This window comes from Azolla caroliniana, unplaced genomic scaffold (assembly GCF_043228905.1).
Source record: "Azolla caroliniana isolate FFs.n. ecotype wild unplaced genomic scaffold, voAzoCaro1.0.p SCAF_17, whole genome shotgun sequence".
NCBI lineage: Eukaryota > Viridiplantae > Streptophyta > Polypodiopsida > Salviniales > Salviniaceae > Azolla > Azolla caroliniana.
In genome coordinates, this window is record NW_028230452.1 from 5,688,855 (window position 1) to 5,760,943 (window position 72,089).

The 72,089-nt window shown below is 37.1% G+C and overlaps 2 protein-coding genes across 3 annotated transcripts; one reads left to right on the forward strand and one right to left on the reverse strand.

Annotated features, from left to right (window-relative positions):
• Positions 1-3,251: 3,251 nt before the first annotated feature.
• On the reverse strand, positions 3,252-10,473 carry LOC147852987 (ATP synthase F1 complex assembly factor). Of its 2 annotated transcripts, none has more exons than XM_087333393.1 (6): positions 10,294-10,473; positions 7,044-7,222; positions 5,506-5,585; positions 5,318-5,376; positions 5,062-5,228; positions 3,252-3,650 (listed from the first exon to the last, which is right to left on the reverse strand). In XM_087333393.1, exons 2-6 carry the CDS (start codon positions 7,203-7,205, stop codon positions 3,510-3,512), a joined length of 609 nt encoding a protein of 202 aa, XP_087189519.1. In that variant the 5' UTR covers positions 7,206-7,222; positions 10,294-10,473; the 3' UTR covers positions 3,252-3,509. The 2 variants fall into 2 exon arrangements, with proteins under 2 accessions (XP_087189519.1, XP_087189520.1); XM_087333394.1 differs by lacking the exons at positions 7,044-7,222; positions 10,294-10,473 and adding exons at positions 6,021-6,137; positions 6,357-7,020.
• Positions 10,474-18,628: 8,155 nt separating this feature from the next.
• LOC147852988 (ARM repeat superfamily protein) lies at positions 18,629-50,937 on the forward strand. Its single transcript, XM_087333398.1, has 34 exons — positions 18,629-18,852; positions 21,949-22,122; positions 22,270-22,362; positions 22,753-22,898; positions 22,982-23,075; positions 23,170-23,252; positions 23,388-23,494; positions 23,667-23,816; positions 24,372-24,436; positions 24,538-24,628; positions 24,715-24,793; positions 25,475-25,583; positions 29,469-29,528; positions 29,637-29,755; positions 33,044-33,371; positions 33,664-33,848; positions 33,954-34,026; positions 34,162-34,527; positions 34,736-35,086; positions 36,120-36,287; positions 36,362-36,655; positions 36,734-36,910; positions 39,632-39,895; positions 40,759-40,857; positions 41,052-41,236; positions 44,981-45,319; positions 46,402-46,555; positions 47,606-47,716; positions 47,788-47,964; positions 48,742-48,844; positions 49,343-49,504; positions 50,212-50,309; positions 50,380-50,439; positions 50,529-50,937. The coding sequence occupies exons 1-34, from the start codon at positions 18,703-18,705 to the stop codon at positions 50,715-50,717; spliced, it is 5,403 nt and encodes a 1,800-aa protein (XP_087189524.1). The 5' UTR covers positions 18,629-18,702; the 3' UTR covers positions 50,718-50,937.
• Positions 50,938-72,089: the final 21,152 nt, after the last annotated feature.

Here is a 72,089-nt window from a genome sequence, read left to right on the forward strand (position 1 = left end):
ACTTTTAAGTACAATATTCAACACATTCTTTAGTGGTCTAGAGAATGGCAAGGTGAGGAAAGTTAACATATCTACATAGGGAACTGGAAGATTAATCTTTTCACTTAAATAATAGATATTATTTCATGAGTAATCATGATTCATGTACTCTACAGAAGATATAGATTCCACTTTGTACAAGAGGCTGCTTTTTGTGAAGATAAGAAGAGTACATTCAGTGCTAAAGCATTACGTGGAAGCATTGCGTTTATACATCCATAAGAAATTATAGTTATAATAAGTGAAGTGTGTAAATGTGATCGCATAATGTTAATGATTACATTTACTTACAAATGTGGATTCCAATATGAAGCAAAGAGTCTTTAAATGTTACCTTCATTTATATTTTAACTCCAAGATCGTCATTGTTACAATTTACACAAGATCATAGATTAAAGCCTAAGCAATTGGATCCAAAAGTGCGTTTGGTGTGAAACGCATGAATATTTTGACTTTTCAGTCATTACTCTAACAAATACCCGAGGATTTTCTCAAAAAAAGTTTTTATTTATTTCGAGGCCAAGGATTGAAAGGGACAGGTAATACAAAAAAATAAAAAATACAATGATACAACTCAACCTAAGGATAATTATTTTTTGACTCGTCATAAGTAGTTGTATATCCATGGACTTCTTAGAATAACAAGCTTACACATAAATATTCACTTTGCTTTATCCTCAAGTTTAGATCAATTCATGATGTTTGCAATCCTAAACTACAACAACACCAAGTACAAAGGATCCAAAATGGCGCTATTTAGACTACATTATGTGAGCAAATGGTATTTGGAGGACTATGAGTGAGTTGAGGGAAGAAAAGGAGAAGTAAAAACTAGCATGTCATATGCCCAACATTGTTATTTATAGAATGGTCAAGAAGTAAATTACCAAACTCATCGTACAATAGCTCATATTCAAGCATATTGGATTAGGAAGTGCATAGGAAGATGGGGGTGGGTGGAGATATCAAGAACCTTGAATGATCCTTGTGAATTTTGTGTTACTCTTACTTTTGAAATGATATTAATTGCCCAACTTTTTCATTCATGTTTGCCATTTTCATACATCTTCTTCCATTATCAAGTATGTCTTTATCACGATTCACAACATTTCCCACAATGAACTTCCATTAACCTCAAACATAAGTTTCTTTGATAAGTTTCCGCACATATAAAATCCAACCTACTTTATGAGGACCTTGGTGATTGTTTTTCTTTTGTGTGTGTTTCCCATAGGTGCACTCAAGTCTTTAGAATTCTTCACACACTTGTGTTCTTATATTCCAACAATTCGTCAAAGGCCTTGTCCACACATTGGCATGAACATGCTAATTCAAAATAAGAATCCCCAATATTGCCTCCGACTCACACATTTTCAATATAAAACCACAACCATTTTCATGACTTAAGCAACTTGTTTATAAGCTTTGATATTACTTTTGATAATCTAATAGGAAGAACAAGAACTAACAATTAGAAAATAAATGTAGTTACCCCATGAACTATAATCCATGATTTTGTGTTTATCTGTGTTTACCTCTATGCATCTTGCCATGTAAACTTTCTTTATAATCCACCGAATTTCTCATGTTGTGCCTCTTGGTTTTGAATATACTACATCAATTGCTCCACTATGCAAATCATAGTATGTATTATACTCGAATGCATTGGTCAACATTCTTTTTCATACGCATGAAAACGAATGCGTATGTTATCAAAACATTCTTATTTATTTTTTACAGTATTCTTAGCTTTAAAGAAAATTACCTTATAATAAATAATGAAGGGAAAAGTACCAAGATACCCCTGGAAGTTCGTCCATTTACCAGAATGCCCCTTGAAGTTCCAAATTTACCAAACTACCCCTATGTCTGAGTGTATAATTACTTTATAAAGTGTAATGTTATGTCTGAGTGTATAATTACTTTATAAAGTGTAATGTTTTGGACATAGGGGTAGTTTGGTAAATTTGGAACTTCTAGGGGCATTCTGGTAAATGGACGAACTTCTAGGGGTATCTTAGTACTTTTCCCAATAATGAATACAAAAGTATGGTATTTACCATACTTCGAGGGTGTTTACCATACTCGGATAATTGAAACATTCTCGAATGCGAATGTACGTATGGTTCATACTATGATTCAAATGACACATTTACAACCATTTGGCGGTCAACCAAATCTACTACATCAATTGTCGCACTTTTCAAATGACACATTTGCAACTACCTGAGGGTTATGTTTATTGGGTATCAATATTTTCGCCTTTGGCGTTTCGATGTTCATGACATGATTGTCATTGATGACGAAACTTCACATACAAACTTGACCACATATCACTCTAGTTCCCTTATTATGTGATCCTGTGATTTACGCACATACATAAATGCAAATTCCTTCCATGGTTTATCATCTTCTAGTAGTTGATATTTCCTAGATTGATAAAATCTTTCTTTGCTTGAAGTATCAAATTATCATTTCCAATGACTTCATGAACCTTATTAGCGAAGAAACATGCAAATAAACCATTCCCCTTGTTATAGGCATAAACAAGAACATTTCACTTTTCTTACCATGACAACATAATTCACCAACAAGAATTTCTGCACTCCTTTAAACTAAAAAATCACTAATAAGAAAACATCTCTTTTGGCAATGCAACTAGTGATTTAAGCAAAACATGTTCCAAATACTTCGTATTATGCAACAAAAATTCTAAGGACATTTCCAAATTTATAATCTACATTGTGAAACATGTTTTAAGCCTATGTTATATTATCTCTTCTTCCAAGCACAATTCATCTCCATAAAACTGAAATCCATGCATTCAATAAATTTGATCTTAGCATTCTCACCATCATAAAAGATAGAACAAATGTATAATATTTGAGATATTCTCAAGGCAACTACATGTCAAGGTCCTCTTTTCATTTTTCTGAACACTTAACGATATTGATTGGAATAATCTTCACAATGTTAATACACGATTTCTGATAAGTTTATGTTTGAACATCTTGAATATGTGAGATCCAACTCATTGAGCTTCTCAGGGCATATTCCAAGACGGATCAATTTATGACCGTAAATGATCAAATTGATTCTTCTTAGGAAAAGGGTTTAGAGAATTCCATCGATACATTATTGACTTACTAGTAAGTTATTTCGTGTGTACTTATTATTGACATCTTAAAAACACCATGCAGTTCACCTGATCATATGTAAATGTAGTCAGCATTGGTGATATGATGCATCAAGGTTTGTTGAACGCACATCACTTCTAACCACTCAAAAAGATCGATAATACAGAGCTTCACCCCATTTGGGGTAAGTTCCAAATGAAGGGACTAAAAACCTATTTAATATGTCAAAAGTAGCCTTATTCAGTATGAAATTTCTCATTCAACAATCGAATATGCTTGACAAAAATTTACAACCATCGATTTTGCTGCATAAGCAAGGGTAATTCAACTTGATCATGGACCTGTTGAAAGATTTAATTCTCTTAAGACATCTGTGAACTCAAAGTCTCCACTTTGCTTATTGAATTGCTCCACCAACCTATACCGAGAATCGTCGACGAAAAAAGAATGGGTAGATTCAATTAGCTGTTTCGCCTAGAAAACCAGAGAGGCAAATCATCACTTTCAATCAGATAAGATAAAACCAATTTACTTGCAACTAAGATCATAGTATTTGGTTTCCACCAAAAGCATAGATAACATTTAAAACATTCTTGACATCATATTTGCATATAGCACTGAGAAGAGTTGCATAAATTACTAATAGAACACGATGCAGAAGAAGATAGAAAAAAAGCAGACTAATTTCAAGATCTCCAAGATAGTGACAACGCCTAACCAAGATCTGATCATATACAGTATGCACATGATCATATTAACAATATCAGACTAAACATCCCAGTCATACAATCAAAACAAAATCACTCAAGCTAATGCATATAGCCTACATTGGGCCAGGAAGCCAAGAGCAGAACTCAATTATCAACATTGGCACAGACTCCTTAACCTTCGCAATAAGGGTGTATTCACATGTTCTCTCTTACCATGGATCTTTCATGTTTGGGCAGACACTGCATGCATCCCTCAGGAATGTAACCATAACCAATGGAGATTCTACCGTCCAAAATCAGGACAGGATGCTAAAAATGATTCTTCCAATGAAAAGTTTAACGCCTCTAAACCTCCTTTGTAAGTTGAGAAATGGGAATTCTTATAACCACAAAAGTTTAGGCTCTTCCTTTTCAGGTATCTGTGGACTCGAGTAAGCATCTCTCTACATAGGAAAAAGTTTATTTCTTTTAATATATATTGGGACACACATATCTATATTTGGTTAGCCTTCTTCGATAATGTCTTGTGCTCTACAAAGTACATCCTCTTTGTAACTGGAAGGCCAAGGTGATGTCCTTTACACTTCCAGTCACTATGATATTGGGAGCGTGTCTACTGTAAGGTGAACATCATGTTTCCGATCATTGTTCATGCCAACATGATACAAGCACTTACCATGGAAACTTGAGAAGGCTATTTGCAGACATCGATATTGTTACGGGCATGACCATATAATATCCCGTGGTGAGAATTTACCGTAGTATTCTATAGGATACTACGGTAAATTCTCACCACGGGATATTATATGGTCATGCCCGTAACAGATATAAAACCACAATCAGTTTTCTATGATCCTTCATATGCTACCATTGAGGTTATCTAAAATTTTGAAGGCATTTCCATTATGTTTTTTGTGTGCCTGACTAACTTCTAGGCCAAATTGTAAAAGTTAAAAATAAAGAGCAAAACTTAAACATCAATAAAATCAGAACATACATGACCAGCAGAACTTGATTCTTGGGCACAAATCTTAACTTAGCCTCTCATACTAACATGAGATGATATATTACCAAATCAACCACTCTTAACTATCTCTACAGAACATAAAAGAACATATATGCAGGTGCAATACAATTTATGCTTTTGATTAATAATCAGCCAGCGAAAGACTTACTTGTAAATCAGTGAGTTTGCTAGGAAATACAATATCCCCACGAACAAGGACCAAACCTTTAGTGTCCATCAGCTCTGTATAGTGAGCCACCGTCAAGTATGGAGAAGCATCAGTACCTCTGACCTTATAGTCTTCCAGACCAGTAAATAGTAAATGAGGCATTTGCGCTGCACAAGCAATGAAATAACTATCCATATAACCATCAACAGTGCAAACCAACAAGCTCATAAACGCATCAGAAACACAGCTTACATGCCTTGTAAGAAAAAAGATGTGTACCCATTTCCTTGTCTCACAGGAACCACAAATAAAGAGCTGCAACCATAGTATTTTCATTAACTTAGTACAGATATCCACATAACAAAGTAACAATTGGAGTAAACCACTTGTTTCAAGCATTCAAGCAACAACTGAAACAGCTTGGCCATGGTAAACGAGAGCTACCATGTCCTTGCCCTATGTTGCAAAGTGTTGAATTGCTCCTTCCGTATGATGGTACTGATGACACCTCTACCTGAATGTTTCTGTAAATAAAAAGTTTATTAGAAATCAATGCAGACTACAAAAATGGTATCACTTGAGTAATTTAAACAGAAAGTGCAAAATACAACCCTTTGAGGCTTCTTTCTGAGCTTTTTATGGCTTCTTGACATATATATTAAGCATTAGACACACATAATATACATATATATTATATAGAATCTAGATATAGTGCCAAGTTGGCTACATGATCTTGGAGATTATTTTAGTAAACAATACATTCAAAATGTATTGGATCAATAGACCATGAAAATAAAGTATAATGCAAATCTATACACATGAGCATAGGAACAATCCCACCATTGGGTAGGGTTAATGTGAGATACAAGTGATATTGCATACATCTCGGCTTCCATTCATGCATTTCAATTCACACAAGCTCAAATAAATTTACATCTTAAAAGAGGTAGATATCCAACTTTTATTATAGAAATATGTTTCAGACACACTGAAATATGAGCCAAGTTGAGAAAAGGGATCATTTTGTGCCTATTTCTCCAACATATCACCCATATCTAGGAAATGTTTCTGGGTTTCTGCAAAGTTGTAGGAACCTTCAGTAAGTTCGAACAGGTCACTTCATACCCTTGCCATTAGTGCATATCTTGCACAAAAATTATAGACATGGCCATAACAAAAAAATAAGAGTTCCATTTAGAGAGGAATAAATATAGCTCATTTCACATTGTTTATGGGTTCCATGGGTCATATTTTGGCTCTTAAGGGTGATAATATATAGATATTTATATGCATACTATTTATTATGCATCAAAATGCCAACATAAACCGTGCATATCTTTCTTTCTCTTTTGATCCCTCTGAGCAGGTATTGGCCGAAGGCTACTTTTCTTTATTTGTACACCATGAGTGATGAGTTTCTTTCTTGATAAGCCAAATATAAGGAGGCTACATACTGGCCTTTCTGTGTTGTTTCTTTTTCCCTCTAAACACAAGCTAAAGTTCTGATATTTCAGCAGGATTTCTTGGTTCCATGAGACATTACTGGTTCTAGCACAAAGAAACACAAATAGACAGACACAATACACAGAGTGAAAGGAAACATCACCGTATCTTCTACAAAATGCCAAAATAGCCCATGAGACCAAATTTACAACCACAATCTGGTATATGATACCAATGTCATATTAAAGGCAAACAGGAAAGAAATTATTACAGGTCCTAGATCTGGAGTTGAGGATTCAAGTACAAAACATTGGGGCAGTAACCCTAGATCTGGAGTTAGGGATTCAAGTACAAAACATAGGGGCAGTAGCATCACTTTCAAATAGATATATCAATGATAGACTTTTTCCTCGTCCTTGGACGTCAGATATGGGCTGTGGAACCTAAATGAGCATAGAAAAAGTCCCCATAACCTTGCAAGTCCAAAAGAAACATACAAAGCATTCTCCTACTACCATAAGATCTGGGAAAGAGCTTACATTTTCCCAAATAGATGCAACCTCCTCTGGGCTGGCATGTGTGAGGGTTTCTGGCTTAAGAATGGATGACAATTTCTTTGGAGCCAAGGCAGAGAAGCCAGTGAGATGTCGAACGTGGCTAGCAATAGCTTCCCACATTCGATTTCGTGTGATCCCATGCATCGCAATGTAGTCAATACCTGTTTCACAAAATAAAAAAGGACACTTAATAAAATAAAATTCTTCATTTGAAACATAAGCCTCACTATTCACAGGTCTCTTTATCACATTGTATTCAGCAAGCATTGCACAACTTGAGATGCCATCCCACAAACATAGACAACATTTGAAATCATCTATGAGGGTCTGATAATATTCAAAACCAGAAAATATTACACTAATTATGACCAAGATAAGGGAAGAGGCAATTTTATAAGCTGATGGACAAGATCAATAGTGTCAACACCAAAATTTAGATTATTTTTCATACCTTATTACTTGGATTTTATAGGATACCTATTATGAATCAAGTACTACTGATAAGCAATAAATACTAAGATTAAAAGATTTCCAGTTATCCTACCCTTAGACCATTGAAATTAGCCAAAGGAATTGTTCCTTAAGGTTATGCTAATAACAATGCCATAATGTTGACTTGGTTAAAGGTTCTTGCTATGCACTTCAAGTTCAATCCTTGATGCCACCAACCTAATGAAAATGTACCCCTCCTGAAGTTTAGATCTAAGACAACTTGAGGGAAATATTCAAGAAATGGATAGTTACAAGATCCTTGCCTTGACATAAATATCTAACTGCTTTCTAGTAGAAACCATGATTGTGCACTAACCCTAGTAGAACTTGAACTTCCTCAATATCAAACAAGGTCTGGATTAGAAGTAGAATATTGGCATTCTACCGATCCTTATGTAATATTATTATCATTCTTTTCCCTTTTTCATCTACTTTTTTCCTGACTACCTGCCACAAATTTTCCTTCTTCTTCGGGCTTCCAAGGAATCGGCAGCAGTTCAGTTTAGGCTTAATCAGTTTGGCCGAAACCGGTTTGGAACAAATCAGTTAAGCAACTATAATGGTGCATTACAGACAACATGTCATTTTTATTGGTCAAACTATGATTTCTCAAAAACAACTAAAATTACATAGGATGGTATTGAGGCTACAATTTTGAAGAAGACATTGGTGACAACAAATGGAAATTAATTAAAACTCAATGGCAACTGGTTGTCAATTAGAAAAGCTTCAATGAAATCCATATGCAATGGGATACCATGATGCGTCATAGAATCTAAATGATCTTAATGAAGTGATGTACGCCTACAATCTTCTACTTCTCCATTCAACTCACATAATGTGTGGACTCTATTAGAGGCTATGTTTCTTATTCTTCTACAAAATTTAACACATCAAACAATGTCAGTTACAATTTTTGATAAATGTCTTGAATAAACTGACTTTTTCTTGAATCAATAGATTCACTAGCATGCCATAATGCCAATTACGAAATTTAACACATCAACAGTGTCAGGTACAATTATTGATAAATGTCTTGAATAAACTGACTTTTTCTTGAATCAATAGATTCACTAGCATGCCATAATGCCAATAGTAGATCCCCTCATCTTTAGAAGGTAACAACATTTCATCTGCATGATACATTACCAAAATCAATAAGCCATATAGATTCCATATGCACACTATGACAAGGATGTATGATTAAAGATAAGCTTTAGCTCCTCATGCTATATGATACACAGCATACACCAATGTCAGGGAGCATTTTCCACGATTAATTGCCTAGTGAACCAACATTACACAATCCCCTGAAGTTGGTATTCTTAACCTCCCATTGCTTTCCTAGCCACTTTATGCTCTATACTCAACATAAACAACACAAAGACAACATGTGTAACGTGGGTGGAATCTGTCTTCCAACATGTAAACCTAACACTATACGTCACTCATACCCTGAAACATTCATATATGCTCCCTATTAGAGCATATAAAATACCTCATGGAAATTAGAGAATTCGTTCATATGCATTTATCTTCTCATCATCTAGAAAGTTACATGATACGTAATCATCACGATTTTGCAATTACACCATCATCACGACCACCGTCCACTTTGATGCACATACATAGATTTATGATTCTGAATTTTCTGATTCATGACAAACAAAAGCCTCAACATCATGTATATTAGCATGTACCTGGGGGTTGGTATGACGTTGGTAGACCTTAGAAGTCTGAAGGCGCGCACTGTGCAGGTTGCAGGAGGTCCTCGTCGCGTGCAGTCTCCCTCTCCCTCTCTCTCTGTAATGTCTGTGTCGACAGTGGACACTCAACAGTCGACTCTCTGCTTCAGCTTTCTATTATCTAACTATAACTTAAATTTTGGAGTTGTTCAAACTTTTTAACTTTTAAGTATGACCTAATTAATAATCTGCTAAACTGGTTTGAGCCAGTTTGGCAGGGCTAAAGCCGAGCCGAGCCGAGCCGTTAAACTGGTTTAGGCTTGAGCCGAGCCGTTGCCAATCCTTAGGGCTTCCATCAAGGCTTTTCTTTACATGTATCCATAGGCTGAGAACTAATACTCTATAAATGTTGCTCCATCTATGTTTGCATTTTAAGCTATGTGAAAAAGCATATATCAAATCTTACATAAACATTTATATTCAATTTTGGTTTTAATAAACGAGAATATTATGCAAACGCCATAATTAATGTTGTTTTGAAATGTGGATTCAAGGAATGGGAAAGTAAAGTAGGCATTTACCAGTACAAAAAACTTCAATGAGAAGATAATTTAATGTTATCATAAAGTGATGAACTTCACTTGGCAAACTTGTGATGCATTATGATATGTAAGGGAAAGATTAACGACCAGAAGTTTAGGTTTTTGCCAGTTGTAAATGCCAAAACATAATCTTTTAAAGACAAGCACTTTTAAACTAATCCGGAAGTCTGGTTTTCACCAGTTGTAAATGCAAAAATACACTCTTGTAAGAGACTACTTCTTAACAACTAATCCACGTTGATTTGATTGAAAATAAACACCACTGTTCAAGTATAATAGAACGACTACTCAATTGTGTTACACAAATATTGCACAAAAAGGTATTGAATTATGCTGCTCAATAGTAGAGATTACTCAGACATGTTGCTTGCTGATGCAAAGACATAATACAAATTAAAATATAATGTTGCTCAAAATTATTCAGTTGTGTTGCTCAAATCGTGCAGAACTTACTCGAAAATGCTGCTTAAACAGTGCACAGGATTACTCGCCAAATGCGGCCAGATTTAGTTGCGCAGGTTCGCCCCAGTTTACGCTGCTCAAGTAGTGCACAAATTAACGCATCAGCTTCGGCTTCTTCAAGTGCTGTTGTGTCTCTTCCTTCCGTTTCTGTGTGTGTGTGTGCGTGTGTTTCTGCTGCTGCTGCTGCTTCTTCTTCTTCTTCTAATTCTTCTAATCCTAATTCTAATGCTAAGATCTTATGTTTCTGAGTTTCTACTTCTTTCTTTCAAGTTTTCTCTGTGTTTTTTTGGGCGTCTATTACATTAGCGTATTGCTTCTACATCGTTTGGAAGCGAAGGCGTTTGAAAAGGGGAAATTATTATTTCTTTCTATTTCATTTTTATAAAGTGTTTTCTATAAGTGAGCTTACCCTAGCGGTAAGGTATCATACTTTTTGATACCTCTATCTTGGGTTCGATCCCCTCATTTCTCATGTCTTGTTATTGTCATGTCATCACAATATTTTATGTTACGTGTTATGGTAGATTGCCATATGTCATTCATGGGTTCAATTCCCAATTTTCTCCTCTCTCTCTCTCATTAGTGTCGTGTCATAACAAATTTTTATTTTTATGTTAGTGTCATGTTTTCTTCATATTCTCGAATATACGTTTTATGAGTTTTTGAATGTTTGCTTATAATTATAATGCCATATTTTGATTCGATCTCTATATAGTTCATACTCATTTTCTTGTAAAGTTCTAAAGTGAAGAAATTGATACCTTCACTAGTTGAGAGATAAGAACATTGATAATTGCAAGATGAGCTCATCGTCGATACAATTATGAATTTGATTGAACTATTTGATTTTTATGTTCGTGCTTCCTAATGTTTAGTAGTTAAGTAAATCCTAAGTTTTGAACTTTCAATTCTGTTGACATTTGATTCAATCAATATATAATATAGACAATAGTTAATTTTTGAAATTCCAATCTTCATTTTTTTTTCCAACTTATAAATCCAATCCAACATTGAGATGATTTACTATACACGTTTGATTGAATCATTCTTGCCTATCTTTACATTTACTACCAAATCATTCAAACAAGCTTTTACTAACACCACCACATTGTATAAAAAATGTATATACCAAAACCTCAAGCATTCATTCATATCCTTTATATCGAAGCATTTGCCTCTTTACGATGATTACATGATTGGATATAGTCATAGAAAGAATGTTTTCTGCAACACGTGCTCGATCCGGGCAATTTCTAAAACGACTAGACGCCATTTCCAAGGTGTTCCAAGTTGTCCTGTTGTAGCTAGTTCTTCAGTGGGCGGCGATTCTTCAATGATTTCCAGATGCGGGAACTGCGTGAAATGACGCGCCACAAAATCGATGAGGCACTGTGAAACGCGTTCGTGTAGAGTGAAGCCATAGTATCTGCGTGGCCCGACGTTGTGGTAAACATCGAGCCACACGTGCTCGAATATCGGGGGTTGGATGGTGGCGAGCATTTGGAGGTATGCAAGCTCGTTGGCGCCATCAATGTTGAACACCAGGTCCCACACAAAGATGTGCAGGCTCCGCTGACGAAAGTCGATGTATGTCGTCCAACACAATCGTTGCGCAATATCGTATTGCATGTCAACGGGGAGCGCATGGACCAGTTCCATTTGGCGCAGGGAAGAAGAAAGAAGTGTCTTGGAACTATATATATATGTATGTATGTATGTATGTATTATATAGCCTCTTTGTGTGAGTGTGCGTTTTTTTTGTTTGGGCAGAGAATGCAAGAGAGAGAGAGAGAGAGAGAAAGCACACTGCCAAAACGCAAAAGAACTAGAAACGCAAAAGTGGGAAAAAAAAGCAACATACCAAAACGCAAAAGAATCAGAAAAGCTTTTTATTTCAACTAATTAATTGATATACATATTATTGCGCTTGTTTTTACTTTTTTTTTGTTTGTTATTTTCTCTCTCTCTCTCTCTCTCTCTCTCTCTTTCTGCCTGTGCCTGTGTCTGTCTCGCTCTCTCTTTCTCTATGGCCCGGAAGTCTTTCAAATCTGAAGCTAAGGATCGCGTCGATGATCTACAGGGTGTCTTCTCTAGTTCAATTACGTGGATGAAATTTATGAAGGTTTCATTATTTGTAATTTGATTATAATCATGACTGTTAAGACTATAACCCAAATCAATTTGAAGAGTACGAAGCAACTTATGGAAATCATAACCATCTTATGAAAGTAAAAATTAATCTTGCCATCGTGAATGCATGCAGTTGTGCATATAACGTTTAACTAAACTAATTTGTCAAGAGGAACATTTATGTATCGCCATGAGAAGATGGGAATAGACATTGAAAGAAAGAAATGAATGTATATCTTACGCCTTCTAAGAAGCCAAAATAGCCTGATGACTAGAGTAGAGATTTCTTCTGAAAAGCTTTCAATCATACTCATTTTGACAGAGTTTAGTGACCTCAACGTTTCAATAAGTGGCACAAATTCTGCGTAAGTCATATTATCATATGTTAAGTACTTTATCATCATTTTATCCTTTCAAACTAGTCACCTTCACAGAGTTAAGAAACTGTGGCCTCATGACACCAATGTTATCATATTCTGCCATGATTTGGTTACAGAATTAAAGTTATAGCTTCAATTCCTTGTTCTCAAGAAAACACAATTGATATTTCTTTTGTCGTAATGGAAATAAAGGCAATTGATTTGTAACACTTATTTGTTGATTGACATGATAAGCATTCAAATTTGTACACAAAGCAAGAAATTTTCAGTGACACAGAAGGTGTGATTTCAGTTAATGAAAGTGAAGACATTGATTCATAGCATGTTCTTTTTGTTGATTGAGATGATACACATTCAAATTTCTAAACAAGGAAGCAACAAATATTTATGCTTGAAATGGATCTGAATTAAAGAGAGCTTGATATCACATCATCATTCTTCCCAGTTTAATACATAGCATATTCATGAATCATATATGTACATAATGGACACCCTCACGCTTTTGTTATGCATTAAATATGATAATCTTCAGAAACGGTGATATTGTGTGCATTCTTCCCATTCTCCTTTCAAAATTGCTTGCCATGCTCCCCAAAGATGCTAGCGTCATACCAGTCATGTCCCATTCAGCTTGCCGGATCTGTAACATAGAGTCAAGCAAATCATAAAATAATAGAATTGAAGGAAAGATCAGAAATGCTGGAAGAGAAGAAAACATTTACGAGAAACAGGAGCCAAGATCAGAGGTATTCTCCCTTCTGTTGTTTCACAAAACATGGTCAAATGTTTCAGTAACTACGAGAGATAACCATGGTATTCACCATCGAATGCTTAGCATACAATACGCATACAATACATACATACTCTTAAGTATTGTAAAAGTATTCTACCTTTGTTTAAAATACTTAGAATGCATATTCTAAAAATAAAAAAAATGCTAAATACGAAGTAAAGTACATGTACAATACGTTAAATACTTATTTACTTATAAAAATTTCAAAGTTTTCAAAAAACAAACTTGACTTTTTTGTTTTGAACATTTTGGAAACGTTAAATAGTTGTTAAATACATAGAATATGTGAAATATTTTGAATGGCGGTTCTAAACTAAACATAAAATACGTGCACTTTAAAATACTCTTTAACAGATGGATCACAATAGGTTGTCAACACATGGAATGTGTTTGCAGCTGCTGGTCCAGAGGTTCCAAAGACATTCCTCTCCCAGTTTTTCTACACGACAAATTGTAGTTAACATACATACATACATCATGATCTCTCTTTCATGAATTCTTCAATTTCTATGCAAAAACATATTAACGTTGCTCAATTAACAAAAAATGGCTGACTGATGAATATGTGCATCATACATAAACACATAGGATTAGTGTTAAAAATTATAGCATTTGAAAAATAAAGCGTGAAATTTCACCTCTTCATTTGAACTTGTTAACCGAGCAGCTCACTGTGTTAAAACTCGTTCTTGATCTGTAGCTGAGAACTTAAGAGTTCAAATGGATATTCCACTACCTGAAACCACTGCTATCATTTCATATAAGCTTCAAACGGTAGAAATGCATTTAGTGCAATCACAATCCTTCATTTCCAATACCTAAACAAGACAAGGACCTAAACAAGACAAGGACCTAAACATGGAAGTATAAAAAACAGAAAAATGGAGGAGACAATTTAAGATGCACTTTTCTTTACTTTGACCAAAATGCCTCAGAAAATCACACCTCCCAATGTTAGGAGCCCACGAAACATGTTTGACTGGATTATCTTCTTCATCGATGTCTCTTAGCTCAGCAGTGCAAAACCATCGTTGATGGCAATGCTCAAATTCCCAAACCTACAGAACCAGAAACGATTAATTGATCTATTAAAATGGTATTGCGTGCATGTATTTCATCCTGCAGACATGCAAGATCACAAAAACTTTTCATTTACACACTACACAACATTTCAATAGAGCAAGCTTAATTAATGTTTTACACAATTAATTGATCTATGCACGTTGTACTGCATGAATGTATCTTGTCCTGCAGACATAAAATCACTTAAACTTCCACTCATTCACTAATTAGCACCTCATAGAAAAACCCTTCTTAATTGCTTACTCTCATTGTGTATTATATTTTTCCCTTTGCATATGAAGTACACATCAATGATGTCATGCATTAACATAAACCTGGATTCTCGAAAAAGAGAAGGAAGAAAAATCTATAAAGTTGAAAACAGATCCCAGACCGGCTGTGAAACTAAGTATTTTGTTAGAGTTGAACAGAATATGCATAAGCCATGCTCTTTGGCCTTTGATCTATAATTATATAGAGGATAACAATAAATCACGATCATATTGTCTTATTGGTTGGTAAGAGTTATAAGATTTTGTTTCACCATGAATTACCCACATTACTAATCTCCTGCCTGATATTAGGCCTAGCATATACAATTTCTTTATCTCAAGCTGAGTCATTATTTAAATGTCCAATGTTGAAATTTGAAAATTGTCCATATATATTTGTAATTATCATGGGGGTCATTATAAAATGTCCAATGTTGAGAAATGCCAGAATGAGTTGAAACCTTAAAACAGAATTCTTAAAAAGATGTATGCAAGTGTGAACGGATTTCCATTGAATCCTACTCATCAAAAACTTACTTTGCCCACAATACAACAGAAAACAAATTCTTCTCTCTTATTTATCTATCCAATAAGGCCTTTGATAACATTTCCTGATTTTCCACTAGAATCAAGATCTTGCTGTTCATGACTGATATACGTTCCTGGCATTAAAAGTTTGTATCTTATTATCGTAAGAACATTAAAGAAGTTGCTTTAGATCAGGAAGTAGGACCATAACTTAGCAATATTGAGTGAAGTTGAAGTTGAATTGCAGCCAAAAACGAATGCAGGATGTGGACTTATCAACGTAGAAGCCTTAGAAGACACGGATGCTCCAAAAAACGAATTGGTAACATTACTTTCCGCCAGAGTTCTTGTATTTTGGAACTCAGACTGCAAATTGGTAAAGCGGTTACTATCAATCAAAATCCTAAATAAAACCTCAAGTTTAAAAACGCAACAAACAGTGTACAGATTCCTTTAATTGCATTGTTAACTGCCCATAATAAAAATGGTGATTCCTTATTTGTGGATTCAGTTCTCTTTTTTAAGAAACATGGGAGAATTTGAGAATGGAACTTTCAAGTTTCAAAGTACGCAAGTTGACCTAAATTCGGATTTTTATTATATTTATAAGATACTTTGTTTGGAAAACAGTCATATTTGTCAAAGCTACTACAATGGGAAGAAACTACCCAAGTAACCTATATAGGAAATGAAATTAAATATAAAGAGGTAATGCAAGGCCTCCACATTGTGTAGCCCAAGACTATGATGGACTTGGTCTATGTAGTGACTTTCATCGAAAATTTTCAAAGCATTAATCAATCAATCATCATGAGCACCCATGTATTAGGATTAAGTAACATCTTGAAATGTCATATGACCAATAATAATCTTTAGAATCTAGATTATGAAGCTTAGCTAAATGGGATGGCTTCGGACACATTATTCATCGTATCTACAAATGTTGTTGGTGTATCTATTTGAGACTGAAAACAAAGGTATATATATATATATATCTTCTAGGCTCAATCCTATTTCACTAATTACCTCATAAATTAGCATGAGCATCTGTGGGCTTAAAAAGGTGACTAATGAATGGATAGACAAGAGAATTAAGGCAAAGTGAGGAGAGCAAATAGGTACTTGCCAAGAGATAAAAAAGCAAATCTGCAAGTTGAAGGAACAATACAATGCAAACACAATTTTATCAATTACCAATAAACGTTTCCAACATTATAGAGGACAATGAATGGTAGAGTTGTGAACAAAGGTCATAGGTTAACATGTACTCCATCAAGATATTTGGACTAATCATATAATTTCTACATATCATAGGACTTGTATATAACAATGCTATTCATTGTTGGCATCTTGTGGTCATATAAAGGATTATACAGAAACATTCAACCTACAATGTCTACATCTCATTAGCTTAAATTTAATTAGAGGAACCTACACGAAGCTCTCGATGCTTAAAATTAGCTGTGTAAAGTTCAATCTACACTTTTGCTATTCAGCCATATTTTTAAATGCTAAAGTGACCCATAGAACGTAATAAACGTGTTCCTGCAAGCATACAAACACGTTTGAAAAGGGAAAAATGTGTGTTCCTTCTTCTTCTTATTCTTCTACTAGTGGTAAGTTATTGTTCTAGTATTGCTTATGTCTTGGGTTCAAATCCCAATTTCCCCCCCCACCCCCCCCCCCCCCCCCCCCCCCCCCCCCCCCCCCCCCCCCCCCCCCCTCTCTTTAGTGTCATGTCATAGTACAAGTTTATGTTAGTGTCATGTTTTCTTCATATTCTTGAATATATGTTTTATGAGTTTTTTAAAGTTTGATTATAATTTATAATGACATAATTTGATTCAAACTCTATAGTTCATACTCTCTCTCTTTTTTTATTTCTAAAGTGAAGAAATTGATACCTTCACTAGTTGCGAGATGTGAACATTGATAATTGCAAGATGAGCTCATCATCAATACAATTATGACTTTGAATTATTTGATTATTATGTTTATGCTTTCTAATGTTTAGTAGTTAACTAATTCCTAAGTTTTGAACCTTCAATTGTGTTGACATTTAATTCAATCAATATATAATATAGACCATAGTCATTTTTTGAAATTCCAATCTTTATTTGTTTTCCAACTTATAAATCCAATCCAACTTTGAGATGATTTACCATAAACATTTGATTGAATCATTCTCGAATGCAAATGCACGTACGACACTATGGTTCATTCTACATATAGATATAGATATGTCATGTATGTATCACAAATCCTTGCCTATCTTTACTCTACCAAATCTTTCAAACAAGCTTTTACCAAGACCACCACATTGTATAAAAAATGTAAGCACCAAAAACTCAAGTATTCATTCATATCCTTTATATCGTCGCATTTGCCTCTTTATGATGATTACATGTATGGATATAGTCAGAGAGAGAAGGGTTTCGCAACACGTGCTTGATTCGGGCAATTTCTAAAACGACTAGATGCCATTTCCAAGGTGTTCCAACAGGTTGTCTTGTTGTAGCTAGCTCATCAATGGGCGACGATTCTTCGATGATTTCGAGATGCGAGAATTGTGTGAAATGGCGCGCCACGAAATTGATCAGGCACTGTGACATGCGTTCATATAGAGTGAAGCCACAATATCCGCTGGGCCCGATGTCGTGGTAGACATCAAGCCACACTTGCTCAAAAATCGGGGGCTCGATGGTGGCAAGCATTTGGAGGTATGCAAGCTCGCTGGCGCCATCGATGTCGAAGACCAAGTCATACACGGAGATGTGCAGGCTCCGCTCACGAAAGTCGATGCATGTGGTCCATCCCAATCGCTTCGCAATATCCTGTTGGATGTCGACAGGGAGTGCATGGAGCAGTTCCATTTGGGGCAGGGCAGCTCGGGGGGGGGGGGGGGGGGGGGGGGGGCTTTGCCACACTAGTGACTTGAGACGAGCCAATCGAGAGATCTCTTTACGAGAATGGTTCGTAATGTAACGAGCTATTGTCGTGCCATATGTGAAGAAGAAAAAAGTGTCTCGAACTATATACATATACATATTGCCTCTTTGTGTGAGTGTGCTTTTGCGTTTTTTGTTTGGGTAGAGAACGCAAGAGAGAAAAAGCACACTACCAAAACGCAAAAGAACAAAGAAACGCAAGGGAGAAAGAAGAAGAAGAAGAAGAAGAAATAATAACGAGAGAGAGAGAGAGACCTTATTAGCACGCCGCCTCCTTCCCTCAAGCGATGGCAGAAGAGGACCAGGAAGCGCTGTTGGAGCGATTTCTGACTCGTCTCGCCCTAACAGACGACAGTAAGCTCGAATCTGTACTGAAGAAGCTCCTTCCTTACGCTATTTCTTGCTTAGCTTCTCCTCGTCAATCCATAAAACAGAAGGTTAGTTGTTTCTCTCTCTCTCTCTCTCTCTCTCTCGTTCCATGGATTCCTTTCTGATTTCATCTGTTTTTTATTATTCTTTCGAGTTCGATTTGAATGGACATGTTCAAACGATCCTACTGTAATTTGTATTCCAAACCAACGTAAATCATGTTCACATGTTTTTCCTGAGTTTCTTTTGAGAAAATACAGAACTTGTTGCAACATTTAACTTGCTCAAATTTGCAGTATACAAAATTTATCCTTTTTTCATACTCAAATCTTTGTGAAGCATTGTAGCAATCCTTATATAGGTAGAGAGTGAACTTCACTAATCTTATACTTGCATAAATATTAGATATTTAAATATCATTAAGCTACATGAAAACATTGTAACAATGTATTCTATCTAACTTTTGTACCAATATTCTATACAATTTGACAAAAGTTCCATTTTGGGTTTAAGAGCATCTATAAGCACGTGTTCTGAATTTTGGTGTGGCCATCAATACTTACTATTCCCATTTCCTTAGCATTTGGGCTGAGATTTTCCTTATATTTGTGATCTTGATTGATTCACACTCTAAACCTCTTGGTAGTTATGAAGGCTTATAAAATGATATAATATCAATTGATTTCATAGAGAACCTTTATCGTTTTCTCTTCGATGATGATATTGCTAATTGATATACTATAATAGAGTGATCTGAATTCATACAATAAATTGGAAAATGTGTATTAACCCCATTGTATATGAATAAAATGAAAAGGAATTGAGTGATATGAACTAATGTCATTAAATTGGATAAGGAAATAATGTTGTTCAGCCCCACAATGTCACTTGGTTGGAAGATGGTCTATTATGAGGCCCTAGTTTTACACATCTTGTAGGATGGATTGCTTCCCTTGTCTCTTATATGAATACACATCTATCTTATACATTCAGTAGTGTGATAGAGAAAATTAAGACCTCTCAATGTCAGTTATGCATTGAGACAGGTAGGTATGCATGCAAATCTATGTAAGAGAGGATCTATCAATTGCGCTATCGGAAGTGGATCAAAGAAACACCATATTTGCAGATATGCATGAAAATTTCAGGAAGATCAGATTTGCGAAGTTGTGCCATCGAGACATGGAATTAATGGAACACAATGTTTATCATTGTATTGTTTTTGAGCAAATACCACTGCTTCTACAAAAAAGCATGAAAATTTCAGGAAGATCAGATTTGTGAAGTTGTGCCATCGAGACATGGAATTAATGGAACACAATGTTTATCATTGTATTGTTTTTGAGCAAATACCACTGCTTCTACAAAAAAATCTTTGACCAATACAAAGACCAATAATGCTTGGAGCTGCTCTTGCTAGAAATAAAGAGTTAGAGAGTGAAGTTGTTGAAGGCAGTAATACAATTGCAAAATCTCATCTACAAAGAAACATTAAAAAATTCTTTAACTCCATCACTCGTTATGCTACAAGTTAATGAAGGGAAACACAAGTGGGATGTCAACCACAACATTCGAAAGGTGATACAATAGATCAGACGATAACAATTTGTTGTGCATATAGGCCACATCCATCGGAATCTGGCTCTTATTACCCTTTTTATTGACAAATCAATGCCATTATCACCCAACACTGAAGATTTTTCACTTATTCTGGAGATGTCTCCATATTGGATCATATTTTGTGGAGATCTTTCAAAGGCAGATGTGTCAATCCATGTAAGCTCAGAAGTTCATAGATCATGAGCATATATGGTACCGTAGGCAACTCAACCAGTTTAGTTATCTTTATTTTGGTTTGTTGTCCTCAAAGATGATACACCATTGTAAAATATAATCTTTTGTTCAATCTCATAGTCAACTTTGGCCTCTTAAAAGACATTAATAACATACATTTCTTTCTTAAAAGGTCAGACTTGGCCATATTTGAAGTAGAGGTATACTGATTCATCCTCAAACTGTAGTGGAGTGCCATTATTAATTGTCTATAAAACTTACTTGCATTCATCCTCACGTCAGGGTTCATTCTTTACAACATATTGGCTCTTTGAGTCCTTATTGAGTAGGAAAACCATAAAAGAGGATATATGGTTGCTTTATGGATTTTTTGAAAGCCTTCAACACCATGCAATGTGCTGGCTTCATGCAGAAATTAGAAGCTCTTTTAGTCCCAGTAGATATGCAATGGGGAATCTATGCACTACATGAAAAGTGCGCATTCTTATTGGTTTTTCCAAGATAATGGTTAGCATGATTGGAGGAAAAACAAAATTGTCCACTTCAGCCACTCTCTTCGGTCTTTATATAGATGAGATATCTAATTAGATAGAGAGATTGGGTAGTTCAAGAGCATGCTTACCAGGGGTTTCTGTACTGTTACTACTATATGCCAATGATGTTCGGTTGATTTCCTACTCCCAGGAAGTATCATTGAACCACCCTTTAAGAACAACAAACCAACCACAGAAGCTAATCAGGGGTTTCTATTCTGATACTACTATATGCCAATGACGTTCTGTTGATTTCCTACCCCCAGGAAGTATCATTGAACCACCCTTAAAGAACAACAAACCAACCACAAAAGCTCATCAGTAGAGAACAAATAATGACTTACTTTAGCTCCAACACTCCTTACGTGACAAGTCGATCAAGGTCTACAAAAGTGGGTTCTCTACAAAGACGATGGAAAGGGGTTAACAATAGATAAAGAAATAACAATATGTCCTGCATGTAGGGCATGACCATCTAGACCATGACCGCATCACCTTTGTCATCAACCAACGTTGAAGGTGCTTCCCTTGCTTTGGCAATCTCTCTATCTTGATGTGGCCCATGGTGGAGATTTTCTGAAAGCAGAGTTTCAAGCTATCTGAATTCAGAATATTAAGTTATTAGGTATCTAAAGTCTTTAGCGCCTTGTTTTTTGCTATATTTACCTTTGGTTTGTTCTTAAAGATGAGAACACATTCTAAGATGTAATTTCTTGTTTGATCTTCTAGCCCATTTTGGCCTCTTAAAAGATGTTACTATAGCTTTCTTTCTTTCTATGGTACTCATGAACTACCCTTTGAACATGTGATTAATTAACAAAGTTTTGTATATTGCAGGTGATGGAGATGCTTACTCATATTAATAAAAGAGTTAAAGGACAACCTTCCATCAAGCTTCCTCTATTGGATTTACTCAAGCTATATCAGAATGAGACTTCAACACCAATGGTTAAGAGTTTCTCACTTGTTTACATGGAGATGTCTTTTGATCGCTCTATAAAGATGATTGAGGTCTTGTATATGTTTGCTGTTGGTTAATCTTCGTAATTTATGCAAACAATTAAACCTTTAGTAATCAGATTCTAGACTTTCTAACTTTGAAGCTTATGTAATTTTTGCCTATTGCATGGATGGATATGTGATACATGATTATCTCAGGAAGATGGAATAGTTTTGGCACCGTCATTATTGGAAAACATATCTAAAGTTTCTGCACAGCATCAAGATATTCTTCTACGAATGGCTGCAAAGGTATTTATGTTACATTTTATGTGGTAGAAAGTAGTCTAATTGAAATGCAAATAGATAAAGGATTCCAGATTTAAAATAAATAAATAAAGACATCTCATAGATGAAGAGAGTATATTACCAGAAACTTTTCCACATATTTCTGAGATGTGCAAACTTTCTACATTTCAGTCATCTCCAAATCTCTTGTACATTCAAAGATGTGTAGTTTCCATAATTACCTCTAGATTGTTGCTAAAATATCCCACAAAATTTGGAACATTCTTTTTCATCGTGATGGAACAAATGTGATGGTCATCAATTGAAATATCCGGAAAAGTATTATATCTTTCATTTCGACCTTAAATTTAGACTGTGACATTTACTGAATGTACCATAATTGGTGTTGAGCAGGAAATGGAGAAATATTCATCAGAACTCATGAATGAAACCAGTGCAGAGAAGTACAAGTTTGTAAACAATCCAGCTGACCGGGATGTTTTCTTAGATTTTTGTTTACAGACAATCCTTTATCAGTATCAATCTGGTTTACCTGAAGGGTAATTTCCATATATTCTTGTTGAATCACTTCTTCAAAAAAACTGATTCAGGGTATAAGTTAGATTAAACATGTTACATGCAGGACTGGAAATGCTCCACCAGGCCTTTCCAGGCTTCAGGTAGCACGAATATCAGGAAAATCACCCCTCCAGGGCGAGTCACTTTTGAACCGAAAGGCAAGTCTCTTTTATTGTCCATCTAATAATTGAAATCACGTTTTTTGGAATACAATAGTTTTGAGTTGATAAGCATACTCTGTTTATTGAACAGATCAGCCTGCTAAATGTATCTACGGGGCTGAATGTACCCATTGATACTATTTATCCCTTGTTGATTGTAGCATCTGTAGACAGGTGGGTTTGTGTATTTTTACTGTGGAGATTCTAGTCATATTTGCTCTCCCTTAGTTTTGTCGGGTGACTGAATTACTTTGCCCTCACAGAGGTGCTGAAATAAAGTTGCACGGCCTATTAACGTGATTTTTGCAGTAACGATCGTGTATCAAAAAAAGCTGAAGAACTGTTGAAAAGGAAGGCTACTGGAGTAGATCTTGAGAATTCAATGCTTGTAGGAAAGCTGTTTTCTATTTTTCGGGGTATGAGAACTTAATGCAGTCATAACTGTGGGTTTTGCTTGCAAAACTGAACATTCATTCTAATCAATGGAAGGATAGGCTTCAAATTTTCGTTTCTGGCTGCAATTTACCCTGCAGCATCTATTATAGTCGTGTGTTCTTACTCACATTAATTGTATTTTCTGATTAACAGGTACACAAGGAAGTGAAACTGCTGCAGATGCAAAAGTTTCTCCAGCAAGTCCTGCTGTGAAAGTAAAATTAATGAATATCTTCACTCACTCCATTGCTGCTGCAAACTCTTTTCCAGCTACTCTTCATTGCATTTTTGATTGTATTTGTGGTAATGACCTGACAAGATTTCTCTTTTTCTTTCTTCTTCTTCTAATATAATTTAAGAAGTAAAAAAAGTTCGTGCAAGTGGCTGTATGAAGTACAGTTATCAGTGGCTTCAACAATATTAGATATCAATGGTTTTATAAAATCGTTTTATGTTCCATCACTTCATTTCTAAACATATTATGTTAAACAAGTTATCATTCTTAGTTAGTGCTGGCAGCAAAATCTCCTTACGCTATTTCAGTGACTACAATGAATAAGTAACTTGTTGAGTGATAAAAGCCTAGACATTTACATCACTAAACTTATTTCTGTTCACCATCTGATTTAGAAGGAACCTAAATCATACACGTGAAAGGGCTCCCAAGGTTTGAAATTTGGTCTCATGAGCAATTCTGTAGTATTTTACAAACGAAAATTTGTATGTGTCTGATACATAACAAGCTCTTAGTTGTTTAGCAGTATCATGGTTGATTGTCGTAGATTGAAGTTAGATTCTCAGATCTATATCAGTCGTGTGATTAACAATGTCAAGGCTTGACTTGTCTTTTTTTGTCAGGAGATAATTCATTTTTAAAACTAAAGCAGGCTGGCATGGAGTTCGCGATTTGGGTATTCAAGCATGTAATGAATTTGACCAGATTATGAGTCACAAGTTTTGCCCAAAATTTCAATCTGGTATTGACATACTAATTTATATCCTGATAAAATGCTGCTAATTGTAGGCGAGGGACGAACAGATGGAACCTATGGCTCCTATTATTCTATCTGGAATATTAAAGCTTCTTACTGATAATGCATCTTCTAGTGAAGCAGGTGTTTTCTCCTACCAAATATAATCAATGATTGCTTATGCTTTTGCATCATATTGATTGGCTGAATTGACGTTTTAATCTATTCAGATACCTCTGTTAAACAATTGAAGATGTTTGCTTATCAAGCAATTGGCCAGCTGGGGCAACGAGCACCGCATCTTTTTAGGTAAACTGCAAACAGATCTGAGACCAGAATCTGCACTTCTATTTCATAATCCATCCTCTGCTCACCAGAAAGGAAGATCCCTGCATATTCTTTTCTATGGCATGCTTTTTCAGGAGGTTGCATTTTCTTTTTATGCAAAGATGATTGCTTCCTGAGTCATGAAAAGATGTTTCATGATAATAGAAGCTCAAAGAAATATACAAAAATTAAATGACCAAAATGGAATATAATCAAAGGAATATTGCAGCATGAGCTTCCAAAGCATTTGGAAAGCTACAGGAAAATGTACAGGTTGGCTTGCATAGGCTGAAAGTAATGATCCTTTCGAAAGTTTCACCATCTGAAATACATATCAATGTCGTTGTGTAATGATTCTTCTCATGCACCAGCTTCGATTAGATGTTAATATCTTTTCTCTTATTTGCCCTTAACACTCTTGATCCCACTGGTATGCTATTTCCATGTGAACTTTTTTATATTCTTTGCTGATATCTCATGTATAAATATTATTGAATTTGTTGGCCTTCTGGTGAAAGACTGCTTGATACCCTTTCTGTTACAATTTACATGCTCATTGTTTCCTTTTTTATATATCATTCACATTTATAATGGAGATTTATTTCTTGCGTCAACTGTAGTTGTATTATCCAAACTTGTTTAAAAAATAATTTATGTTAACAGGGGTAGCACAGATGTTGTACTGCAACTATTTGAGGCATTGAAGATTGAGCCAGCATCATTGCGATTTACCATACAGGAAGCCATTACTTCTCTTGCACCTGCATATAAGGTATGCTTTCTATTATGCTGGCTAAAAGCACATATGCATAAAGCCAACGAGGAAACATTTGTCCTACGTCATAATATTTGAATAAAAATGGTGCATAGCCTTCATGAAGCTTTCCTGCAAAATGCTAGAAGCAATATAATAATGTACAAAACGTGGCTATTCTAGGCTTTTATGTAGTTGAAAAGGTGCGCACATTCACCATCCATTATGCAAAGGCATGTAACCTGAAATGCAAGTAGGTTTGTTAAATATATCCGTTTTGTATGCAAGTATAATGGGGCTTCAGAAAGCTGATTACAAATAAATCCAATGTGCGTCCAAATGCTACTTTTCATCACACTTTTTTGGGTGACAAAAAACAGGTTGCAGTCTCTTTATTATATAGATGTACTGGAGATTGTAGACTTATTTTCAAGAAAATGATAAGAAATGAAGAGTGTTTATCACCAAAGAGTCAACACTATTATAACTATATTCACACCTAACAGCTACTTAACTAGGTTCATACAATTCTAAGTATGTTCACACCCAACAGTTACTTAACTAGGTTCACACTATTATAACAATGTTCACACCAAAACTTTCATAGGATACACATTTACGTGTAACAGGCCCACATATTCCATTCATGCATAGTGTGCCAAACTCTTGGTTAAAGAGGAAATCGTGTCTTTCTTATTTCATAAAAAACACTACAGTGACAAACATAGTGCTCTTCAGAATCCACTCCCCGATGACACAATTGGCAAATTCTTTCTTCTAGAGGCATTCTTGCATATCTGCCTACCTCGATCTCTAACTGATGTGATGATGTTCGCAGCATCCCTATCACACTACACAACACATAGGACAGATGTATATCCATATAAGATGGCCTGCTGATGGATCCATCCTCCGGCAGGTATAAAAAGTGTTCCACTTGGCAGCCATCTTCATACGAAGAGATTTTTTGGGGCTGATCCATGTTCATCTGCTATCCAATGTGATAATATTAGTTGGGATCATTATGTTCTTTTCCGCTTTGGTCAAGTTTATTGGGGACAATCCATTCTATATTGGATTGAGGGTAGTGTGTTTATGCTTATGCCATTTGATTCAAACCATTGTTGTGTCTTAGCACAATGATTATCTTCGTGTTCACCAAGTTATTTTGATGAAATAAGTGCCAATCTTGCGAACCTTCCTTTATGCAGCTTCTAAAGCTGTTGGATTTATTGGTCACTGATCGCAATAACGCCTCAGTGATTATTAGGGCTCTCTTATTTTCTCTGGAATTAAATCATGGGATGCCTGTGCTTTGCTCCTTACCATGTGGGCAATCATTGTGACTAAAGTTATCTGCAAATCTTTCTAGTTATTCACCATGTTAAGACTTGGTTCCTAAGTTTCTGCCCCGTAGGGAAGAGTTGGTATGATGAGTGTATCAAATAGCCACAATTTAGTTCATGGCATTTGGAATTGTATATGTTCACATTATGTTTCAAGAGCATGAAAGGCTGCATATCCACGAGAAAGTCGAGCACATGCAGCCTCCTGTAAGGAGAACTGAGGCCCTCTGAATGTTACTCCTAGGTATCTGTAGGATTTTATTATGCCTCGTTTTCCCTTCCCCAAGAAGAAATCTGGTTTTGATCTTGTTACCCAGGCTTGAGTGGTGTTGAACACTGTCACCTTAGTTTTATCTAAGCTTATTGACAAACCTTTGTCCATAAAAATGATTTAAAGATGTTTAGATGTCTATGTAATACCTCTAGAGAGTTGGAAATCAGTACAATATCATGAATGTAAATAATCAACCGTGTGATTATGTGCTGCGGAATTAGAATAGAAGTGTGTATGTATATGTATGAAGAAGGAATAGACACCAGATAGACAACAAAGCAGAAAATTGTATATTCACAAGAATGATAACCAACTGATTACAAAGGAGAGGAGAAGGTGCATGGTCACCTTCTCTCTACATTCTGTTACTAAAACTACCTCTCGCCATGTGATTGGATGTGCCGGAGTCGACAAACCATACATTTTCCGAACCGGAGGTGCTGGTTGGACCAAAGGCCGACATAGAGTTCACTCTATGCCTCATCACGAACATTCCACCATAATCTTCATAGTCGGAGTTCGTGGCGTAATTGGTGAGTTGGGGACTTGTGGAAGCCCTCTCACGCTTCTTCTTTTGGCACTCTTCCTCATGGTGGTAGAATTTGCTGCAATATCCGCATTCGACAGGGTTGTTTTGTTGGCTTGTTCCGGCATGAAAGCTCCCCCTTTTGCCGAACGTTCTTCAAGTGTTTCCACTATCAAGCTGAAAGTGGAATTGTTATGGGATGGACATCGTCCTTTTTGTCCTTGGCCGAATCAGCCTTTTCTTGCATGACCGCAATCTCTACCTCAGTCCGAGTGTGAATAGAGCATGTGTCCTTCCGATGCGGAGCTCCTTGTTCCGATGTGGTTTTCTTCGACCAGGAACATCAATTGAAGGTCAAAGGAGGGAGGATTTTCTCGTGAGGATGAGCGTTCTCATTGTGGTGCTAGGCTGTCGAGACATATTTGAACCATTTCGTCGTCATCAACGTTCACGTTAATTGAGCCGAGTGACTTGCACAACTCCTTGATCTTCATGGTATAGCTTGCGATTGACATGTCCCTTTGTTGGACATTATTCAACTCTTGACGGAGTTGAAGCTTTCATGCGGTTGTATCAGCCACGAAGATTTTCTTGATATTTTCCCAAGCTTCATTTGGCGTCTTGGCTTCTTGAATGTAGCCGAGCATGTGGTCATGACCACATGATGCCAAGCATTACAACACACGGTTCGCCGCTTGCTCCCAAGTTGGGTAGTTGGCGTGTGTTGGGTTGGGTTTCATTTCATGAGCTCCTTCAATGTAACTCCAATAGCCGTGGTTGACAAGATATTGGTGCATCTTGTATTCCCAAGATATGAAGTTGTTTTTATCCAACTTTTTACTGGGAAGAGAGCTGCTCGTCTGAGTGTTCATGATGGTCGAAATGGATTTTCTTCTCTCTTGGATATGAATTATGTAGTAGTGCCATGATAACGATCAACCTATTCTTCCTGAATGTTGGCGTAGGCACAACACACGCGGATCGGCTAGATCAAGCTACCAACTGCTTTGATACCATGGAAATAATCAACCGTGTGATTATGTGCTGTGGAATTAGATTAGAAATGTGTATGTATGTGTGTGTGTGTATGAAGAAGGAATAGACACATGATAGATAGCAAAGCAGAAAATTGTATATTCACAAGAATGATAACCAACTGATTACAAAGGAGAGAAGAAGGTGCTTATATGGTCACCTTCTCTCTACATTCTCTTACTAAAACTACCTATCGGGAAAGGGGGATAACCTTAACTACCTCAATAAAAATGTGTTCTATGACACATTAGTTATGTTACATAGTGGTGGTGTGTTCACAGACTTCATATATTCTTAGGGTGTGTTACCACACTAGGTAAAGTTGAGTTTTATTCACAACAATCAGCATATAGTAATATATGTATGGCAAAAGGAAACGGATATGCTTGGTTCCATTTGGTGATTATGAAAGATACATGTAAAGGCCGCAGTTGTATATCCCTGGCTGCAGTCAATGATGATTTGAAGATTTCTCCTAATGTAGTTTTGCAGTTTAGTTGCTTGATTAGTGTCTGCATTACTTGGACGCGTCAGTTCCGTATTTTTAAACCTTGATCAGGCTTTCTTCAAAAGTGGTATAACTACTGTCATAACAGAATATCATTCAAACATCTGTGTATTTATATTTTTAATTGTGTTGAATTAGTGTCTGTATTTCTTAAACATGATATTTCTGTATTATTTTGCATTTCATATGAGTATTGGTTTAAATTGTTGGCTAGGGTTGCTCATCTGAAGTGGCAGAGCAACTTGATTCTTTCCTACTGGGGAATGTTTCAGAGGTATCTTTTTTGAATATTTGGTCATTTTGCTTTTCCCATGATTTATTATTGTATGATTTAATTACAGACTTCAGTTAACATCTATAAAGCCTGTCCATTTGTTTGCAGGCTGTAGGGGAGGCCAGATTTTGTTCTGTTTGGTGGGCGAAAAATATCTATGATTTCAGCAATTGTGCTGGGCGTTTCATATGCATGTTAGGAGCATCTGATGAGAGGCTTGATGTAAGGTATATTGATACTGGCTTTTAAACCCTATCATTAATTGTACTGTTGAAATCAAAGTAGTGTTAAGGTACATATCAGATTATTATGTGTGAGTAGGAAAGAATGTCTTCACCCTTGTAATTATCTTTGTTCCAACATCCAATCGTAATGGTCCATTACAGCTCATGTTGCAAGTTCATATGGTTCCTAGATATCACACAACACCCTGCACACTGTCCTCTCTAAAAAGCTAATTGTCCATTACACGTGGCTGCCTTGAATTCCAGCATGCATTTTCTCATATGTGCAGCATGGGATAATATGAACCCATCTCCATGGAAATCTCTGTTTTCGCAGTCTGTCTCTGGATGCTCATGCGAATCCATTATCTCTACCTAGCCTCCTGCCTCCAAATATGAAAGAAAGCTATGTCCTGATTGATGTGGAAGCGTGAAAGATCATGACCTTAGTCCTCGCAAGGCTCACTGTGACCCCTTCTCTGTCTGTAAAGATTCCTGGGAAAGAGGTGGTGCTGGATTCCACCTGATATGTCAGACTCTTCGAATTTACGTTGAGTATGTAACATTATCAATGAAGAGCAAACAATTTAAGTGATAATGGAATTCAGGCCAATTCCTGCTTATTACCAAGTAAACCAAGCAATACAACAGCAAGGTCTCCACAATATAACATTTGGCATCCGGATCCACAAGTAGCGGTAATGATATTAAAGACGTTGGTGGTTCATGCTGATGAGGTTTCATTGTTTTGCATTCATAGATTGACATATTCGCATTCACGGGGGTTACCAAATGAATGCATACGAATGCATGAATAAATATTCGTAAAAAAAGAGAGAGTTCATAAAGTCCATACTTTTTAGTTTCTTAGATATATCATTTAAGTTATAACAAAGAGGACATTGACAATAAAAAGGGGATATTTTACTTCACATTAAAAAGGAGACTTAGACCAATAATATTTTTATAATAGATGTAAAACTTTAAAAGTATTTGTTTTCTTAAAATTTTTTTTTTTCATTAATTTCCCACTTTTTACTCTCCCAAAAATTTGATATTTTTTTATCTATCATTAAAAAGGGAACCTCATGCTAATAATATTTTTATAATAGATATAAAACTTAAAAGTAAAACAAAAAAACAAAACAAAAGAACAACAAAAAAAAGATAAAAAAATAAATAAATGAAATAAATAACAGGTTCATTGATTCCCTGCTTTTTACTCTCCCACAAAATTTAATATTTTTATTTGACATTAAAAAGGGGAGCTCACACTAATAATATTTTTATAATAGATGTAAAACTTAAAAGTATTTGTTTTATTTTAATAAAAAAAATAAAAAAAATAGAAGGTTCATTAATCTCCCACTTTTTACTCTCCCACAAAATTTGATATTTTTATCTGACATTAAAAAGGGGAGCAATAAGATTTTTTGATAGATGTAAAAATATATATATTTTAAAATAATAAATAATAAATAAATAAACGAATGGTTCTGTAATATTCTTGGGGTCATTTTGTATTCTCGAATATTGCGAATATTACAGATGGCGAATACCATGAATATCACGCATGGGTCAATCTATGGTTGCATTCTTGTCTTGATAACTTCTTTCTATTTGTTTGTTGATTTCTACAAAGAATAGTCCCAAGCATCATTGCTCTTTGTATTCCATTACCTTGCGGAGTGATTCAAAGCTGTGGTTGAAGAGGTAGTGGTATCGCCCCGGTTCAGAATAGATTACATCTTAAAATATAGATCACATTATTGTGTCCTCAGACGTTGAATATCACCTTTGGGGGAGAGTGTGTGAAAGGTAGGGAAAGAAAGAAAGAAAGAAAGAAAGAAAGAAAGAAAGAAAGAAATATTAACGTCTTTTAAGAGGCCAAAATGGCCTATAAGACCAAATAAGAGATTACATCTTAAGTGTTGTCTCGTCTTTGAGAACAAATCAAAATAAAATAAATATTACACAGTAAATATAAAAGTAAATAACATGAAAAGAAAAGAAATGAGGGAATTTGGTTTTTGGCACATGTGAGATCCTCAAGTTAGGTATATTGTAGCTTTTGTCTTCGAAAGATCTCTAGCATAGGTTGATCCAGAATGGAAATGTCTCTGAAGCGAGGGAAGCACCTACGATGGTGGGAGATAATGGCTTTTATCTGTCGATGACAAGGGTGTCGAGGTCGTGGTCCATGGGGCCGAGGCCTACGTGCACAGCAAATTGCCATTGCCCGATCAATTGTAACCCCTTTGTTATGTCCTGGTCTGAAGCCCATTTGTGTATCCTGGGGTTGACTTCTAGCATTAGGAGTGATGGGGCTAAAGAAAGTTGTGATTGTTCTTTGTGGATGAGCTTGTGTGGTTGTATTATTGTCCTTCAACCAACAACTTTTCCCTATGTCTCTTGAGTTCAAGCAAGAAAAGTCCTAGGCACCGTTGGTCCTCATATTCCATTAACTTGCGCAGCGGGCCAAATCCTTGTTTAAAGAGGCAATGGTATCTCCCTCTGATTTCTTAAAAGACCCTATAGTGACAAACATAGTGTTCTTCAGATTCCACTCCTTGATGACACAATTTGCAAATTCTTTCTTCTAGAGGTATTTGTGTATATCTGTCTACCTCAATCTCCAAATGATGTGATGAAGTTCGCAGCTGCCCTATCATATTGCGCAGTGCATTGGATAGATTTATGTCCATATAAGGCGGCCTGATGATGAATCCATCCTCCAATGTGTGTAAAAAGTGTGTCTTGTAGTTGGCCATCTTCATACCAAGAGAAGAAAGAAAGAAAGAGATATTAACATATTTTAAGACACCAAAATGGCCAATAAGACCAAACAAGAGATTACATCGTAATATAGACCATATTATTTTGTCCTCAGACGTTGAAAATCACCTATGGGGGAGTGTGTGTGTGAGTGTGTGAAAGAAAGATATATACATCTTTTAAGACATCAAAATGGTGTATAAGACCAAACAAGAGATTACATCATAAATCATTGTCTCATATTTGAGAATAGCAAACGAAAATAAATATAATAAAACATATGGTATTAAAGAATCTAGTTATCTAAGCACTTAAAATTCTGATGCTAGATAGATTGAAACTCTTGTCTTCGAATAATCTCCACCATGACTCTCTCCAATATGGAGAGATATATGAAGTAAGAGAAGCACCTTTGGTACTGGGTGATAATGGCATTTATTTGGTCATGACAAGGATTTGAAAGAGAGGGAGTGAGAGAGGTGAGTGAGAGAGATGACATGGATTTGTTATTTTAAGAGAGATGGCATTAGAAGGACTCTTCCCAATGAAAGAAGGAAACATACCACACTATCCATCATTATTTGATATGCTGAACTTCATTTGGAAACAACAACCTGGGTTGGCTATTCAAGCAAGACTGGGAGAGCAGGATCTTCTATTCGAATCAAAGACCTATGAAGCAATGATCACTTTCCTTTTGAAATGTTACAAAGAGTCTGACAAATCATCCCTAGATGAACGTATTTTGTTGCTATTGGAACATGCCATGGCCTTAAATGGAACTGTTGATTTACATGTTAAGGCATCAAATGGACTCCTGGTTGTTGCTGCTCAGTCACCAAAGGTAACACCATGGGAATAAAGCTTCCGTAGCTGTTTTGTTTACAATGCATATCTTGCAGTTGAATGTTAAATATTTTCGTGTTGGTCACACTTTATACTTCTTGACAATTGGAAGCTTCAATGTTTGCAATCCAGTTTGAGAGAGTATGTGTTTTAACCTATGGATAATTTCTTATTAGATCAAAGATCTTCTAAAAGAGAAGATTGTCATAAATTTAGTTCTGTACTCAAATGACTCATATCTTCCCAGAAGAAAGGATGTGAATGAGTTGATGACTGGTAATTATATGCAGAAATTTGCAGAAATGTATGTTGGGAGAGTAAGCTGGTTGAGACAATTCGTTGGACATGTTGATACAAGTACACGAGAGATAATAGGAAGGCTTTTTGGTATTGTTACCTCTGAACTTTCAATATCCAATGTTGTCACTCTATTGGAGGATTTAACAACAACATTCAATCCTGCTCAAAAGACAAGGTATTCTTCTAAATGTGAAGTGAATGGGATCCTCAAATGTAAATTGAGTGAAAGGGTAAGGTTTACTATGGTTTCACCACTTTTATCTGACTCTATTTGTGTAAGGTTTGAAGAAGCTCAGGGTGCTGTATGTGCAACTGGATATATTCTGGCGCAATGTATGACTGGCATGCCAACAGTAAGTATGGATGTGACTTTGATTTAGTGTAAAGATGCAATACCGTAGTAAAAGAAAAAATCTAGGGCATGTATTTGTTCCTGTCACTGTGTCTGGACATGCTAGTATTCATTTCTGCTCTTTCTGGAAATTTAGGTTCCAGTTAACAAGATGAAAAATATACTATCAAGCTTGGTTCACTTGAGAAAGTCAGGCAATCCTCTCCTATCAGGAACTGTAGTGGAAGCAGTTGGTCATATTGGTCTACGGGGCTGTTTACCTCTATTTTCTGATGGTGATGAACAGTTGATAGGTGTAGATTCTATCAGCAATAATGAGGTGACAGAAGGAAAACTAGATTTAACATCTGTAATTCAGTTGTTGAATGATGTCATAGCTTCAAAGGATTCAAAATCAGTTCAGAAAGCAATTATTGCATATGGGCATATCTGCCATGGTAGCCCTGAAAAGATACTCTTGGAAGCAGCACTGAATGCGCTATTCGCATTGAGCAGGACTAAGGTGTGCTTTCATTTTTTACTTAATTATAAAATGCTGCAAGAGAAGTAATAGGATCTTGTAGCTATATCTAGAACGCAGATGAAAAACTGGATTAACTAGACAAGAGTCTGTCTAGTATTCATGGTGACTTTGTGTAGGATACGATGGTTAAGATTCAAGCTTGCTGATCGCTTTTATACACAAGCACTGACATTGCATTGTGGTTCAGGTGGAGGAGGTGCTGTTTTCTGTAGGTGAAGCTATTTGTTTTATATGGGGTGGTCTTTGTGTTACAGCAGATGAAATTCTCAAAACGACATTTGTCTCTCTTTCTGGCGCACATCATTTTTTGACTGATGAGAGTGACATAAATGATATTGATCGAAAAAATATACCATTTACCAATGAATTGGATGAAAAGAGAGAGAATGCACGAGAGGTGATTGTGACAAAACTTTTTGATGAGCTTGTCTACAGTGGTAGAAAGGAAGATCGGTGTGCAGGTGCAGTATGGTTGGTTTCTATCATCACATATTGTGGGAATCATCCTCGTGTACAGAAGATGCTTCCAGATATTCAGGTTCCTAAAACCTAAAGCCTAAACCTTGGTTTTAAACATTTTTCATACCATGAATAAATGAGGTCAATTGGAGATAATAATACATTGTATATTTTTGCGGTGGTGTATGATGTTTTTGTTGATTCTACATTCAGAATGTGCATATTAAGGGTAAATTGACACTTTTATGTAATTGATTCTGCATTGCGTAGGCGTTGTGGTCAGTTTGTTTGTTGATGTGAAACATCTCTGGTAGTCACAGGCCAATTTTGGCCTTTTGAAAGATCTTAATACATCTTGCTTCATTCGATCTGTGTCCATATGTATGCCCAGACTGCTGTTGCATATGTAATGTCTCTTTCTGTCTCATGGCCATTTTGGAATCTTAAAAGATGCAGATATCCTTCTTTCATTGTGCATATCTAGGCTCAGATTGCTGTTATACATATGTGGGAACGCCACCCCTTTGTGCTAGTCTTTTGAAAGTAGGGTTTAGGGTTTAGGTTGATGAGGCTGCTTGTCTAACATAGCAAAACTGCATATCCATGGAGAATATTACTAGAGGTGATTGGGAAGGGAACTTCCCAATACGGATTTGATCTCAAAAACTGCTCGTGAAGGTGGTTGCATGTGAGACAATGCGATGACGATGTCATCAGCATAAAGAAAAATATGAACTTGAGTACCAGCCAAGTCTGTCTTAATGAAAATAAAAAATTATTAAACTTAATAGAACGATAGTAAGGAATAGAAAATTGAGTCGGCCTAAATAGCGGTTGAAGGTAGAAAAAGGAGAAAGAAAGTAAACAAGTGACATTATTTGTTCTTTGTTAGCGTTTTTCCCCTGTAAACTTCAGTGTTATTTAAGCTTTAATTTGATCTCCAAATATCTCTTTCTCCTTTTCATCAATAATTTTTTATTGTTAAGCTTCATTCTTTTTTTCAAGCTTAGTTCCTTTGTACCATCAACAACTATCATCTAGGTCTAAATTGGCATATTTAGGTAAAGGAGAGAAATGAAATGAAATCACATATTTAAGTGACTGAGGTGCAGGAAGCATTTAATCATTTACTTGGGGAACAAAATGAGCTCACACAAGAGATGGCATCAAAAGGCATGAGTATCCTTTATGAACTCGGTGACACAGCATCTAAACACGAGTTGGTAAAAGCACTTGTGAATACCTTATCTGGGACTGCAAAACGGAAACGTGCAATTAAGGTACTTTAGAAGTGCTTTACTTTTCCTTTATGATGCTTCCTTTCTTGTCTAAAGTGACTGTTTTACCCATGCAGCTGACTGAAGACTCTGAAGTATTTGAGGAGGGTACATTAGGTCAGAAACCAGGTGGTGGAAATATAACTACATACAAAGAATTATGTAGCCTTGCAAATGAAATGGGACAGCCAGATTTAATTTACAAATTCATGGATCTTGCGAATCACCAAGCATCCTTAAATTCAAAGCGTGGAGCAGCATTTGGTTTTGCCAAAATCGCTAGGCAAGCTCGAGATGCTCTTGCTCCATTTCTGCCATCATTGGTACCAAAGCTTGTCCGATACCAATATGATCCAAATAAATTAGTACAGGTAAGCATTGGAATTCATTCGGTAATGAAAACATGCACATTATGAATCATTGTTTTTCTCACTTTCATATTCATTTAGGATGCCATGGGCTATATTTGGAGGTCAATTGTTGCGGAACCAAAGAAGACAATTGATGAATATTTTACCACAATAATGGAAGATCTTCTTTTACAAGCTGGATCGAGGCTTTGGCGATCACGTGAATCTTCTTGTCTTGCTTTAGCAGATATATTACAAGGTCGTCGGTTTGATGAGGTTAGAGATAAAAAATGCGCTCTACAGAATGTTTTTAATTTCCAAAGTTTGTTACTTTCTTATGCTTGGATTTGAGGTAAAAACTAAACTCTTATAAAATTTAACCTTTCTGGTGATTCTTTCTGTAAACACTGTGCAAACTTGGAGTCCCCTATGTTGGAGTTCCTGTGTATGATGTTGAGAATTTATACAACTAGAAATCAAAGGAGCTGCATTGAATTGCACAAATGGCTTCATGGAACAAAAATTGAAGGAAAATAAAGCTATACTAGCATCTTTTAAGAGAGGCCAAAATGGCCTATAAGACCAAAGAATAGGCTACATCTTACATTTTTTTCTCATAATAAACCAAAATAAATACACCTAAACAATTGACACTATGTATATAAGAACCTAAGATTCTAAACTTAATCTTTAAAATTGTTGTCTCCAACAGGGGCCACTCTAAGATGGAGAGATCTCTGAAAAGGGGAAGCACCTTTGGGGCATGGTGATAACCTTTATTTTTTGATGAGAAGGGTGATAGGTTCATGGTCCAGATGGTCATAGCCTACATGCATGGCACATTGCTATTGCATGCTCTGTTGTAACCCCATTTAAGTGTCTTGGTCAAGAATCAACTTATGTAGTCCTTGATCGACTTGTAGCATGATATATGCTTAAAGAAAGTTGTGATGATCCCGGTTGAGCTATTGTGGTTGTCCAGCAACTTTTCCCTATGTTTCTTGAGTTCTTGTAAGAAAAGTCCTAAGCAACCGCTGGTCTTTGTATTCCATGATTTTCTGTAGTGGGCCAAATCCTTGTTTGAAATGGCAGTGATACCTCAATTATTTCATAAACACCACAGTGGCAGGCATTGCATTCCCCCCTCTTATATCACAGTTATATCACAGTTATATCACAGTTGGCATATCTGTTCTTCAATAGATTTGCCTGCATATCTGCATATCTCAATTCTAACTGATGTGAAAAGGCCAAGAGCTAACTGATGTTTAACTGGTGTTTATTCAAATACGAATGCTTGATGAAAAATACATCCAGTGACATGTGTACAAGTGCTTTTTAGTGGGCCTTCTTCGTATTAAGATATATCCGTCCTATAGTTTTTTGTGCATATCCACCTATTTCAATTTCTAACTGATGTGAAGGGGTCTTGTTCTACCCTATCACACTATGGAGCGCATGAGATAGATGTATATCCATATAAGAAGGCTTAATAATAAATCCATCCTCCAACACATGTAAAAGGATGCCTTGTAATGGGCCATCTTCCTACCAAGAGATGTGGGGTGACCATAATAGTGATTGGTATTAGGGAATACCTGATAAATTGGGTGTGGTATGCCCAAGAAAACCAAGATGTACCTTTCTAACACTGAAATCCTCAACTACACCATGGAGTCATTCCACATTCCTGGTCCCACTCAACCACTGAATGAGGTCATTTACTCAAGAAGAAATTGAATAAAGAAGAAAGGATTAAATTAGATATTTTTTAGCATCCATAGAGAGGCCAAATTGACCTATGGGATGTAAGTACACAAGTTCTCTTGATGTGTGTCTCCTTCCTAAGAAGGGATATTCATACTTTGAAGCACAATGTCTCGATGTGTGAATAAGGCATACGCGTATGAACTCAAACTTCTAGGGGTTCTCTTTAATGTGATAATCAAGTCATCACCTATGTCATTATAGCTTTCACGAATTGTACTACATGCAGAGCATGTAAAAAGCAAATGATACTCATCCTCTACTAGCCCTTCTAATACCTAGGTTGTGATCGCGAAGGAGTATGAGGACTCTATGAGAGTTAATACTCATGTTAGTAATGAGAGAAGGTTGAATACGATCAATAAGCCTTCTTACCTTATATAGAGCCCATTATTCAGTATTGATGTTTGCAATGTAATATTCTAATTGTCCTGTTAGCATCTTTCCACTTCTTCTTCCTTAGTGGTTCTATAAACCTTTCCACAAAAATTACATATTTCATAGCATCACTTGAAAGCTCTAAGAAACTATTTTTTGATGTCAACCACCCAACCAGATGAGAGAATTTACTCTTGTGTAGTTTACATCCAACATTCCTAGCAAGATGTGGTAATCTATGATTTGGCATATTCTTGACTTTTGTAATGTATCTATATACTCTTTGTAGTGCCAACATCACTATAGGTTGACACATGTTTCCAAGAGCATAACCTGATTGGAGGAAAATCTCTGAAGTAGTATCTAAAAATCTTACTAAAGAAAGAAAGAGAGATATATTAATGTCCTTGAAGAGGCCAAAATACCCTATAAGACCAAACAAGAGATCATATCTTAAATGTTGTCTCGTCTTAGAGAACAACAAATCAAAATCAATGTTACTAAGTATAAAAAAGGATCTTGTTATTGGTGCATGTGAGGTTCTCCAGTCAAATATATTGGAATTTTTATCTTCGAAAAATCTCTAGCATAGGTGGTGAGATTGTGGTTCATGGGCCAGGGACTATGAACATGACAAATTCGATTGCCCAATTTATTGTAAAATGTCCTATTCGGGAGACCATGTGTGTAGCCCTTGATTAACGTGTAGCATGAGTAGGACTGTTGGGGCCCATTTCTTTTGATAGATGTTCTGATGGATTTGCTGCAAGAGAAATTTATTTAGAATCTGAGATTGATTTAAAAATATGATTATGGAAATTTGACTAATGCTATTGACATTCTTTGAAATAGGTTGAAAAGTATCTTGAACAAGTTTGGATAGTATGCTTCCGTAGCATGGATGATATTAAGGAAACAGTCCGTACGGCTGGAGTTGGTCTTAGTCGATCAATAAGCTCTCTTACAATAAGGCTCGGTGATACACAACTAACAGGTGAAAATGATGCAAGGACCACAGTGAACATTGTTTTACCTGTACTCCTCTCAAAGGGTGTGATGAGCAACATTTCAGATGTGCAAAGAGTTTCTTTGGATGTTGTCATGAAGCTTGCGAAGGTAAGGCCATAGTATCGAGTCATTAATGGCATCAACATGAATGTATAATTACTTCAAATTATGACATCCTGATAGACATCTTTATGAATGAATGTAATAAGTATAAATTGCTTGGCCAAGTCAATATAGATTGTTTGCATTAGAGATACTTGGGGTAGTTTCACAAATATTTGAATGCAAGTAATGTAGCATTAATGGACTTGACTTGTCAATAACAAATGTGACTAGTCTATGTTCTTTCTTGGGAAGTTCTGTATTGCGAAGACGCCAAGATGAGGAAAGCAGCTTCAAGTGTTGGGTAAAAATGGCTTTGATTTGTTGATGTCAAAGGTGAGGAGTTCATGTAGCAGGTGGACATGCCTACATGCATGACAAATTGCTATTGCTCAATCCATTGTATCACCTTTAGAACGTTGTAGTACGGACATTAGTTATGCTGCCTTTGACTGATCTGTAACATGGGCGAGAGGGGTGATAGTTTCAAAGAAGGATGTGAAGCTCTTGGCTTATGTGGTTGTGCAACTGTACTGATGTTTTTCAGCAGCTTCTGTCTATGTTTCGTGATTTCCAAAAACAGTCCCAAGCATAACTGGTCTTAGTATTCCGTGAAGAGGTTGTAGTATCTCCCCTTTATTTCATCAAAACAGTACAATGGCAAAACTAAGACTTCTTTGATTCCGTCCCCTTGATTTTGCTATTGGCAGATCTGTTTCTCCATAGCTATCTATGCATACCTACCTATCTCAAATCTAGTACTGGAATAATGCTTGATTTTTGTTGTGGTCGTTATTGCGGGAAGTGTTTATATTATTGGAGAATATTTATATCGATTAAATAATACATCAAAACGTTTTCATTTTCAGAATGCTGGTAGCTCCATTCGTCCCCAACTTCCAGACCTGGTTATCCACATGTTGGAAAGCCTTTCTGGCCTAGAAGATCAAAGGCTCAATTATGCGGAGGTATTAAGTTACTGATTCCATTGAACTTAGTATTGAGAATTATATGTTTTCTGTAAGTTTCCATGCTCTTCTCTGAAGTAATTATGAATACACCAAGTCTTCTTAATTACTACCCAACTATTAAAAACCTGTTACGAAAATATTAATTATTGTGGTGCTGTCTCAACTTATTTTCTAATATGACTTTGTTTTAGTTACACGCTGAGAAGGTGGGAATAAATGCTGAGAAATTGGAAAGCTTGCGTGTAGCTGTTGCAAAAGATTCTCCAATGTGGGAAACACTAGATTTCTGCTTACAACAGGTTGATGGTCATACTTTGGATATTCTTGTTCCTCGTTTAGTACAACTTGTGCGCACTGGTGTTGGCGTAAATACAAGGTACATATACTGTCACTTTAGTCTACTAGTTTGATATTAAGATGCTATTCAGTTATTGGACGGTAATGACGTTGGTGAAGGAGAGGTTGGGAGTGAGAGTAGATGAATGAGAAAGCAAGCAAGCAAGCAAGCAAGCAAGCAAGCAAGCAATATTGTCGTCTTTTAAGAAGCCAAAATGGTCTATAAAACCAAAGAGATTATATCTTACAATGTTTTGTCGTCTTTGAGAACCACCAGAATAGATATAACTGAACATTGGGTACCAAAGTATCTACATATCCAAGAACTTAAAATTCGAAACTTAAAAAAATCACCAACATGGGCCGCTCCTATATGGACAGATCTCTGAAGCACCTTCAGTGACAAGTGATAAAGACCTTTATTTGTTGGTGACAAGGGTGAAGTCTGTTGGGAATGACTAATGTTATAGCCAAACAGCTAGCCAACCCGAAGGGCTAATTATCCCAACGGCCAGATCTTGGCCTTTAAGAGGAACCTTCTCCTCATGTAAAAAGTGATCTCTGTGTTTTCTCTCTCCTGTTGTGACATATATGTATATTCTTGAGAATAAAGGTGGTTTTCTCATTTTTCAATATGGTATCAGAACCTAGATCCTCCCCTCTGCAAAACCCTGGATCCTCCCCTCTGCCAAACCCTAGATCCGCCCCTCTGCTGGTGTAACAGTGAACGGAACAGCACTATCTATCCTAGCATCCAAGAGACGAAAGGGAGGCTTCTCCTTCTTTGATGACAGTGCTATGTGACTTCAGGAAAGAAGTCAGAAGAAAGAAAGAAAGAAATATTAACGTATTTTAAGAGGCCAAAATGGCCTATAAGACCAAATAAGAGATTACATCGTAAGTGTTGGCTCGTCTTTGAGAACAAATCAAAATAAAATAAATATTACACAGTAAATATAAAAGTAAATAAGATGAAAAGAAAAGAAACGAGGGAATCTGGTTTTTGGCACATGTGAGATTCCCAAGTTAGGTGTATTGTAGCTTTTGACTTCGAAAGATCTCTAGCATAGGTCGATCCAGAATGGAAATGTCTCCGAAGTGAGGGTTTAGGGTTTAGGGTTTAGATTGAGAAGATGGATGAGGTGTTGTCAAATTTGAACGAGGCTCAGGTGAAAACATAATGCAGGAGTCACTCCTGATCGTTAGGTGTTTCCTCATGATATTGCTCAGTTTATCGCTTATTCTAACATATCAGCTACACATAGAGCATTCATTGCATCATTAGACTCTGTCACTTTACCCAAGTGTTTAAGGTTGCTAAAGAAGATCCAAAGTGGAAAGCAGCTATGCAAGAAGAACAAAATTTGGGAGATTGTATCACTACCACCAGGAAAGAAGTCGGTTGGGTGCAAATGGGTATTTACAATAAAACAAACCCTAGACGGCAAAATCGATTGTTACAAGGCACGATTAGTGGCTAAGGGATATAGTCAGACATATGGCATTGATTACGATGAGACTTTTGCACTTGTAGCGAAGATGAGTAGTATTAGGACGCTTATTTCCTTAACAGTAAATAACGATTGGAAATTACATCAATTAGATGTAAAAAATGCATTCCTTCATGGAGAGTTGATGGAGGAAGTGTACATGGATATCACCCTAGGTTTTGGTACAATTCAAATAGTAGGCAAGGTGTGCAGACTAAGGAAGTCGCTTTATGGACTGAAGCAATCTCCTCGAGCCTGGTTCGACATGTTAAGAAGGGCTATGGTGGGTATGGGATACCGGCAGATCAATGTGGACCATACTGTGTTTCCGACAACAAAAGGAGAAATTTCCCAACTGAAGGTGCAACTAGATAAAGAGTTTGAGGTGAAGGATCTAAGGTTGCTACGATATTTTCTTGGAATTGAGGTAGCTGGTGGGGCAGGAGTTGTTCTATCTCAGCGAAAATATGTGTTAGATCTTCTCACAGAGACTGGAATGTTGGGTTTTAGGCTTGTAGCTTCTCCAATTGACCCAAAGATTAAGCTAACTGAACTTGCAGGAGAGAAAGTTGATCGTGAAAGTTATCAAAGATTGGTAGGTTGGCTTATTTATTTGACTCACAATCGTCTAGATATTTCATTTGCAGTAAGTGTGGTAAGTCGCTACATGCATGTTCCGAGGAAAGATCATTTGGATGCAATGTACCAAATTCTGAGATATCTCAAAGGTGCCCCAGGGAAGGGATTGATCTATAGAAAACATGGTCATTTTAACATTGAGGGCTATTGTGATTCTGATTGGGCTAGTTGTGCTGATGATAAGAAATCCACATCAGGATACTGCATGTATGTTGGGGGCAATCTGGTCTCTTAGAAGAGTATGAAACAGTCGGTAATAGCAAGGTCAACAGCAGAAGCAGAATATAGAGCTATTGCTGTAGGAGTTGCGGAGATGTTGTGGCTGAGAACTAAAGTGGAATCAAGAAAATCAGATGAAGCTGTGGTGTGACCATAAGTCAGCAATCAGCATTGCCAACAATCCGGTACAGCATGATAGGACCAACCACATCGAAATCAACAGCTTATTTATCGAGGAGAAGCTTGATAGTGGAATATTAAAATTGAGTCATGTTTCTACTGAAGATCAAGTAGCAGATTGCCTTACGAAGGGACTTGGGCCAGTAAGGCTTTCTAGATTGTGTGACAAGATGGGCTTAGTGGATAACTTTCGCCCAATGGCTAGTTATCCCAACGGCCAGATCTTCGACTTTTAGAGGAACCTTCTCCTCATGTAAAAAGTGATGTCTGTGTTTTCTCTCTCCTGTTGTGACATATATGTATGTTCTTGAGAATAAAGGTGTTTTTCTCATTTTCAATAAAGTCCATGGTCCAGTGGTTGTGGCCTACATGCATGGCACATTGCTATTGTTTGTATTGTAACCTCTTTGGTTAAGTCTCCAATTGTGTAGTCCTTGATTCACTTGTAGCGTAAGTGGACATGGCTAAAGAAAGTTGTAATAATTCTCTGTTCATGAGCTGTTGTGGCTGTATTATTGTCCTTCAACAATTGTGTATTACTCGATTGTTTACTTATAGCATGAGTGATTGTTGTCTGTTGATGAGCTGTTGTGGCTGAATCAACCTTTGTTAGAGATCTTTTGAAGACAAAAAGTACAATATATCTAACTTGGGAATGTTACATCTATAGATGATGAGAATCTTTAGTCACATCTTAATTTTATTTCTATTTACTTTTTTGCTTAATTACATTTATTTTGGTTTGAAAAGGCAGTGGTATCCCTCTTATTTCATAAAACAGATTGTGGCTGAAGAGAGGCAGAATAACAGAAAATTTCTATTAAGCTCCATAGGTAACCGAACTTGAGCTATGGCAAGACCAGAGTCTGTCTATGAGATGGGAGGGGATGAAAAAATCTGTCTACTTTGATAATGCATTGGAAGCTCTACTTTAATTTCATTGCTTTGTGGCATGATTTTAAAATTTATATCATGGGTTTGTGCTAGCATGGTGAATCATTAGTATAAAGTCCAAGAGAGTGGGTGGCAAGGGGAACCTTAACATTTTATCATTAGTGTTTGTCATCATGCAAGTTAGGCACCTTGGGTCTTGGAATTATTGCTCAGACTGATATTGCAAACATGTGCAACCTCATATTCCTGTGTTTACCTAGATTATTTTTTTGTACCTTTTAAAATAGAAATTGTGAACTGTCAATTGATTCACGTTCACCTCAGTACTTACTCCATCTATTAATATTATGAATATGTTGCAGAGTGGGACTAGCAAAATTTGTTGGCTTGTTAGCACAGAAAATGGGTTCTGATATGAAGAGGCATGCTGGTATGCTTCTGAAGGTTCTTAATAGGGCTGCACAAGAAGAGAAAAGTTCTGCTGCCAGGCGCGCTTTTGTCTCAGCTTGTGCATCTGTTGCGAAATATGCTAGTCCTCTCCAGGTACAAGCCCTATTTGAGGATACAGTTGCATTCTACAATACAGGTGCTGCAAGTGCACAGGTAACTGCTGGCTTGTTATTGAGGGAGTTGTCGAGGCAAATCAGTGACACATTTGTTGGTTACCATGCATTGGTGCTCCCTCTTGCATTTATAGCAAGGTTTGTATTTTCCAATGAAATATTCATGATAATTTTGTGGTGTTATTTATAAGTATTTGAATGTATTATTGATTGAATACCTTTTTGTGCAACGGCACAACCACTGAAACAATAGGTTTCCCCAACCCAGTATCTTGTACTAGGACAACCGTCTCAGGATTTTTTGGCAATGCTACATAGCAAACGAACTGTCTCCTGATGTTCTAAAGCAAACCTTATTCAACCCCAGACCATCTAGTTTTCTAGAGAGTCAGAATATCCTCCTAGGTTTCCATTGATATATCTGCTCATCATCAGAATTCCTGTTCATATATGCCCTCATAGATATGTTGTATTAAGCTTTCCATTTTCTGGTTTCTTGGTGCCCTTTTTTGTTTCAAGTAATATATTTGTTTTCCTATCTATTAGGCAATAGAATATTGTATAATTGGCATAGAATGAAAGAAAGAAGAAAGATATATTAATGTCTTTTAAGAGGCCAAAATGGCCTATAAGACCAAATAAGAGATTACATCTTGAGTGTTTTCTCGTCTTTGAGAACAAGTCAAAATAAAATAAATATTACACAGTAAATATACAAGTAAATAAGATGAAAAGAGAAGAAACGAGGGAATCTGGTTTTTGGCACATGTGAGATTCTCAAGTTAGGTATATTGTAGCTTTTATCTTCGAAAGATCTCTAGCATAGGTCGATCCAGAATGGAAATGCCTCCGAAGCGAGGGAAGCACCTACGATGGCGGGAGATAATGGATTTTATCTGTCGATGGCAAGGGTGTTGAGGTCGTGGTCCATGGGGCCGGGGCCTACGTGCATGGCAAATTGCTATTGCCCGATCAATTATAATTTATGCATAATTTAGAAACTGGTACTTCCACCGACAGCCTTCAGAGTCATCTTTGGTTTGTGGTTTCAGTTGCGCAGGCCATCTATTCTACTCAATGGAATGAGCGATTTAATCACGTGAAAGTGAAATTTAATCTCATACTCTATTTTTTCTTAATTTATCTAGGAGACTGGAATTTGTTTTGCTTATCTTTTCTTTTGTTAACTTCTCATTGTACACAAACGACATGCTTTTCAGTTTTGAAGATGACAAAATGGTGAGTACTATATTTGAAGAGATTTGGGAGGAAAACACCAGTGGGCAAAGTGTTGCACTGCAGCTATATGCATCTGACATTATACCCCTTATTTTGAAGGGACTTTCTTCTACATCATGGACTGAAAAAAAGAAGGTAAATGACGTCTGAGAATTAAGTGTTTTTAATTTGTTTTCTGCGAAGGTTTATTGGGAATGAAAAGTTAAATGAATTATATTATAATATTGAAAGTTCCAAAAGATGAAAAGACCTATGTTACCTAAGTGTCAGTAAAATAGCTAGAGAAAATAGCAATAGGAATGCTAGATTTGAGGAACCAGTATGCAATTACAATGTATAAGGATTCCAGAAAACATCATTATGGAAAGAGATGACATGAGGATGTGTATCTTGTTACTATAATCATCTGATACATTATACAATTGTCAGGTGAACCAATAAAATTAATAGTAATAACGGCACTTAAGCTGAGGCACAAATATTTTTAGTGTAGTAGGGATGGTGGAGAAACCAGAATACAACACGAGATGTGTGTTTGTCATCCCTTGAATTCTCTCATAAGGTAAGACAAGGAGGCCATGCACAATAGAGAGGTAGTGGTGTTTGAAAGTTGTCGTGGAGTTATAATTATACTGCTACCATTGCTATAATAATAGTAAATTACTCTGCTCCAGAAGTTGATGTTGGCATTGTAGACTGGTTCTACTTAAGTGACAACATGGGTAAAGGAGAAGAAGTTGAATATCTGGTAGCTGCTGACCCAATCTGAGTCTACGTAAGCTGTTAATTGGAATTCAGAAATGCTGATTCTGCCCCACAGGGTAGTTTGCTCAGTGCAATACAATCTACCAGGAATAGGCAATGCTTATTATGGTCAGATAGGAGAAATCTTCAGGCTGCATATAGTAATGTTGACCGTATGCATAAATAAGTAGTGAAGATGAACTAGATCTATTGTGTTAGAAAACGTTTTCCAATTATGCGTGATTTAGTCATCTATGTACTATCCATGTGATGGTCATATTGTTTCTTTCCTGCTTTTGTTTCCATCATGTATTGTTTCCAATTATAATTTTAATATGCTTTTGTTTGCGACAGTTTAGATGTACACTTTTTCCACCATGTTTTTGTTACCAACTTTCAACTGTTATTTGATAAATCTATATATACATTCTTTTCTACCAGAGTGCAAAGGCAATATCGAAGCTTGCAGATGTATCTGGGGAGTCTATGGCTGCCTATGTACAACAGTTGTTAAAAAGTATTTTAAATGAATTACAAAGTCGTTTTTGGGAGGTAAATTCTTTCCTCTTCATAGGAGATTGATATCAAACATACAAATAGAGTAAAAATATTTGCTACTGTAGGGAAAGGAGCTGTTGCTGCAGGCAGTTACTGCGATATGCAAAAGTTCAGTGGCAATGATTCCGAAAGCTTGTTCCCCTGATATGGTTAGCAGGGAGGCAGTAGTGGCAGCTATGCTAGGAGCCTGTTCGAAAAAGAATATCACCTTCCGTAACACTGCATTCTCCTCTCTAGAACAGGTTTGATTCTTCATGACTTTTTGAGCTTCTATTGGCTTTTCCTGGTGTTTGCAGAAGATTTTAAGTGGAAATGCTTCAAAGGGAATTGAAAATGGCAATAACAACTTCCTTTCAAAGTTTCCGATGTAAATTGTAATTCAAGCTCTAAGGAGAGTTTGATACTGATGTTTGACAACCGAATGGCCACATGAAAAAGATGGCCTAGGAACTGTGCAGGTAGGGAAATGCTTCAAATGGTCAATGTATGTTTACCAGGGAATTGTGCAGGTTTATGCATGCGTAGAGGCAAAGTCTCAAATCTCAACAATGGTACTGAATTTCAAGAAGTGAATAAATTCATCAAGAGCAATGTAACCAATACAAATTTGGAGAACTTCTGGACTTCCTCTATTTCACTTGAGTGTGTAGTTCCCAGATTAGCTTTTCTTTCATGTGTTGCCATCTGAGTTGCTGCATATAGGAAGAATAAACATTTTCCCCCTTCCATGATTATAATGAAGTTTTTTCTGTTGGAATTAAGAAATTGCTATAAAAGTTACCATAGAATGATGCTTCAGTTATACACATAAATAAAGAGAATTGAAAAGTAAATGAATCACCAATCTTGAAGATAATTGATTCTTCTTCAGCATCCTTGAGACGACTATTGCATGAATCATTGAATGATCCATCTAGAGATTCTTGAGTTGTAGCTTGTTCTATGAAATTTTATATATAAAAAATATTTATTGATTCCATTTTTTGTTTGTTTTATAATAGTTATTTCTATTTGTGCAGATTCTTCTTTATTTTAAAGATGAAAGCTTTTTCAAGGATGCCTTCCAGTTCCTTCTGCAATGTTGCTCCACCAGTTCGTCAAGGAACCTTATTATACCTAATGGTAAATTTATGATTTCTGTGTGAGCTTGTAGCTGCTCACATTTTCTGTCTGAGCATGCTACCTTGAAAAATATGCACTTCCAACAAAGTGAAGCAATTATAATTGGGGCATGTTAGACTGTCTATCCATGGTGTTCAGAATTATAGGTTGTGTGAATGCACATGTAGACAAGAACATGGGTAATGAAATTCTGCCATTTTTATCACATCTAGTAATGGAACCATTGAAAACATTACCTAATAATGGTTCCATTCTTCCAAATGGTGTCCTTTCTTCCAATTGGCAGAATCATCCTTTAAAGGAGACATAAAGGATATCCACTATACATCTTACATCTATCTCATTGTCTATGCAATGGAGATAAATGGGTGTGCTCAGAGCAAACACTGCATTCCCTCCGTTGGAAGCTAAAATGTTATGATATCACAGACTGCTTTAATAAGCTGGTGGTGTAGATTTGTAAAACAGGCTGCAACTGATTTTATTTTGCTAATGCAGGTGAAGATGTAATAAATGAAAACTATTTGCCATCTCTTGAGAAGATAATACTATGCCTTAAGGCGAGCATTCTAACAGCATCGTCATCAGATATTTTAGATCAATTTGACAATGTTCTGTCATGCCTGTTGGAGAAAATAAATGGAAGCTATTCTTGGCAGGGTAATAATTTTTTTCTACTCACATGAATTTTACTTATGCATCAGAGAGGGGTAGGAGAGCAATGAAATGACTTATTAGACAAAATCTTGTCATTTGAATCTCTGGTAACTTAACAACAAAATTACTAATGGCTGTCAAATGACTTGAATCTTATTCTTATAGATTGGTAATGTAAAAATAAAAATTAACGTGTGCCTAAAATGCATAGCATGCTTCCGACTTTCTGCCTGTGAGTGGCAAATGCTGTATATATGGAATTGACTGTTTAAAAGAGGCCTCCAACTCTGTTGAGGATAGTGAATGATTTAATTCAGCAAGGATTAACCCAACAGCACAGAGATTGATGCTTGATGTGCAGTCAAGGCCTAATAGAGATAAGTCAGGAGAGTAAGATGACAGACATTAATCAGCATGAGACCAAACAAAAGGTTACATCTGAAATGTTACTCGCATAAAAAAAGAGTGGAATCTATGAATTTTACTCTCCATTAGGTGTGTCCCTGTGCACCCAAACTGTCAATGTCATTTGGATAAACACCAAAGAGAGTGGGTGAAAAGGGCATCCTTGTTTCCTTCCAGTAGCTAAAACTGATATTTCTACTATTCATTATTGGGTTTGTCAAATTACAAACTAAAACCATTGTTTAACAACAGAGACTTAAAACCGGAGTATGTTGCGAGAGATAATTAATTTTGATTGTTTGCAGTAACATTAGCAACAATTGCGACAATTCAGGCTATTTTCACCTTTGGAAAGACGGGGGTATTACAAGAAAACTGTGAACTTGCATCTGTGCAGTCAAAGGTAATAGTGAAATTGGCACCATCTCCATAGCAAATGCTTTTGTTACATAATTGGTTTCTTTGCAATGTAGTGTGCAGAACCAGTTGCTCTAGCTCTTCTTGAATGCCAAAACAATGCAAAAGTTGGACAGGTGGTTACATACTATAGCATGTGCATGTTTCTTCTACTGATGATATTTTGTTCTTAACTTGTATTTGTGTGTTGATTTGTTTTGAACAGGTGCGAGTTGCTTGCCTCGAATGTATTTTGGCTCTTATTCAGGGTGATGATTTACATAGTAAATTCAGAGAAACCTTGTCTAATAGAGTTCATGTTCTGTTCGAATCGGAGAAAACACCATTGGTAAAATCCCATCTGCAGAGTGTGCTTGCAGCAATTGAAACCAGAATGGATATACCAAGGACATGATGCAGTAAACTTATGCAACCTATTACTTTGTATCTGTGTTCTGCAACCAATGACCATAGCTCGAAAGAAAACATGCCCATCAAATGGGATTACATGAGATGACAGCTTTTAGAGAACACTTGAAATGCAGGGAGGCCCTCTAAAAAACTGTCAATGTTAAACAAATAATTTATCATTCATTTTTTATGTGCTTAAATCAAGTACCATATGATTCTACTTTCATGAACATCTCAATTTATACATACCTCGATTGAATGCAAAATACTTGTGGTAGCAATACATCAAGGGATCCACCACATCAACCTTGGTTTAGGATGCATAGGAATTTTATCTTCCTCCGATGTAATTGAAGTTGTGGAATATGATGACTTCTTTTTTTCGTCTTTCGACATAGCAATTGTGAAAATCAACATCTCCCGACATGGAAAGAAACCAAGAACTTGAGGGCAAAATCAAGGAAAAATGATGAGATACACTCAAGCAAAGTAATAGTTGAAAAATGACCATTATAGGTAGTTGGCCGACTTTAGTCGGGCTACTATCCGATATAGGATAGTTAACATATATTCTTTGACGTTTAGGATTTCACCATGTACACCATATTCTCGTAGGATCTCAAATACACCATATACACTAGGATTTCAAATATACTATATACACTTAGTATTTCATCATATTCTCTTACATTTTCAAATACACCACATATGTTTAAGATTTCATCATAATCGCTTAGGAGTGCAAATACACCACATACAGCTAGATGTAGACCATATACACCATATTCACTTAATATTTGAAATACACCATATACACCAAAATATTGCTTCTTTATTATGTCAAATCTCTTAATTTACATCGAATACCGAATATACATGCTATTTTCATTCTCATGAGAATCAATACATACTATTTGGCATTACATACAATCAAAATTACAAAATGGGCATATAAAAAATGTAATGGTTAGTTGCCAAGACTCATGATATCGAAAAGCCCAAAACCTAGTGTGCCCATTTCATCATATTTATCCAAGGGAGTTCCACATCTTCATGTTAAAACCAATGCTTAGACCATTGTCAAACAATACTTGTAAGAACCAACATAAGAGGACATTTAGAAAATCTAGAGAGCCCAAGCCTTGGACGAACTCCTCCATTAGCATCCAAATAGTTTGCATCACATAATAGCCACAATCGGTCCCGTTGAGTTGGAATGTGGAATTCGTGATGTTGGTTTTCATTTAGGAACCAATGGTCTTTGGGCGTACTACTGGTCTTTTGTACAACCAAATTTTCCAAAATCTTCAAAAAAGGAGTTTCGAGATTTTACAATGGATCACAAAATACTACCCGGTTGGTCACCTTTTGGGCATCCAAACTAGTGGGATGTTGCACATCTTCATCCAAAGCACCCAACGGTCAAAGTGCAATACCCGTATGAAAACATAATCCCGCCCTTGCACATGTCCAAGGATGACGGCCACCTTGTTGATTTGCTTAGCAAGTTGCACCCATAGTGGATTGACAATCCAATACTAGTGGAGATCTCTTGGGGTTGTGTATATTCCATCCACATGTTGAAGCGATAGTGGCTCATCATTGTTTAGCAACTACGAAAGGCAACGGTCAATAAAGCATTTTCTGGATCCCTAGGTAAAAGACATTAGATCTCGTCAATCATACATGAGAAAGTTAAAGACGAGAGCGGTTAACCAGTTCCATGTTGTCGTGATGTGGTGTGGCCAAAGATAGAAAAGTGGAAAAAGGGAAGGTCCACTCACATAACAGAAACATATGTATACAAGGTAAGAAATAAAAGCATAGTGCGTACTATACATATTCGTCTGCCCAAACATTTGTTTTCATATGTTGTCTGATGAGTGCATATATTATCCAAACATTCATGTGTGTGTTTTTTACTTTTTTTTTTGCTTACAGAGGAGTGAAATTGTGAACGTCCTGCACAGGTGCCCATTTTCTACTGCCATCAATTTCTGCACATCAGCGCGATTCCAAGCTCCTCTCCAACCTAAACGATCTCTTGCGTGGATAGTGTACACTACACATATTCTCTCGCCATCAATTTCTACACATCAACACGACACCAAGCTGTCAAATACGAGGTATAATGGACGTATTCACATTGTCCCATCTGGATAGACTAGGTTTAGGACATTTTTGTGATTAGAAAAAAGGGCAATTGCGCTAGTTCAATTACTATATATACTAAACTTTTAGTTGTAACCTAGTTGATGAGGTTGTTGTCATTCTTTTGTATTGTAACTTTTGAAAATAATACAGTTGCAATTTGTGCCTTTGTGTGTCTCTCTCCTTCTCTGTTGTCTCTTGATCTTGTTCTCTATTTTCAATTGTATTGATTGCTCACTCTGTTCTTCTTGTTGATCTTGTCTACACCAACTTGTTGCTCTTCAACCTATAGTGTTGTTTTGTATTATGCAATGATGGCCTCAGTTTCCAACACAAGCTACCTCCTCTCCCATCCAGGTATGTTTAGGGTTAATAATAGGGTTTAAAGTTAAAATTTTAAGGATAATATATGGTTTAAATGGCATCTCGGGGCTTCATCCTAGGTATACTAATTTTAAACTTCCAACGATGGTCTAAAACATTATTGGATATAATGCATTTGGTCTTGATCCCTAGAAAGGTTTACTTTCTGCGATAAAAAGATCCATGATTCAAAAGAATTCCTATAATGGTTGATGCTCAAGTGTTCTTTATGTACTATTAAATGATTCAAAAAATTCAAAAAGCTGAATTATAAGCTCAAATTCGATTAGTACATCAAAGAGGTTGAAATTTGATGATGAGATCATTATGGTTGTAAGAATATCTAATTGAATGCTTAGACATATCTAGTACCATGAACGTGTACATGGTACAACCTCCTTTTATCACAATCTCCAACTCTAGCCAAGTCCAATGATGGTTTGATGTTAATGTGTGTGTTTTTTCTTCGTATTATTGAGGGAAATTCTTTTCATAACTAATGCATGATAAGGTCAAACCTCAAAGAGGACATAAAAACATGCTAATGCAAATGATTTCGTTAACATTTAGAACTTCAAAAGTAAATAATGCAAATGATTTCATTAAATTTAACTTATAATAATAATGAATCCAAAAGTATGGTATTTACCATACTTCGAGGGTGTTTATCATTCTCGAATGCAAATGCACGTATGGTAATTATAGTTCATACCATGAATAAAAGTGAATAGCCTATTGGTAAGAGCTATTCACTAGGTTGAAAGGGGTATAGAGAGGGTTAAGGACGAATAAGCACATTTGATGTCAAAATTAGCTACATCTTTTTCTCTATAAAAAGAAGAGAAGGGAGCTTACTTTGGGTCGCCCGTTTTTGGTTTGGGGGTGCACCATAATGATTTTCTTTTCTTCTTCTTCTTCTCCTCAATCTAGTTGCAGTTTTCGGATTTATTTTTTGTCCCTTTTCCGTCTTCGTCACGAGTAGTTTTCTTAGTTCTTCTCCCTTTAGGGTTTCTTTTCGGTATTCTTCTTTGGTGGCTTCTTTAACTTTCAAATTGTTTACCTACTTAGGTCTACTTCAGAGGTTGGGTCTTCTTCCCCACAACTGAGAATGCTACGCTTCGGCGATTTAGAGAGATGGGTTAGGCTAGCCCTCACTCTAGTTGTTGAAGGGAGGACGAAGTGCCACGGGAACACTACACCATCACCCGGGCTCATAACCAATAGTAGTAGTCGCGGTCCCGACGGAAACTCCATAGCCTCCCTTTCGTTTGTTTCGTTTTCATTTTGTGCTCTAATCATATCACTGTTTTGTAAAATCCACCGAAATTGTAGTGCTCTAGCTCTAATCGTTGTAAACCCCAATTTGTAAAAAGATCCCTTGTATATTTTATGCGCACATTTTTCTCTCTCTTATGTACATTCCCTTAATCGTGTGTTTCAATCCTAATCGCATGCCAATCATCATTTGACTCGTTGATCCCATCGCGTCTTAGGCCTTCATGTTTAAAGAGCTTTTGAGTCTGAAGGACCTTCGAGTGTAGGATGCCTTCAACTTTGGGCTCCCTTCAACTCTAGGCTCTCGTCGAGTCTTAGGATCCCTTAGACTCTACGTTCCTTTCGATTCTCAGGATCCTTCGAATCGAAGACCTATTCACCACACGTTCTCAACCCTTGTGACCTCCCTAGTCCAAGACCCACTATGTTACGGGCATGACCATATAATATCCCTGTGGTGAGAATTTACGGGCGGAACTCTTAGAACTCTCGGAACTCTCGGAACGCCTTCGTTGCGCTCCGGTGGGTCTTTGCCGATGCCACCCACTGATTGAAGCCGCGTCGTCCCCGACTCTTCCGCCGTCGCCCATATGCCTGTAGGAGCGCCTCTTCGAAGGCTTCCCACGAACTATGAGCTTCTTGGAGCTCCTTCACTTCCGAGTGCATACGGACGATGACGACCCGACAGAAGAACTCCAGCCTCAACGCCTCGTCTACGACTCTTTCGACCACCCGCTTGATAGCTTGTTGCGTCGTCTCTATTCTCGTTGTTGCTCGTTCAAACTCCCTCACCGCTTTGACAAAAAGTTGTGCGAAGTCGCCTTCTTCCAACTCCATTCTCCCTTGCCACCCTTCACATCGGGTTCACCAAAGATGTCGCGTTAATACGCGTGTGCGTGTAGAAGGGGCGGGACCACAGGGGTCTCGGACGTGGGAGAAAAGGGATGCCAAGAAAACCGACACCGGACACGACCCGGATGCAACCGAACATGAGAGAGAGAGAGAGAGAGAAAGGAGAGGGACAGCATGCGCGCGACACCGACACTTATGCACAGGAAGCAAAGGGGTTGTGCTCACGACACCACCAAATACACCAATATGCACAGACAGTTATGAGTATGTATATAACAGGGGGAAGAATACAACCCCGGCTTCGAGCCGGACCAAGGTAGGGTATGTTACAACGGCAGTTTGCTACCAAGCCGCTGATCGGGGAGCTCTCGGGCCCGTCGCGCTGAGCGGGGTCTTGCATAGGAGGCCGGGCAGAAGCAAACCCCAAACATACACGAACTCTCAACCCACACAACGACAACTAAGAAGAAGAGGAAGAAGAAGAAAGAAACTACCAAGATGAACCCTAGAACGAAACAAGAATAAGAGGAACTGCCTAACCCTAAATCTAACGGTATACCCTCATAACTCAAAATGGGCAACCCCTTCAAAAGGGAACCCTCCCTTCCTTTTATAGCCCAAGGAGGGAGAGACGTTACAATGTGGGACAAGTACGCCCCCTTTATTCTATACACTATTTTCCTACTATACATGTGCACATGCTGCTGCACACCACCCACTTGCCCTTTCCACCCCGATTTCACACCATAGCCGGAAATCTTCACGACAACGTGATGAAAATGGAATATACTACTTAACAAAGAACCAACGGATGGTGAAGCTCAAGTTAAAGATTGTTGTTGGATATTAATGTTATGTAAGTATGAATCTCAAGTTAAAATGTATGGCTTTACTAATATGTTGATCTCAAACTCCAATATTTTAGTGTATGGCGCACGGGATTGTGATATCAAAAGGTGACGGTGGTTTATCAACCAAGTGTGAACAAAACCAGTCGTCTGAATCAACACCAACTAAACGGAGAAGGGAAAATTTTCAAGTTTAACGGAAAGAGGTGAACCATCAATCTTAGATTGTTGCAAATGAAAAGAGGTGAACGCTTACAAACACATTGTTGCCTTTTTTTTTGTCAATTCCACGCTAAGAAAAAATCATGGGTGGACAACTTGTTGCCCAAAGTATGTTGTTGAGAGAAACCACCTCTATCAACAAATGTGCCAATGCATGCATTGCATTACGGAATCTGCCTTTAATGCTATGTGTGAGGAGTGAAAGGGAGAATATATATGAGGATGGTGTGTCTTGACTTGTGTTTGGAGGAATCTATGGCCCAAGTTTAGTAGATTATTCAACTACAGGCATGTTGACACTATCAATATTGTGGAGAGACATTGGCAGTTTATCAAGTACACTACCTTGAGTCGAAGAATAAAGCGATCTATTTTCGATCTTGTGCATATCTTAATTGGGGACAATGAAACCGGCACTTGCATTGGAGGGAGCAATATAGAATGGTATGTGCACCGACAAGAAATATGTGGAAGTGGTAGATTTGTGCCCCGTGCAAATTGTAGGGATTAAAGGTCAAAAACTTAAAGAGGAGACTAAGGTAGAACAAGTTGTGGAGATAGATCACTTACCATTTGACATGGAATCATGGAAGCCTCAAATGGCTCAAGCAAGGGTTAGGATTTTTTGACAAGGTTGCTATTGAGGATTGTATGCAAACATTGGTGGCTTTATCGCAAAAGGTGTATGATTTAGGTGAACCGAAATCAACCAATGAGGTAGGCACAAGATCCATAAGTCCAAAGCAAAAAATTGCTGCAAAAACACCGTGATGGTTGACATTTCACTTGAGAACTTATTGGCAACTCCCCAAAAACTTCCAAATCCACACCTGGAAGACTAGGGAAGACTAGGAGGCAGTTGCAAAAACACTGTGATGGTTGACATTTCACTTGTGTGGTGCAAGTTGGGCTAGGAGGCAGTTGCCAATATGTGAGACCGGGAAGGTTTGGTGTTTGAGTTGTGATGGCTTCACCTTGACTTCAAGGGAATCGAAAGTTGATTTCAGCAAAAATTGTGGTTGCATTTTGCCATTATCCCCACATGAGCATTTGTGGTTGCATTTGTATGGATTTAGTTTTCATTTCTAGGTTTTTTGTTGAGAATCAAGCTCAACTTGGTCTAGTGTGTGAACTCACCTTGAGAGTGAATAGACACTCCAGCGGTCAAGAGTCACCATTATGTCACCTCTTTGTATTCTAGCATTTAGTATGAGTCATAGAATCATATTCTATGACACATAACTTATGAGCTTTCACATTCCCCATGCTCCATGAGTCTTGTAGTTAATGAAGAGAGAGGGTGACTATATAAAGCACCCTCCTCCCACCTTGTATTGTGTTGAGTCTTTCTCCTTTGTTAATACAATCTACCTTGCGTATACTCTGTGTCTTACTCCTTATCTCTCTCACTCTCTCTTACTCTCTCTCTATCTCATACACACACACACACATAGTTCACACCTATTCCGCTACACAAGAATCATACCCGATTCTTTACATGGTATCAGAGCGATTTGGTAGCTCGATCTAGCCCATTCGCCTCATCGTGATCGTGTGTTGTGCTCTACGCCGATGACCAAGAACCGGCTCATCGCTATCGTAGCTTTGCTACATAGCTCGCATTCGAAGAGAGAAGAAGAAGAAGAAGAAGAAGAAGAATCGACATAATGAATACTCAAATGGGGAGCGCTCTCCCTACCAAGAAGTTGGATCGAAACAACTTCGCATCTTGGGAGTATAAGATGCACCAATACCTTGTCGGACCGACATGGGAGCACTAAGACCGACATGTCGCGTATCCGTCAAAGGAGAGCACTAAGACCGACATGGGAGCAAGCCGCAAGCCGCGTGATGTATTGCTTGGCGACATGTGTTCACGATTACATGCTCGGCTACATTCGCGAAGCCAAGATGCCGAAGGACGCATGGGAAAATCTACGAAAGATTTTCGCGGCGAACACAACCGCAAGAAGGCTTCAACTCCGCCAAGAGTTGAACAACATTCAACAAAGGGACATGTCCATCATGACATACACCTTGAAGATCAAGGAGCTTTGCGACTTGCTCGGCTCGATTAGCGTAAGTATCGATGATAATGAGATGGTGCAAATATGCCTTGGTGGCCTCACACCACGGTTTGACGCGATGCGAACATCCGTTCTAGCAAGGGAGAAATCTCCCTCCTTCTTCGAGCTCCAATCAATGTTATTGGTCGAAGAAAACCACGTGCGTACAAGGAGCAATGAGTCGGAAGGCCACATGCTCTACATGCACTCGAATGGAGGAAGAAGACGCGAACGAGCGAGAGGCCAATTCGGCCAAGGACAAGGCGGACGAGGTCCGACCTACGACAACAACTCCCAATTTCGGCCGCAAAACGGAAGCCAACAAGGAACCTTCGCAAGAAGGGGGAGTGGAACACTCCGGCCCGAGCCGTCAAAACGCAACCGAATGTGGATATTGCGGAAAGCTCGGCCACCATGAAGAAGAGAGCCAAAAGAAGATGCGTGAATCGGCCTCCACACGCCGACAACTCACGAATTACGCGCATAATTCCGACTACGAAGAGTATAGTGGAATGAATGGGCACAACTCTGACTACGAAGATTGTGGTGGAATTTATGCACACAACTCCGACCGTGGCGGAATGTTCATGATGAAACATAGAGCAAACTCTATGTCGGCCTCTACCTCAACTAGTGCCCTCAATCCGGAGGACGTATGGTCTTGTTGACTCCGGAGCCTCAAACCATATGACATCTCATAAAGAATGGTTTCTCGAACTACGAGAGCTGGAGCGACCCGGTTATGTCAAAACCGGATATGACACTACGCACCCGATTCGGCACATCGGCAATGTTCTGTTCGGCGAAAGAGGTAAGCAAACATACATTAAAAATGTCTTGCATGTTCCCACCATCACGAAGAATTTGGTCTCGGTCGACCAAATGGTTGAGCAAGGGATGCAACTACGATTCGACCAAGAAGGGTTCTTCATCGAAAAAGAGGGCTGAATCATCGCGCGCGGAAGAAGAGAGGGCCGGATGTTCATTCTCGATTCACACGAGATGAAATCCGCCATGTTTGCAAAAAGCACGAAAGCCGACTCCGACATAGAGCTATGGCACAAGCGAATCGGCCACATCAATCTCAACAAACTCAAAGCAATGAAATCGAAAGGAATCGTCATCGGACTCCCGACATTCAAAGAGAAGGAGATTGAAGGTGTATGCGAAGCGTGCCAATTCGGCAAGCAACACCGACACCCATTCCCGAAAGAACGGAATGTGAGCAAAGGTCTACTCGACGTAATTCATTCCGATGTATGGGGTCCGGCTCAAATAGCGACATTCGGCGGATGCCGATATTACGTGCTCTTCATCGACGACTTCTCTAGGCACATTTGGATCTACCCGATGTGGCAAAAGAGTGAAGTGTTCAGACACTTCCAAAAATTCAAGAATGAAGTCGAGAAAGCACGGGCCGACATGTACGGTGCCTTCGATCGGATGGTAGCAAGGAGTACTTCTCGGACGATTTCACGGCGTATCTCCAAAAGGAAGGAATTCGGCGAGAATTCACTTGCCGACACACTCTGCAACAAAACGGAGTAGCCGAGCGCAAAAATCGGCACATCCTCGAAGTGGCGCAGGCCATGATGAATGAGAAGCATATGCCCAAGTCATATTGGGTCGAAGCTGTTAATACGACCGTCTACCTAATGAACCAGTGCACAACATCCGGAGTGCACAAGGTCACTCCGCACGAAAAATACTTCGGAAAGAAGCCGGATTTATCGCACACCCGGATATTCGGCGCAATCGCGTACGTGCACATCCCCGACAAGAAGCGTCAAAAGCTTGACCCGAAGTCGGAGAAATGTATCCTCGTAGGATATTCACTGGAGCAAAAGGGGTACAAGTGCTACAACCCCTCAACTCGAAAATCTCGAATAAGCCGTCTTTTTTGACGAGTCCGCATCCTAGTATACACCAGAGACAACTCCGACTCCGCTCGACCCGGAATCCGCCGAACAAGAGATAGAGGATGAAGATCGCGTTACACGCTTGTTCGAAGAAAGTCCGATCACAACCCAACTGAGCGGACCACAAGAGCCTTTGAGCGATCAAAGCACATCACGACTTAGCCCGAAGATGGACAAAGGCAAGGCGAAAATGTCGGAATATGAAGACGATCGCTTCGACGACGATGAGTTGACTCACTCACTCAACAATGAGTTCGGTGGCTTCGATGTACCAATTGGAGCTAAGAAAGCCCTCATCTCTGCAAATGAAAAGCTCTGTCGCTCCACCCGTGAAAAAAATCTGGTCAGCTGATTCGGCTACAACGACTACATGGCATATCACTATGCCTTTATGATGAAGGTGGCAACAGTACGCGAGCTGGAAACACTCTCTGAAGCAGCCAAGGATCTGCGATGGATCGAAGCCATGAATGAGGAGATGCAGGCACTACGCAAGAATGAGACATGGGATCTCGTTCCCACCTCACCACACAAAAAGGCGATCGGATGTAGATGGATCTACAAAGTGAAGTACAACGCCGACGGCCCAGGGACTTCACTATCAAAACTTGTATGATAGCACGTGAGTTCATCAAAAGGGGTTTTAATTAATTAGTGAGATACAGAATATATATACATAAGGGTATTAATAAAGATTTGAAAATATTTTTACATAAGGGTATTATCAATTATGCTGAAAAAAAAATTACGTAAGCCCATGAAATATTAGATATTTCAATGAGATAGTAAAGAATATATTATGCAAAGAATACTCAAATTTGAAGTGGCATACATACATACATACATACATACATACATACATACATATACATGCATGCATCCATATATACCTACATTCAAACATTACATCCATGAATATGTATATACATACATACATTACACCCATTTATACATGCATGCTGACTAAACATAAATATATATTACCATATGTAAATATGTACATACACATACATACATGCATTACATACTACATACATATTAAAATTGGCCATATATATTGACATACATATATAGATAATACATACATAAAAATTACATATTACATTTATACATACACTTCCTTACAAACATATTTTATATATTACCATATGTAAATATGTACATACACATACATACATGCATTACATACTACATACATATTAAAATTGGCCATATATATTGACATACATATATAGATAATACATACATAAAAATTACATATTACATTTATACATACACTTCCTTACAAACATATTTTATATATTACCATATGTAAATATGTACATACACATACATACATGCATTACATACTACATACATATTAAAATTGGCCATATATATTGACATACATATATAGATAATACATACATACATAAAAATTACATATTACATTTATACATACACTTCCTTACAAACATATTTTATATATTACATATGTACAAATATATATTACCATATGTAAATATGTACATACACATACATGCATGCATTACATACTACATACATATTAGAATTGGCCATATATATTGACATACATACATAAAAATTACATATTACATTTATACACACACTTCCTTACAAACATATTTTATATAGGGAAAAGTACCAAGATACCCCTGGAAGTTTGTCTATTTACCAGAATGCCCCTGGAAGTTTCAAATTTACCAAACTACCCCTAAAGTGTATTTTTTTGGACATAGGGGTAGTTTGGTAAATTTGAAACTTCCAGGGGCATTCTGGTAAATAGACAAACTTCCAGGGGTATCCTAGTACTTTTCCCTTTTATATATTACATATTACACACATTTATTATTATTATTTTTTCCAAAAAAACACTACTTCGCATTAGTTAGCAAACAAAATTACATCATAGAACACCCAAAGTTCTTCTCACCAGCCCTCACTCTGGCCTTCCCACCAAAGTGGACATAGTCCCCACCTCATTTTCAACAAACGTATCCAAACAACTCCAATAACCTAATAATTTGTACCATATCTATACAGATTTACAGCACCTAGACGTTGTTGGAAACCGGAAACAGCCATCGGGGTGCTTGGTAGTTCGTTCCATTGAGGCCAGTACTGATGAGGATCTGCCCACCATAGGAGAATTACCCCATTTCAGCAAGAACTTTGATCGAGATCTTTCAGCTGCATCAGATTCCCCCTTGATTGAGTCGTATCGTCCCCGCAGCCAAGATACCAACTCAAACCAGATATTTAATAATACCTCACCGCTAGGGATCTTTTGTTGTTGAAAAACAAATTATACACACATTTATTATTATACACACAATTATATACAAATGCAAATATACAAACCAAACACAAAAAAAATAAAATTCATATTATATATATATATATATATATATATATATATATATATATATTATATACACATACATACACATACACACATTCCATACATACAATACAATACAATATGTACATACATACACACACAAACATAACACACATCACACATGCATATCATATACATGCATATATACCTACATCCATGAATATGTATATACATACATTACACTCATTTATACATACATATTAACTAAACATAAATATATGTACAAATATATATTACCATATGTAAATATGTACATAATACATACAATAAAATTACATATTACATACATATATACATACACAAATGCATATATACATACAAAACACACAAAAATAAATTACATATTATATATATGTATACACATACACATACATATTAACACCTAAAGGCTAAGATTACATACTATATATATACAAATCTTCATACTTACAAACAAGTTACATATATTACATATATATACACGTGCACGCACATAAATAAATTAGATATTACATAGCATATATTACACAATATTCAAATTTACACATACATAAATTACATATATACATATATAGATACATACATAGATATACATATTACATATGTACATACATATTCCACATATCACCATATATATATGTATAGATTATACTGGACCATACAAACCACAATACTTATATATATACATACTACACACACACACACACACACACATTAGATATGTATATGTATACTTACACATAAATAAATTAGATATTACATAGCACATAATCCATACCTATTACACAATATACAAATTTACACATGCATAAATTACATATATACATACATAGATATATTACATATGTACATACATATTCTACATATCACCATATGTATAGATCATACTAGACCATACAAACCACAATACTTACATACACACACACACACACACACACACACATTAGATATATGTATACTTACACATACATTGGATATATACATGCATATTACGTACATATTACAAACATACATCCATATACGAGCCATATACATATGTACTAAACATGAAAATATCCCAAAAATATAGATACACAAATACATTACATATATACACGTACATACATTCATACATTTACATATATATGACCACATACACACACATACATACATACATTAGATATATATGCACATATTACAAACATATTCATACTCATTAAATCATGTATATCTACATATACATATATGCATACACATACATACATTACATATGTACATACATATTCCACATATCACCATATATATATGTACATATGCCTACAATGTTAAAAGTTTTACAAACATACATCCATACACATATATACATACATTACATGCATGCATACACATAAATATGTTACATACACATACATACATACATTTCATCACAGACTACAATACATACATGTATACTTACACATACATAAATATTATGAACACACTCATGTATGCATAGTACACTATTACACATACAAACATACATGCATTGCATATTACATATATATACATATGTACATGCATACATGTACATTCATGTGTGTACATACATACATTGCATATGCATATATTACAATCACATTCATGTACATTGAATCATGTACATTGTCATATATATGCATACACGTATGTACATTCATACATGGACATACCTATATTCATTCATATATTGCTACAGTCTACATATACATAAATTAGATATATACATAAATATTACAATCACACATCCATACACATTGAATCATGTACATTGTCATATGGATATATGCATACACATACATACATTAGATATGGATATATGCATACACATATGTACATTCGTATATGGACATACATATCTTCATTTATACATTGCTACACATACATACACATATATACATTAGATATCTACATAGATATTATGCATATATTACAATCACACATCAATACACATTGAATCATGTACATTTGCATATGCATATATGCATACACATACATACATGACATATGCATATATGCATACACATATATACATTCGTACATGGACATACATATAGTCTTTTATACATTGCTACATGTACATACACATACATACATACATGCATACATACATATATTAGATATACACACACATACGTATATATATATATACACCTACATATAGTCTTCTATACATACACATACATTACATATGGATATATGCAAACACATATGTACATTCGTACATGGACATACATATATTCATTTATACATTGCTACATATACATACACATATATATACATAGATATTATGCACATATTACAATCACACATCTATACACATTGAATCATGTACATTTGCATATGCATATATGCATACACATACATACATATTACAAACAAATATCCACACACACACACACACACACACACACACAAATATACATACATTACATATTACATATGTACATTCATTCATTCATGTTTATTCATTGAAGCATACATATTTTATGCATACATTACATATACATATATATATATATATATTCATTCATTCATGCATGCATGCATACATTATGTGCACATACATACATAACATACATTCATACTAAACATACATTCAAACATTCATGTTTTTTTATTTAGATATTTGCCGCCTCCTCCTTTGCTCCCTCCTCTTCTCTGCTCATTTCTGCGATTGCTTCTTCTCCCCTTCTTTTTGTCCTCGTTTTGCCGCTGCCTCTGTTCTCATTTTGCCGCCACCGCTCGCCTTGTCGTGCCGCTTTTGCTCACCATTATTCTCTGTTGGGGTTGCCACAACTATTCTACAAATATTTTACAGGTACACATAAGTACAAACATAAACCAACACATAAATTCTTAGCCACACACACACGTACATACATACATACATACATACATACATACATAAACACACACACACACACACGGGCCATACATACAATAAACGAAATTAATACATTACAGTACAATATGTACATATATACACACATACCTATGTACACATACTTACACATTTACACATATAACACATACATACAATACAATATGTACACACATACATACATACACATGGAATACAAACAATACATACATAAACACACACACATGTGTAGAATATACATACACACATGTACACACATACCTATATACACATATATACACTTACATACATACACATTTACACATATAACACATACATACAATACAATATGTGCACACACACATACATAAACACACACACACACACACACGTGTAGAATATACATACACATATGGACACATATATATGTTGTATGGAACATACATACACACACACAAACATAACACACAACACACACATGAAATACATACAATAAATGCAATACAATATGTACATAATACACACATACCTATACACACATGCATACAATCCATACAATACCTATATACACATATAATGCACACATACATACATAAACCAACACATAAATTCTTAGCCACACACACACACGTACATACATACATACATACATAAACACACACACACACACACACACACACACACACACACACACACACACACACACACACACACACACACGGGCCATACATACAATAAACAAAATTAATACATTACAATACAATATGTACATATATACACACATACCTATATACACATACATACACATTTACACATATAACACATACATACAATACAATATGCACACACATACATACATACACATGGAATACAAACAATACATACATAAACACACACACACACACACGTGTAGAATATACATACACACATGTACACACATATATGTTGTATGGAACATACATACACACATACCTATATACACATATATACACTTACATACATACACATTTACACATATAACACATACATACAATACAATATGTGCACACATACATACATAAACACACACACACACACACACACACACACACACACACGTGTAGAATATACATACACATATGGACACATATATATGTTGTATGGAACATACATACACACACACACAAACATAACACACAACACACATGAAATACATACAATACAAAACATAACACACAACACACACATGAAATATACATGAAACACATATATGTTATATGGAACATACATACACACATGGACACACATATATGTTGTATGGAACATACATACACACATACCTATATACACTTACATACATACACATTTACACATATAACACATACATACAATACAATATGTGCACACATACATACATAAACACACACGCACACACGCACACACGCACACACGCACACACGTGTAGAATATACATACACATATGGGCACATATATATGTTGTATGGAACATGTATACACACACACAAACATAACACACAACACACACATGAAATACATACAATACAAAACATAACACACAACACACACATGAAATACACATGAAATACATATATGTTATATGGAACATACATACACACATGCCTATATACACATATATACACTTACATACATACACATTTACACATATAACACATACATACAATACAATATGTGCACACATACATACATAAACACACACACACACACACGTGTAGAATATAGATACACATATGGACACATATATATGTTGTATGGAACATACATACACACACACAAACATATTGTTGAGGATGAGATTGTGATTAAGCGGAATGTTAAGTGGGATAGCTCAAATGAATTACTTTTGGGTTTTTGTGGGTTGAAGTCATCCAATCATCAATGTGTCTCATCATGTATGATAAAGGTGGGTGACTCTAATGCTGATTATGAAACCATTGTTAGCTCCTTTAAAGACTATGTGGTTGGACACTATGCTAGGGTGTTAATTGCGAATCCTCTTCACCCTAAACTTCCACGATTAGTATTGGTTGTACAATGTACATGTAATTGCTTTGATGCAGATTTTGTAAAATGCCAATGGAATGAAGTGGAAACTTTATGGGAAAAACACCTCTCCACAAGTATTGGGCCAATTGTTGGACATGCATTTGATGGAGATAGTAGGAGAAGAAAGATTATGCTTCAAGTTTACTTAACCCCAAGCATATGCTTAAGATATAAATTGCCTTGGGATGGTTGGATCTTCACAGGTCAAATGCATAATGATATGGTAAGTTGTCTTCATGATCAAGATTTCATCCATAATGGAAAGAAACTTGTGAATGCACTAGATAATCCCTCAAGACAATTAGTAATTGGGGATGTATGGATCACATTGAATCATGTGCCTTTGGTATATAATAACTTCTCTATTGATGCACATGGCTTAAGGGAATGTGATATTACGAGAGAAGATAGACAAAATTGGGCTGGAGCTCAAAGAATTGCAAGTAGAAATGTAGAAACCAAATATAAACCTACGGTATTCCAAATATATTTTCTGATTTCTTTACTTCCATGTATATTAAGATTTCTTGCTTTTGTTGTTACATTTTATGATATAGGTCCAATGTTGAAGATGGAAACGACATGAAATTTACAGCCTAAAATGAACTTCTTAGGGTTTTCTTTTTATATACTCAGTCTTTATAAGGGTAACCTTTATTGCAATAAGTTTTTTAAGTAGATATTGCAATAACAAAATGATTTATTTTATTTCATTTTGATTTGGGTAAGAGTATGTGAATAGATGAGGAGGTCTTACATTTCAAATGGAAATATGAAGTAGGTTGCCATTTGTTTGATCAATGTGTTTGAGAAAAAATAATATTATGTCTTTATATGAGTCTATATCCATGAAACCAAACATAATGTTAATTTGTTAGTAATTTCATTATTGATATGCATTTTGGATTGTTCCATATGTGCTCTTTGAGATGTATGTGTTAAGTTCAAGATTGTTTTATTGTAAATTACATTGTTTTTTATCACTCAATGTTCTTCATACGTCTCAATAAACTAAAAACAAAAACTTATATGTGGCTTGTATATGTTATAATTGTAGTGTTTTTGGGTAATGTTTCCTAATTGTGTGTACATTACTTTGTACTTTACACATTGTGTTTTCAATCTATGTGGCACTTAATGAAGCATTTCTAGGAATTTGCATATGATGTTTAATGTCGATTCATAATTTTGCGAGTCATCAATTGTAAAGATGGTCATTGATCCCTTCTAGGATTGCAACCTATGTGTGCATGTATATTTTATATGTAAGGGTATTTAAAATGGGTAGTTATCAAAAAATATATTGGTAATAAGGGGTATTTTTATTAATCTTTTTTCTACAGAAGGGTTACTAAAATAGTAAAAACCATACGTATAAGGGGTTTATAAATGATGTCATGAACGCACGTGATACAATCTTCTTATGTATAGTGGAGTCCCCGGGGCCGACGGTTCCGTCAACCGCTACAAAGCGCGACTCGTAGTGAAAGGCCCAAACGCACGGAGTTGACTACGAGGAGACCTTTGCCCCGGTGGCAAAGATGACAACGGTACGGATCATAATTGCGCTTGCCGCGGCGAAAGGGTGGCACCTCCATCAAATGGACGTCAAGAACGCCTTTCTACAAGGCGAATTAGAAGAGGAGGTGTACATGATACAACCACCCGGCTTCAACTCGAGCACCCATCCGAAAGCTGTCTGCCGACTCAAGAAGCCACTCTACGGCCTCCAGCAAGCACCGTGTGCTTGGCATTCGAAGATAACGCAATATCTTCATCAAATCGGCTTCTGTATGTCAAAATCGGACAACTCCCTCTACATACGAAGCGATTCCGCAACTCCGATCGTCATCATCTTATATGTGGATGACCTAGTCATTGGAGGTGAGCATCTCGTCGAAATCAATAAGGTCAAATCCCTCCTTTCCATTTGGCTCGGAACCCGGTGTTCCACGCGCGGACAAAGCACATCGAAGTGCACTATCACTTCATCCGTGAGCGTGTTCTAGCTGGCGATGTCGACCTACAACACATTAGCACCAATCTTCAAACGACCGACATCTTCACTAAAGCCTTAGGAGCCGACAAGCTATGGCAATTCATGACCGATCCCTGACATGCCAAGCTTGAGGGTTTGTTGGGAGACAGGTCCCTCCGGATGGAAAGGGAGAAGAACAGTGCTGATGAACAAGCTCGGCCGAGGCTGATAGGCCGAGGCCGAAACCGGAAGAGAAGTACCCGGCTACGGAGAGCCGGATGGTGCAGGCCCGGTGTGAACCGGATGAGGAGTACCCGGCTACGGAGAGCCGGATGGTGCAGGCCCGGTGTGAACCGGATGAGGAGTACCCGGCTACGGAGAGCCAGATGGTGCAGGTCCGGTGTGAACCGGATGAGGAGTACCCGGCTACGGAGAGCCGGATGGTGCAGAACCGGTGAGAACCGGATGAGGAGCACCCGACTACGGAGAGCCGGATGACGCAGACCCGGTGCGAACCGGAGGAAGAGACATATTCGTAAATATGTTTCTGAGAGCCCATCGAGGCTACATTAGTAAATAGCCGAAAAGTCATATTAGTATAAATATGACTTAGGGCAAACTTTTAGCGGGGTGTTGTTGTTGTCATTTTCTTGTTGGTGCAAGAAGAGAGAGCGTGTAACAGTGTACAGAGAGAGAGAGAGAGAAAGAGGTCGTTGCCTCTGTTGTAACCGCCGCCTGTGGCGAAGATCTGTGAGCACGAGGTCGGTGCCTCAGTGAACTCATTGTTGTACATTCCATCATAGTGATAGTTTGCAGCCTGTGGGCTGCCGTGGTTTTTCCCCCTAGTTTGGGGTTTTCCACGTAAACCTCCTGTGTACCTCTTCTCTCCTTTTGTGTCGCGTGTTTTTTTTTGTTTCCTGTTTTCTGTGTAAGAAAAGAATCTCGGTCGTGGCCGAGCGTTGGACATAAGGAGCGTAGAGTTCCCGTCAAGGGGGAGTACTAAAGACGCTACGCAATAAACCATGGATTCCACAACCGTGCAACGAAGCCACGAAGAGCCGATCTACCGCGCAAAGGCACGAAGAAAGACGCAAGCTGAAGCACAGACTTCGAAACTACGCACAACGCAAGCTGGAGCACGGATTCCGCAACTCCGCATAAATGCGAGTCGACGCAAACTCCAGAATGCAAGTTGAAGCGGATTTCGGATACTGTTTGAAACCAACCTGACTTGAGCTTGAGGGGGCGTGTTGAAAATCAAGGTCAACTTGGTCTAGTGTGTGAACTCACCTTGAGAGTGAATAGACACTCCAACGGTCAAGAGTCACCATTATGTCACCTCTTTGTATTCTAGCATTTAGTATGAGTCATAGAATCATATTCTATGACACATAACTTATGAGCTTTCATATTCCCCATGCTCCATGAGTCTTGTAGTTAATGAAGAGAGAGGGTGACTATATAAAGCACCCTCCTCCCACCTTGTATTGTGTTGAGTCTTTCTCCTTTGTTAATACAATCTACCTTGCGTATACTCTGTGTCTTACTCCTTGTCTCTCTCACACACACACACACTCTCTCTATCTCATACACACACACAGTTCACACCTATTCCGCTACACAAGAATCATACCCGATTCTTTACATTTTTATTCTTGGATTTTGAACATTTTTTGTCTTCAAAATCAACACTACATAGCTTGTTATCTTAGAAACCTTTTGTGGCTGGAAATTTGTGTAACTTGAAGTTTTAAGTATGTTCAAAACACATTTTTGGCTTTTTCGTAATTGGAATTTTTGGTGGCGGAACATTCAACCGGTGTTGCTTGTCGAGGTTGCTATTGTAGACCAGCACCCAATCTCCCTCGATCTTTCGGGGCCGCAGTCGAGGTGTTTTGTCAAATCAGACCTTGTTCTTCATCCAGGTTGCCTTCATCCGTTCTTTTGCTCTCTGTAGATCCTCGAGTCGTCTTTCGAGATGCCATATTCGTGCAATTAATAATTCCTCCATGCTCATCTCGTCCTCCCATGGAACCGTTGTCGTGTTGTTACACTCTCGCGTGTGAAATGAGGCGGGACTGCGGGGGCCCTAGACCAAGGAGCGTGAGAAAGAAGAAGGAGAGCAATTCACAGAAACACAGGGAGAGAGAGAGACGGGAACAGAAGATTCAATTACTATTTCAACAACGATTACAACCGGCAACCCAGCAACAGACCCGAAACGAGGTCCCACGCACACACACACAGACGACACAGAGAATGCACGGTGGAGCCTCCGCTGGAAGCACATGGGCTTACACGCAACATAGGTGACCAACACAGAAACGTAACGGAGAGCGACGATTGAGGAGGAGAAAGCTTGGTTCCCAGTCCGACAACACTTCGTCCTCGCCAAAACGCG

Excerpts from the sequence above, each read along its gene's own strand:
- LOC147852988 (XM_087333398.1), top strand. The coding sequence starts at position 18,703 with ATGGCAGAAGAGGACCAGGAAGCGCTGTTGGAGCGATTTCTGACTCGT. Across the intron at positions 29,529-29,636 it reads TACTGGGGAATGTTTCAGAG|GCTGTAGGGGAGGCCAGATT; the intron begins GTATCTTTTTTG and ends ATTTGTTTGCAG. Across the intron at positions 40,858-41,051 it reads AAAGGCTCAATTATGCGGAG|TTACACGCTGAGAAGGTGGG; the intron begins GTATTAAGTTAC and ends ACTTTGTTTTAG.
- LOC147852987 (XM_087333393.1), bottom strand. The coding sequence starts at position 7,205 with ATGCATGGGATCACACGAAATCGAATGTGGGAAGCTATTGCTAGCCAC. Across the intron at positions 5,586-7,043 it reads TTGCATCTATTTGGGAAAAT|AAACATTCAGGTAGAGGTGT; the intron begins GTAAGCTCTTTC and ends TTTTATTTACAG. Across the intron at positions 5,229-5,317 it reads CACATCTTTTTTCTTACAAG|CGCAAATGCCTCATTTACTA; the intron begins GCATGTAAGCTG and ends TTGCTTGTGCAG.